We start from the raw sequence: 72,089 nt of genomic DNA, 5'->3' as shown, positions 1-72,089 counted from the left end.
ATTTCCGTTAATTATTCTTTAAATTATGCATGACTCATTATGTGAAATCTTCAAAGATTATCTACGAACGGGTGCTGGGTGTTGTTATATTAATTATTCTGAAAAATATTTACAAATATATAAAACTATTATATATTGATATTATATTGATCACTCAACCAAATTTTTTATAACGTGAAAACCTCACTCTCCATTAAAAAAAACATAACTTGCCTTTGATAAAACCCTTCAACTTCATTTTGTTGTTTAATAATAGAAGTTTGATTGAAGTTTTATGAGATTGCCTAATAAGAAAAAGTTAATATATATTGAAGCTACTACGAATAGCAAGGAGTTCTCAATCATAATGGAAAGACATAATAATATAAACATCATTTTAAATGCAAAACAATACTTATCGAGATATTCCCATAACATATAACCCAACTATATTTTGAGGTTAGTTCAATGCATTTGCATACAGTTTCTGATTTTCCATTATTTATATTTTGAGGTTAGTTCAATGCAGTTGCATCCAATTTTCTATTCCCGTTATTTATTTTTTGAGATCAGTTCAATACAATTGCATCCAGTTTCTGATTTCTCGTTAATTATTCTTTTTCGGTTAGTTCAATACATTTGCTTCCAATTTCCTATTAATTGTTCTTTGAGGTTAGTTCAATGCATTTGCATCCAGTTTCTGATTTTTCATTAATTATTCTGTGAGATTAGTTTAATGCATTTGCATCCAGTTTCCAATTTTTCGTTTATTATTTGATAAAGTTGCATTTACATATAGTTTCTGATTTCCTGTTAATTATTGTTTGAGGTTAGTTCAATGAATTTGCAACCAGTTTCCGATTTTCCGTTAATTATTTCTTGAGGTTTTGCATCTAGTGTATTTTTTGAGATTAGTTCAATGCAATTGCATCCGGTTTTCGATTTCTCGTTAATTATTTTTTAAGATTAGTTCCACGCATTTGCATTATGTTTCCAATTTATAATTAATTTTTCTTTGAGGTTAGTTTAATGCAGTTGAATCTAGTTTCCGATTTCTCGTTAATTTAATCTTTGAGGGTTAGCTCAATGCATTTGCATCCAGTTTTCGATTTTCCGACAATTATTTTTTGATGTTAGTTTGATGTATTTGCATCCAAGTTTTGATTTTCCATTAATTATTATTTGAGGTTAGTTTAATGCAATTGTATCTATATTTAGATTTTCTATTAATTACTTTTTAAGATTTGTTTAATGATTGCATTTACATTCAGTTTCCGATTTTTCGTTAGATATTATTTGAGGTTAGTTCGATATATTTGCATCCAGTTTTCGGTTCCCCATTAATTGTTTTTTGACGTTAGTTTTATTCAGTATTATACATATTTTAAAATATTTGTCATTATTGTTTTGCCGTTATTATTATTATTATTATTTTCATTTTCTATTATATATTTTGTGATGTTATTTTTTGTATAATTGTTTTTAACTATGTTTTGATGCTGTGTTAAGGATATATTTGAAATAAGTTAGTGCTTTATCATAGACACTAAAATTGTATGATTTGTAATAGAGAATTAGTTTTTTACAAATCACCTATTTTTAGCAATTTTTTTATTTGATCAAATATATAAGAATTGGAACACTAAAAGTGTTTGATTAAGTAATAGGAAATTATTTTCTACAAATTATTTATTTTTTAGCATTTTTTTATTTGATCAAATATATAAAATTGGAAATACACTCAAACTCTCCAAATATAAGAATTAGAAATACACTCAAACTCTCCAAAGAGATTCCATATGCATGCGGAATTTATAGGCTATTAGAAAATACTATCTTTCATATTGCCATATATGATAGAGAAAAGGCTAACTCTCATATTAGAGTGCCACATAGGAGAGAGAAAATCCTCTTTTAAAGGTCTCTGCTTTAGTATATATATATATATATATATATATATATATATATATATATATATATATATATATATATTTGATGTTTAGGGAGGATATTTGAAAAGAAGTTGGAGGGAATAAGTGGCAAATAGAAACTTGAATCTTAGGGAAAAATTAATTTTCTACTTATTTCAATTATTAACTAATTGATTTGAAATATATATATATATATATATATATATATATATATATATATATATATATATATATATATATATATATTTCAAATCAATTAGTTAATAATTGAAATAAGTAGAAAATTAATTTTTCCCAAGATTCAAGTTTCAAGTTTCTTGCCACTTATTCCCTCCAACTTCTTTCTCCCTCTCCGTTCCTCTTCTCCATTGTTTCCATTGTTTCTTCTGCTACAACTTTTGTTTTCTTTCTATCCTTAGTCACTGGTGTTTGCTGTAGTAACCTAACATTTGTATTTTGTGAAAGGAATGGGATGTTAGTTTTTACGTGTTTACATGCAATGAAGTCCAAAATGTCCATTGTACTTTTCGAAAAAGTATAAAGTGCTCATAGGTAGCCAATTCGGGCTAAAATTGATGTTTCAGAGGGTGATATAAATGCCCAAGTAGATCCATTAGAATATTGTCTTCACTGTATAAGGCTTTAGCCATTAGCAGGAGCTTTATCACCGACTATGTCTTTCCATTTGTTTGTTCGTATCTCTTATGTCCTTGGGCAAGCTATATCAGCCAGAGAGCAAAATACAAGCCCATGGCACTATGTATAATTCCATTGCGTACAAGCAAATACTAACAGTCAACGACGTGCAAGTGTGTGCTGATATTCCGGTATACGTACTTCTTACTTTCCTATGTCAGCGAGTTTGAAATTTGGAATAGAAGGTTTAAACTGATGTAGTGATGTTGAATGCTCCTGGACGTCCTGGTGACCTTCAAAGTTTATCCTCTGTAACTAGAGTGGAATTCACGGCTATTTCAATTGATGAGTGTCTAAGCTAGCTTCTAAGCTGCTAAAGAAAGGAAACAATTTAGTAAAAAACAAAAGACATGGCGCAATAACTAACAGAACCAAAGCCGGCTCAAAGTTTATCCATAAATAAACAACATATCAATAAGTAATGCAACTGAACCAAGCCGGCTCAAGTCATTGGAATTGCCAGCTTCCTCTTACGAGGAAGTCACAGTCTAATCGTTTTGTGAATGTTCTGGTTTCGATGTTTTATATAACAAACGTACTCATCATGCTTCTCACTGCTTTTTATCTACTTGTTGGTCATCACTGTAAATAAACAGGGACTTTAATCCCCCCCTTTATTATCACCGCCACCTCAGTACTTATTAACCCTCTTTTCACCTAAATGGTGAAAAACAAGGTGAAGCTGTGCAATGCAAAGGTGAATAAAATATTTCGGACGGGATATTAGATTCCGTCGGGAGGTTTTTGATTGAGACGGAATATAACATCCCATCTGGTATTTTATAACGAGACGGAATGTAATGAGTCAATATGAACAGACGCAAACAGGCTCCATTTTCACTTTCTTCCCAGCCTCCATTGCGATTTTCTAGCCTCCATTAACAACTTTTTTTCTCAAACTTCAATTCCTAATAACTTCTCCACCCCCAAATGCATCCCCACCAACCTCACCACATGAAGAGCATTTCCGATGGTTTGGAAATGTCAAAATATATAAAAAAAAAAGGGCAAAATGGATCGTCATCAAGAACGCAAAATGTGGGCGAGGAGGACGAAATTGAACTTTTTGTGGGTTCAATTTTCCACCGCGTTGTGAAATCGAGAAACACCCACCATTAGCGTCAACATCGGTCCGACACGTAGCAAATTGAGTGGCGGAGTCTCAAGTAAGTTTTAGATTTTTTTTTTATGTTAATTATTATTATTTATGTTAGTTTATATCAAGTTTGTTGTTGTGTAATTAGTTTGAATTTGTTGCATTGTTTTAAAAAAAAATTAGTTGTAATTATATCGTATTGCGTGTTGGTTGAATGTAGGAAGTACACCTATGGAAAGTGCGTTGTGCAATTTCAAATGTTATGTCGTGGTAGCGTTGTATGAAATAAAAAACGGATCCTAATTTTGTCACGGTTACCAACATTATAGCCGCCACACCATTTGGGAACTTTTTGAATTCTAATTTGGGACAAAATGATTAAGCGTTGTTGTTTGGGATAGTTGAGCGGTGGTGGCAAACTACCCACACATTCCATTTCCCATGGGGTGAGCTTGAGATTACCCCTCTTGATTTCACGATGCTCACGGGTATCCCAATTGGTTATGGATATGTCGTTCCTTTTGATGAAAATTTAGAGGTTTTTACTACGGCGATGAGTTTCTTTAAAGGTTTTGATTTGGTAGAAGATGATGAGGAAGACGGGTTTTTGAGATTATCGGCTGAGCAATTTAAGGGAGGAGCTATAAGTATGAGTTGGTTTACTTCAAGATACTTGAATAGGCTCAAGGAGAAGCCGAAAGACTATCATATTGGTGAGGAGTCGATCTACGAATATGTACTTGCCTTTCTCTTCTACTTTGTTGGTGCGGTATTATTCGGATACGTTGATAGTTATTTACGTATCGGGTGGATGGTCGCTGTCTCAGACGTAAAGAGGATGTGGGATTATGACTGGGGTCAATCCATATTATCATACCTTTACCACTGGCTAGACCTCGCAGTTGAGACGAAAGCCGCTAAAGGCAATTTGTGCGGCTTTGTTTGGATTATACCGGTAAGTCTTATTTATTAATTTATTGTTTCATTTCATTTATTTATCTAATTATTAATGTTGACATGTTTATATATATATATATATATATATATATATATATATTGTATTTTATCTATTGATTTAGTATTTTATCTATTGAACATTTTAATACGAACATTTTCGTGTGATGCATCATGTGTTGAAGAGGTTGGAAGAGAATGAGACTCATGACCTGATTCCACGTATTCAAGCATGGGGGCTTCATTGTAGGTAGAGGGGGTATGAGGATCTATCACATAATATTCATAACACTTGTCAGCAGATTGAGCTTTTAGGAGCTACCCGAATTGAGTGGCAACCCTTGGCCGAGTCTTTCATATTTCAGACTCCTTATGCGGATATTCCAGATGTTTCAAAGAACACTAAGTACCGTAGACTATCCTATATGTGTCATAGAGAAAGGTTTCTTTCTCAGCGGTGAATGATACTTGTAGGGTCAGTAACTGCATGGTACCTTGGGGACAGATGTTGGCGTCAAGTATCTGGAAAGATTGTTATACCTTACCCACCACCCATAGATATGACAACCTTTGATATTCTTCCTGCTGCTCTTTCACACTATAGGGCAAACCCAAATGATTGGCCAGACGCATCAACTTTCATTTTTACGGGAGACTATGACTTGTATTGGAAGATGGTTGGTCAAGGTCTCTTGCTAGGTGCATTATACTGGGGCACCAATTTTGAAGGGGTTACTTCTGAAGCATTGAGGCCTGACATTCATTTCCTAGAAGGAGTGGAGTTGCCACAGTCACAGCCCAGGGTGTTTCATGATATTCAGATGCTGCAAAGAACTCCACAGATATTTGATGAGTCTGACCTTTGGCACTAGAGCATAATTACTTCTCAGGGGCAAGATATGAGATACTTATTCCACTAGTAGATGCCGCATTGGTAGCAGATTTGTCCGTACAGTTTGAGCAGTTAGCCGAGGTTAGTATGATTTGAATTTATTCATGATTTATTATTATTATTATTCACTATAACCCCTAACATACATTTGTTTTGCTAAATAGGATGAAGTAAGGTCGGAGCTCCTTAACTACAGCTCTCTCAGTTATGCCATGCATGTATCCTTCATGGAGTCCTCTCGTCGCAGTTTTGAGTACTTACAAGAAGAGCGAAATTGAACTTTGCAGTTTCAGAGACGTGTGCAAGAGTTGGAGAATGCTGCAAGTGCCACACCTCAAGCTCAACCTCAACTAGAGAGGCGACAACGACGTAGGGGGGAGAGCTATTTGACTGAGCCTTCTCGTAGGGGAGGAGGTCTCAGTAGATATTTTTTTGTAGTTTGTAATAGCTATGCGCCATTACTTGTCTTATGACATTTGAGATTGTTGTTTGTAACGACTGTTTTATTAGCAGGTTTTTCTTTGATGAGTTTTGGATATCAATATGTCATTAAACAAAGGAGGTTATGTCCAAAAATTTTCAGAAATTATAAGTTAGTTTTTTTACCGAGTTTCTGTGTTAGACTTGGGTGTTGTTCATGATTGTTGTTTGTCTTATTTATTATTTCCAAAGTATATTAGCAGGTTTTGGATATGAATATGTCAATAAAACAAATGAGGTTATGGCAAAAAAAAAATCAGAAATTATAAGTTCGTATGTTTCCAAAGTATAAGTTCGTATGTTTCCAAAAATTTCACATTCGTTTCACTCATTTCACTCGTTTCACTCATTTCACTCATTCCAAAAGTTCGTAGGTTAGGCTAGACCTCGCATTTCACTCATTTCCTATGTCTTGGTTGCACCTGAATTTTTTTTTGATGGAATATTATTCATTTTAGCAGGTGGTTTGGTTCTAACAGGTTATGACAGGAATACTGTATGGTGTAGACCGAGACGGAATGTAACATCCCGTCTGGGCTTTTTAGACTGAGACGGAATGTAACATCCCGTCTAGTAACTAAAAATCCATGCCTCTGCGCTTTTTCCTATTCCATACATTGGAATTATGGATAGTTGATAAGAGCCCAAAACTGTAGTTTTAACCCCTTAACAATCATACTTTTAGACCAATTATGTGAGTAATAAATAAGAGTTAACACTGATTACGTGTTTTTATGCATTTCAGGCAGTAGAGTCCATTATGTGCAGAAATGTGCCACTTTAGTGAAATAAAGGAGCAAAGGTCGGTTGCTAAGGAGTTATGTGATTAAATGCCAATTTTCAAGAAGACAAAGCCTCTGTAAAGCCCGGTCAAAAGATGAAAAGTCAAAGTCCACGCGGGCAGAAATAGTGCACAAAGTCAGCAGAACTTCTGAAGACCATATCTTTGAACTCAGACCTCGGAATTGGGCCTACCTTACGTCAAAACTACCGGCTCGGAAAGAGCTTTCCAATGGTCTAAGCCTTGACCCAATCAGAGGAGTAGAAGTGGACGAAAAGTCTGTTGAAGCTAAATCCAGTTGAAGAGCCCTTTTCAGACTAAAAGAATTGGGTTTTGGGCCCGATTTTCTGGCCCAAAACATGGCTCCAAGCCCATGCATGATTTTTGGATCTGAAGCATATAAAAACAAAAGCTTAGCTCTTTGTTAATGGTAGCTAATTAGACCTAAACTATAGATAATTCTAGATCTAGTTTTAGTTATTTTTAATTAAGTTAGTTTCAATTCAATTCTTGTTTTAGATTAAACTCTTAAATCATCGTTCTTCATCATTAGATAAATAAAATAGTAGATTCTTGTTCATTTCGATTTTTTGTCATTTACAATTATTTAGATCTAAATTCCTTTATTACTTGTTATTAATTTTCTAGTTATTACCTAAGATTTCAATTAATGTTTAGACAAATTGCATAAAGATAGAATTTTTATATGATGTCTAGTTTTAATTCAATGGGAAATGATAGTTGTATGAATCAAGGCTAAACCTCCATTAGAGGGGTTGAAGAAGCCTTGATGAAGCTTGATCTTTGTTAAACTTAGAAATTGTCGTGATAATTATTCCACTCTAGAAACGATTAATTCACCATGAGAATGGATTTAATCGCTCACATGCTAGTTATGAATTGGTAGAAATGCCATGTATAATTAGGGATTAGAATTACTATTTTGATATGTGAAGCATTCAATTTGGATCACGACGAGTCTTTGTTAGTAGGATTAAGTCGAGTTAAGGTGGATTCAATTCCCTTTAATTCTTTATCTAGATTCAAACCCTTAGCATTCTCTCATTTCGTTATTCATAACTTGTTAATTGAATTCACCTCGTAGTATAGAATTCCCCTCGTAAATCTCTCACTAGACTTATGATTGATTAGTTGACACGAAACGATCGCATGCTAAAGAACTAAGAGTGGAACGAACTTCCTACTTCACTATATCTTAATTTGATTGAGAGTAGAAAATTTTGATAAATTAGATATACGAAAATAGTTCTAGTTTTACTAGCGTTTAGAGTTCTCGTGAGCTTTAGTCATTGGTAAAACTAATCTTTTTACGGTTATCAATAGTGGCCCATAAATTGGAATTATTGAGGGTACATTTGGATAAACATTTGGATAAAATGTGTTGTCACTTGGAGAGTGAACAAAAATATGATAAAATGTGTTATTAATTGGAGAGTGGACCAAAATCGAACTATCACATGTGACCTTACCTTTCATATTTCGTTTTACTCTTCTTTCTTTTCGATCAAACAAACAAACAACCATCTTCTTCCCCACAACCAAGCTAAAAATAGAAAAAATGTCTAGAGAAGAAAGAATTGCATTTAACCAAAGATTATGGGGGAGGATCTAGTAGTAATAGTTCGTCTTCTGGTTTTACCGGGTCGTCTTCTGATACTTCCGCTGAAAATGACTACATGGAAAGAGTAAGAGATGAGCATAATGATATGATGAGGTGAAGGAGGAGGAGGAGGTTGCAGTTATTATCCACTACTGGGGCATTAATGACTCAAGCAGCCATTGAAATTGAAGATGTGGATACAGACAAACGCGGTGGATCTGTGAAGGGCAGAGATTACACGTTTAGAGATGGTGGTGATTTCAGTAAACAAAAGATAATGAAGGATTACTTCACAACACCTTGTAGGTGGTCTCCTCATAAGTTTAGACGAAGGTACATGATGACAAGAGAGCTTTTTATGTATATGTTGAAAATTGTTGCAGCATTCGACGATTACTTTAAAGACAATGTGGATGGATTGGGTCGGCAAGCAATTTTTGGGTTATAGAAGGGACTAGCTGCAGTTGCACAATTAGCAACTGATTGTTCTTCTGATTCAACGGATGAGTATTTACAAATTGGAGATTCCATAGCAAATGTATCTATGAAGTGTTGGTGCAAGGCAATAATCATGGCGTTTGAGGAAGAGTACTTGAGACGACCAACTGAGACAGACACTGCTAGGATATTAGCTGAAAATGCGGCAAGGGGTTTTCCAGGAATGCTTGGATCAATCAACTATATGCACTGGGTGTGGAAGAATTGTCCAATTGGATGGGCTGGAACACATGTAGGGTACAAGAAGGAACCAACTTTGGTACTTGAAGCCGTTGCAGACAAACACTGTTGGATCTGGCATTGCTTCTTCGGCTTACTAGGTTCGCATAATGACATTAACGTGCTTCATCGTTCTCATGTTTTTGAATCATTAGAGCAAGGTGAGGCTCTTGCTGTTGCATTTAATGTGAATGGTAATGACTACAATATGGGATATTATCTTGCTGATGGTATTTATCCAAAATGGGGCACATTTGTTCAAGCCATTTGTTATCCAAGAAATAAGCATGAAAAGATCTTTACTCAACGTCAAGAAGCTGCAAGAAAGGATGTTGAAAGGATGTTTGGAGTTTTGCAGGCATGATGACATATTGTTAAGGCTTTTACGCGTTGTCATAGTGTTGTTGTTCTTGGAGACATAATGAAGGCATGCATTATAATGCATAATATGATTGTTGAGAGTGAACGTGAAAGTGGAGTTTGGAATTGGAAAGGTCAGAGGAAAGAAACAATACCTGTGCTCTTTCAGGAAGATGATGGTTTTCATTTTGTCTATTAGATGATTGAAGCAAGAAATAAGATCAGAAATGAAGTTACACATACTAATCTTCAAAATGACTTAGTTGAGCATATTTTTAATTGGACTGGCATTGAAGAAACAGCAGATTCGATACCAATTTATGATCCAAATTGGTTGGATCCAGAGGAGGGAGAAGGAGGCAAAAATTAAAATGTAAATGAAAGTGTATTTCATATGTATTTCCTATTTCCTAACGTGAACTATGAAGTTCCAAAGTATTTCCTATGTATTTCCTAACGTGAACTATGTATTTTCTATGTATTTCCTAATATATTTCTTATATATTTCTTAATGTATTTCCTATGTATTTCTTAATGTATTTCCTATGTATTTTCTATGTAATTCTAATAAGTTCTTATGTGTTTAATGAGTTGTGTTTTAATAAACTATATTACAATGTATTTTAATTTTATTGACTTGTATTTCTATGAAAATAATTATATTGGAAAGAACATACATAGTGCATTAATTAAAAAAAACAGTGAAATAAAAATACATAGTTCATTAATTAAAAATACAATGAAATTAAAATACATAGTGCATTAATTACAAAGACAGTGAAATTAAAATGCATAGTGCATTAATTAAAATACATAGTTCTTTAATTAAAATAAAATACTAGATATTACATAAGCTTAGTTAGAGCTAGAACCACCTCTAGCCCTTGCCCATTCAGCACGTATTTCAGCTTGTTGTTGCTCGATTATAAAAGCGGTATCGGGATGGAGGACACTTGTATCGGTCGCTAAAATCTTAGCTTCATATTGCATCTTTTGAAGCTAATTTTTTTCCAATTAAACTTGATTTTTTCCATTTTGAATCCGAATTTTTTCTTCTCTTACCATCACAGTTCTTTGGCCATATGCAAGTTCCCTTTCCCTAAGTTCTAAGTATTTTTGTGCTTCATTTGCATCCTGTGAAAATGTATCCTCTAAACTTGTAAAGTAACCCTTCAACATACCAACTGATTTTTCTTGGTTCCTCTTGGACTTGGCTTTCTTCGATCCAAGAGGAAGAAGCTCTATTTCTTGAGAACCCTCCAATTCAACTCTACCAACAATTGGTGAATTAGAAGTTGAATCTTCACCATCATTTTTGCGACCTTTTCCCTTTGTGGGGTGGCTTGACTTTGCCTCAAAAACATTACTCCACATTGGATTATCCTTGAGTATAACGTAACAATGATCAAGTGAAAAAACCGTTTTTTCTTGTAGTTGGTACGTCATCCTTGCCTCGGACAACTAAAAAATAAAATGGTGGTAATTAGACTAAAATAATCACTAAGACTAAGATAATTAAATTAAAATAATAAATAGACTAAGATAATAATTAGACTAAGACTAAAATGGAAATAATAAATATACTAAGATAATTAGACTAAGGCGGAAATAATTAGACTAAGACTAAGATAATCAATAAATTCCAAATTTACAAAGTTGTAATTACTCGGCTTTGTATTGTTGTACCACTTGCATGTTGAGCCTCCACCGCATTCACAATTGCAACAAACTTATTCATCATTTTTGAAATATATTTCCATTTACCGCTAATTGAATCGGAAGACCTATCCGACCCACGTGCTTGATTGAACTCGTTTGTTACACGATTCCAAAATCCTTTTGCATTTTGGAAAGCACCAACAATGGAGTCTTCACTAATTTTTATCCATGCAAGACATAGAGATTGATCTTCGGACATGCTAAAGTGAGTTTTTGCTTTTGCTTGAGTGCTACCACTTGCTTGAGATGATGACATTTGATATTTTGTTTTTTTGAAGAACTGATTTTAAAGAAGAAGAAATATGATAAATGATTGTTGGAAGTGTGAGATGAAATGAAACAAATTTTGTATATATATCAAATTTTTTTATTTTGACCGTTATGACTTTCTGACCGTTGGTGAACTAGCCGTTAGGACTCCGGACGGGATGCTTGATTCCGTCTGGAAAAAAAGAAATATAGCGAGACGGGATGTTGGATTCCGTCTGGTGAGTTTTGTAATCCAAACGGAATCCAAGATCCCGTCCAAAGTTAACAAGTCAGCTACTATCTCGGTGGAAAGTTTCAGCTTGAAATCAATTGGGGAAAATAGTCACTAGGTATTCACCACTGCATTGCACAACTACTTTTGCCAAAAACTGGTGACTATAGTCACAAACCCCTCATACTCCCCTGCATTGCAAATGCTCTTATTAGAAATGATGATAAAAAAATAGAGGATGGAGAGAGAGAGACAGAAGTGGAGAAGAGGAACAGAGACAGAGGTAAGAGAACTGCAAGAATTTGTGGAGAGAATAAAAGGAACACTTAATTATCTATTTATTTCAATTATTAACTAATTGATTTGATAAAAAAAAAGGAAAATAAAAATAATAACTGTTTGGCATACACACTAAATTCCAAATCCTCACCCATAGCTTTCAATGTATTGGTCAAAAGACAAGCTTCAATTTCGACACTCCCTTCAACTGGACCAGGATAAACAGATATATTCCCCTCAGATTTATTACCACACCCACTTCGCACCCCAATAGGTTTACCCCACCCAAAATCATTTTCATACACATTGAACCTTGGTGAACTCCCAGTGATCAAACCAGTCGCTGCTTTACTACGTGTCATCAATAGAGGCTTCTTCATCCAAGCTTCCCATGAACTCCGGACCTCCGAATCATTATGTGACGTTATGGTCTGATTCAACAACCATGCTGCCCAACCCAACCCTCTTTCAACTAACTCACCAGCTTTACCTGTTGCAGTCACAAGTTGAATTGAGTTACCAAAGTACTCATCCGGTAATGGTGGGTTAATTAGCGCGATTTCCAATCAATACCCGATACTTGACTTCTTCATTGTAATTGAGATTTTTTGCACGCGTTACAGCTCTCCATACATGTGCTAACAATGTTTGTAGAGAGGAGATCGTGGTTGTTTCCATTTCATTATTAGCCTTGGCTTTGAGTTTGGCAAGGTCTTGACGTGTAAAACGGAAAAAACCTTTCAGCTACTGGTGGCTGAGTGTAGTGTTCGATGAATTGATCTTCATTCGACAAAAACGAATGGGGCATTCGGCTGCGTTAAGGAACCAACGCTCGAGCACTGGAAGACGTGAGATTTTCTTAGCACCTCTAGTTACTGCAGACCATGAATTCATGAAATGCCAAAAAGACGAGCCATCACATACTGAATGGTTCATGGTACACCCAATGAATATACCATCAATCAAGAAAGTTACTTGTATGGAAAGTAAAGGTAGACGTAGTCCGTCATAATTTGTCGCATAGTTAATAGGAAAAAACCTGTATACTACCGGAGGTACGTAGACCGGATCAAGTATGTCCGAGACCAAAACTTCAGCTGGTGCATGAACTAAACTGGCGCCTTGGTCGTTGCATTTGATAAAAAATGAAATGGAATCATCTTTGTGTTTTTCCATAGCTAAGCGACCAGCTAAAGGGAAGAAAAAGTCGAGTGTTGGAGCTAAGGACTTCTTGAGCTGATCGACAAGAAATGCTTGTTCTTCTTTGGTTTGTCTGGATTGTGGTTTGAGAAAAAGAATTCCCTTTTGAATGTATTGAACTGGAAGTAAAGTGAGATCCCATGGTGTTAAAGGAATCTTTCCACTTTCTTTGTTGGAGTTCAGCGGTCGAACTCTGTAGGTTGAGATGTATTGAACATCAGCTGGACTCATTTTTCTCTTACTTTCCTGGTTTGAACTCTCAAGCTACCAAGTATGATTAGCAATTTGCACACCCGGAGTCCACAGACTCATATATATATATACGGGGAGGGATACAGCCACAGGCACTGTAGCCACATTCTGGGCACAGTGAATCCCAGCCATTCATCTGGTGCAATCCAACGGATGTCACAAAAACTTGACCGAAGCAATCGCGAGTTCTAAATGACGAAATATGAGAGGGTATTTTCGGAAACAAAATTTGACCGAAGCAAAAAATAGAATTTGCTCTCCAATTTCACCGATCTCTCTCCAAAATCTATAAAGGAGAAAGCAAAAACAAAATTTTTTGTGTGCAATCCATAAAGGAGATTCATTTGAAGAAGAAATTAGGGCAGTATATACTTGGTGATCTTGATTTAGAACAACTTGATGTTCAACTTGGTTATGGTACTCTTCAACTTACCGACCTAGCTCTTAATGTTGATTATATCAACCAAAAGGTATGATATATATTTTTTTAATTGTGAATTTGGGTCTGGGCTTTTGATTTTATGTATGTGTGTGTGAGAATTGTTGGAAATTTTGAATTTTTTAAGGAGAGTTTTTGTTTGTGGGCGTTATTGATGAAAGAACGAGTTTGTGAGTTAAGACTTGTTTTACAACTAGGTGTTTTGAACTGCCTGTGAGATTTTATGAGAGGAGAGAGACATCGTTGAGAAAGAGAGGAGAGTAGGTTCATGAATAATCATAATTGATTGATAAACTATTTTTCAATAAGAATCTGCCTAACCGCATGTTTAACTATGTAGCTTCTTTCTTAGGAGGCGTGACATTAGTGTAGAGTGTGTGAAACTTTGGTTTTGCGACCCATGTTATCTTTTGTTTTCACAAAGGACACGAAAATTCAGCGAGCCTAAAGATAAAACCCACTCTCCACCACACACACTTGACAAGTAGGAGATTGAATTCGGAAAATGAAAGGATAGATACATTTTCTTTGGATATCACCTTGTACAAGAGATTGAAGTGCGGACAAAGACAGTCTAAAAGTAGTTGGATAAGGCATGCCATAGGAAAAATAAGAATTGTCTGAGTTGCAAGATTCCACGAGCGAATTAAAAGTAGTAGTGTACTTCTAGTTTCCAACAAGAAGTGAAATCCACAACTAGGGGAGAATGATCAACTTATACTTAAGAGTGAAAAGGCACTGTATGAGACTTCCATTTTCTCTTTTTCTTTTGTGATTCGAAAATAATGCTTAAAGAGAGTGATGTTAGTTGTTTTGTCTTATCAGAATAGTTCAGTTTTCATTTTTTTTCAGCTTCATCATCCCTGTTTATGAGCTCAGTGATTTTATAAGCTATGAAGACTCAACTTAAAAATTCAAATTCTTTCATTTGGGTTTTCGTGTAGATATTGTTAGTTTTAGGATTTTAATTCAAATTCAGGTTCTTTCTATGTTATGTTATCTGTGGGATTTTAATATTTTCGTTTGTTCAAGGCATTACACTGTTAGTTTGAGTCATGCATTACTATAAATCTTTTCTTGGGTATCAAAGTAACGTAGTTTCTAGTTATGAAATTTTCAGTAATTTTAGTACATTGTAGAATGCAGGTTATGATGGTTGTAATTGCTGCAAAATTTTGATTGAAAATATATAAAATAGAGAAAGCCCAGATTGTGAAGATACTTTAGTAAAAAGTTTCTGCAATTTGTAGAAGATTGTTGTTCAAGCCTCCAATACTGTTTAACATGACAAACATGATTTTTTAGGACAGGGTGATGTTGTGCATCATTATGAAGATACAATTTGTCAAGAACTGTTTGTTAAGGCTGAATAATGAATGTAAACATGATGCCCTGAAAAACTATAATTTACCCAAGCAGTGAAACTCTCTGTGAACTGTGTTGGACACTAGTGTTTTCCTTGTTTATGCTTATAGATTGATGAAGTGGATAGGATGCTTTATGGCGAGTTGTTAATTGATCTTTGTTTAGGTATCTAGGAAAAGATGACTGATCTTAGTTGTTTATTGTTCAGGAAGCGAAGCCTACTGACTCCATCCCTGATGGCACCATTGAATGTTCCGATCTACAATTTGTACCATCCGTTCTGGTAGCTATGCTTATATTGGTCTGCGGAGATATATGGAAGATGAACACATTCAGATTGATGACTTATCCTCGTACTTGGGGTCAATCTGTAGCTGCCCAACTCCAAGTGCTTTCTTTGGGGTGTTTGATGGTCATGGTGGCCCTGATGCGGCAGCATATATGAAGGAGAATGCTATTAAAATCTTCTTTAAAGATGCTGATTTCCTGCAAACAATCGAAGTTGATGATGTTTTCTTAGAAGCAGTCGAAAACTCCATTCGTTGCGTTTTTTGTGAACTTGCATGCAATAGAGACTTGTGTTTTGTTATGTTAACTTGTGCTTTTTTACTTGTTAGTATTCCTACAGGTTACAGTGATAGTGACAATGACAGTAGATGTTTTATAGGTCCTCTAGGGAACATCATATCACATAATATGTCCTGTGCGTGTTTGGTTTGGTATAATTATTTAGAGATTAATTCTAAGTCAGTTTGTCCGTTCTTCATGTTTTGTTTTTTGGTCTGTTAGAATTATCATTATTGATTGCATGTGATGGATAAGTAAGTGCATTCGTTTCATGGTGATATTGGCAGTCGCTATGTTGGTATAGTTCACTTAAAAGGGATTTCAAAAGAATATGAACTTAGTAGATTACACACGGACATTGACACGGACATGCTTGGAGCTAATTACCTAATGAATTGAAGTTCCGAAAGCATCCTAAAAAAGCAAGCCAACTCTAAAACTTTTAAGTTCTCCTCCGTAATTTTTTTTTTCGTCTTGGCTAGTATAATAAAATGGGCAAAGAATACCAAAAACACAAACTATAAATCACCATGAGGTATAAAATTAGTATATTGAATTATATATACATGGCTCAAAAATATTCACGATTTCGACCATTCTAACATGATAGGGTCGTGATGTCTACAAACGTCGTTCACTTGACCAGCCTAAAATTGTCAGCGTGTCTCCCCATCATAATAGCTATTGAGGATTTTGACAAACTTGACTTGTATCCAATTACCCAAAGGTGAGTACGTTTTTTAGGTCACAGTGACATAGATTGAGTGATCATGCCAAGACGTATTCATTCATTTCTTACAAATAACGCGTCCTGTCTTTACCTAAAAAAAATGGTCACGTTCTTGTCCAAGTTGAAAGCGGGAAGAATTTAGAGGATGTCTATAAGCATTTCGGGATAGATAAAATCAAAATTTGGCAAACGAGGTGCATATCAAATCAAACAAGAAACATTTACCCGATGTTTACAGAACTACTTTTTAAATTTTGTTCTTGACCAGCAATAGAAATTCACAAACAAGAAACTACAAACAACTTTGTTTAAAAAACAAGGGAATTGAGGTCCGTGATACAGGTTACACATATCACATTCAACATTATACCATTACATTTTAACCAAAACAAATACAAATGGAAACAAGATTCTTAAATCAAGAAAAATATCTCTCGATCCCTCCCGAAAAAGATTATTCAAACACCGAAAAGAACATGATTTCCTCACCCCTAGAGGTCCCTCATCAAAATCCTATATAAGCCGGTTGGCTGCACCCAAAACTTCTAATGTCTGAAAAACTTGCTTTAGATCGAAGGTAATCATTGGTTTCCATTCTCAACCTTGTGGTGAATTTGCTTCAATGCATTATTTTTAAGATAAAAAAATTTAGGTGTGATCCAAGTATTTTCTAAGGAGATCCTGAAAGCTTCACCAACATAACGACGTTCCCAAGCTCCTCTTCAATGCGCCAAAGCTGCATCAAAGTTGAAGATCATTAAATAAGATTACAAGTAGAGTATACATGACCAAATGTACTTTGTTGCATTCTCAACGTATTTGTGCTTTGGTAGTACGAAAAGATATAACTAGCATATGTAGAACCAGGAAAAGCTATGCCACTTTCATATTTTACATAGATAAGCCAGCAACTACAAAAAGGAAAGAGAGAAATACCTGATTATACTTAGCCACCCGCTCACTCCGGCAGGGAGCACCTTTTTATCTGTAAGAGAAAAATAAGAAAAAAAAAAATCAACTCAACATTCTCAAGAAAATTACAAAACATTTCTACCGGGCTAAGGAGAACCATATTCAAACCTGTCCCGTTAAACTTGCCAGCCAACAGAGAGATCTGCAATAAAATTATCCTCTGTCTCACCACTTCGATGGCTAACCATCACACCCCATCCTGCAGCTTTTTTGAGTCTAGTCTTTGCTTGAATGGATTCTCAGAACCGTGCTTGAATGGATTAACAATCTGATTAACCTGCGGGGAGAAGATACCTTTGAATTGGAATAAACTCAAAATAGGTACTTTCGTCACATAGGGAAGCAAGAAACACACGAGCAACTTAATTCATAGAATGAAACAGATCCTTGAGAATATAGTTATGAAACTATGCTTAATGGTGTTAATGGTCTCTGTCTTTCCAATCACTTTCTTCGTTTCAAATTTTGTCTATTAGCACTTGAATTGATGGAGAATGTTTGTCCGTAAAACCCAACTTAACCAAATAAAATAAATAAATAAATAAATAAAGCTCCACCTTCCAAATATCTCTTTGCGAGAAAAGATTGTGAAACGTGTAGCGATATACCCAAATTTAGTTGTACCATTCACTTTGTAGTTTTGTCCACCAGAGATGCTATTATGATCTTTCTATTCAACTAACGGTCCGACAAAAACTTTCAAATAATTTAATTATCACAACATAACTGTTATTCTTCTCTAATCGACTTTTTATTTTTTTGACATTAAAAACATGAGAATAGGCAGTTCCTATTATTTATGAAGAAAATACCTGCTCATAAATTATAATCGTGTCCTACACCACAATTCATGCCGCAATTAATTAAGCCACATTCACAAATTAATCGAAAGCACTCATTCGAGAGGCATTAGTCTACTAACTAAACAAATCACGTCACACGATTATAAAGTCCAGTTTTACATGTTGCAAATACTCCAATCATCCTTACAATTCATTGACAAGGTTATCATCAACCCTAATAGCTTAACCTATTTTGCCACCTACAACGACGAAGAAGCAAAAAGTACACCAAATTGATGACCCTAACTTCCAAAAACTGGTAACATTCGGTTAATGAACGATGAACAAGGTTATCGTCAACCCGAACAACTTAACCTATTTTGCCACCTACAACGGCATTCCGTCGATTGAAGCCAAGAACTACCACTAAACCACCAAACCGATGACCCTAACTTCCAAAAATGGCAACATTTAGTTAATGAACAATGAAAGTTCTACATCTTAGACAATGTGATTTCTACGCAGATGACTATCTAATAGGAAACATAGTGCCATTTCAATTTTGAATGAGAGACAACAAAAATATGTCAAAGTAAAGCATACCAATCTGAAGCGGTCTATAAGGTTCTAGATTATTGAAAAGAAGTTAAGAACTCTGTTCAAATGCAAAGCAGAGTAACAACAGGGGACAAGTTATTGACACTTGCCTTTAACAACAACGCGTTGCAAGCCTTTTTCTTTTGGGTTCAACAATCTTGTCCAATGACATTGCCTTACCCAATACTCTTAAATCTCCTTGAAGCACTGATGCAACCAACGCTCCTGCTTAACTACTGTTCCAAATATGTTCCTTCATACTGATTTCAGTCGGTAATACCGCCCTCATTTTCTTCGTTGGGGCTTCAAATTCAGGATTAACAAGAACAAAAAACAAGTCCTTATCAAATGGAGCCATACATTGCTGGTAATAATTAAACATATAAGCAGAGCTCATGGCTTGCCAGACAATACTCTTATGAAGAGCCATACAATACTCATATTCAATCATCTTTATTGATAGTTCCGAATTTTCAGATAGATTGACAAGAGCTTGAGCTGCAGGTTCTGAAATCTCCTGAAACATAGAAAAAAATTTTAGTAGCCCATACATATATTATTATGAAATTACAGAATGAAATGGGCACCTTATTTTCAGCCAAGAGACAAGACAGTGAAGGAAACACAATCTGAGAATAGTACGTAAGAGCTTGCAATCCATCTTCAAAACCTGTCAAATCTCTCACTATATCAACGACTCCTTCTTTACGGAAAAACATAAAAATGAAATTCAATTAACAAAGTAAAAAGCAACGAAGAAAGAGAATAAAAGATGTGTTCTTTTTCATGGTTAGTTGAAAAGTGACAAGAGAAGAGAGTAATATGGAAGTTACTTGTAGAGAAGGGAAAGAAAGGAATTGAAGGAGTTCTTCTAGCTCAGTCGCCATTGGCAAATAAAGGTTTTGAGGTTTTCGATTTCTCAGCAGAGACAAAGAGAGAGGAGAGAGCAATCGCGATTCTATTTGGAGAGAAAATTCTATTTTTGGCTTCCGTCAAATTTTGTTTCCTAAAATACCCTCCCATATTTCGTGATTTAGAACTCGCGATTGCTTCGGTCAAATTTTGGTCACATCCGTTGGATTGCACCAGATGAATGGTTTGGGATTCAGCATTACGGCCCTGAATGTGGCTACAAAGTTACTTCAATGTCTGTATCCCTATATATATATATATATATTGAGATTGCCAAGAACACTTACTTCCAATTAATGTTCTTAGTTCACACAATTCATGATGAAGATATGAATGAAAGATGAAGATAAGCGATGTGTTTATTGATTGATGATAAAGTTTGTTACAATTTCTCTATAGTTTACTCTTTCTCTCTCATGTTTATACAGTTTTTTGTAATCTGAATTGAATGAATCATTTTCTTCTTCATCCAACCTTTTTATAGTCTTCCCAAATGCCTTTGACCCAACCTGCTTTCGCCATGTGTCCTTCCTCTTTCTATTCTCTTTCCCGCCTTATGCATGCGCAAAACATTTCAAATATCCCTGACATTTATCGAGATATTGACCCTTATACTAATATCTCAAGTTTTAAAATACTGAAAGAAACATATCTATGAGTATGATATTTGCCCACTACATCGCCCCCTCTCGAAATCTTGAAATTTTCATTTGAAATTTCAACTTTTCGAGAAGCGGTTATATCAGATAATGGATATGAAAACTATCGGGCCCAAATAGCCACCCGGTCCAATGTTTTAATATTATAAATTTAAACCTTAACCGTTTCTCCCTCTTTAGCTTCTTCGTACGCTTCCAAACACAAAACTCTAGTTTTCTTCTTCTTCAACTTTCCATAAGGTTAATCTCATTCTCTTGAAAACCCATCACTCTTGCAACCCATAAGGTACGTTCTTTCGTCCTGCACTTCGTTAATCTTTCTAAAACATGCATTGAAATACTTACTTTAGTAATAATAGATACAACAATTTGTTTTAACTTTAGTTTTCAATTGAATCCCTTAAATCTGCATGTGCTTGTGTGCTAATGCTTATGCAGTGACATACATTACTACTTTAAACTTCAAAACATATAAAAGTTCGAATCTTTTTATTCATAACATTATTTGTATTTTTTTGTTTGTTATGGCTTAACTATCGGCATATATCACGATATTTCCGATAATCCAACACTATGTTATTCCAATATATATATATATATACATCGGTATTTTCAATAATTCAACTTTTATATCGACATTGCCGATACTCTAATATCATGCTGCTAATAATGCTTTGTAAATCTTGAATTGACGATATTAAAAATACCTTTGTCATCCCTTCTTTGTGTATAGTCGTTTCAATGACCAGTGAAGATACCATCTCTAATGATAGCCTCCATTATGAGGATACCATATCGGATGATATCCTTTCTGATGATATACTTCCTGACGATACACCTCATAGCCAAAACTTTGCTTCCACTTTGACCACTCGATCTCGGCCTCAGATTTCGTGGGAACTAACTTATGTTGTAGAAAGCATTCCCTGCCATCCCTTTGAAACCGGTGATTCTGAATCTAAACACGATACTATCGAAGACACCACTTTGAAACCGGTGATTCTGAATCTAAACACGATACTATCGAAGACACCAGTCAATGGTGCGACGGACTTTGTGGTTTTTTCATAAAGCGACCAAACTTACACTACACCATAACAGGCTATTTTCAACGGCAAAAAACCGTTACTAATAATTTTTGCAACGCTTTTTAAGCGTTGCAAATATGGCCTGGGTAAAGTGTTGGAAATTTTTGCAACGGTTAATAAGCGTTGCAAACAGAAATTTCCAACGGTTATTAACCGTTGCAAACTAAAATTTCCAACGCTTATTGACCATTGCAAACAAAAAATTCCAACGCTTATTAACCGTTGCAAGAAAAACTTTCCAACGGTTTTTAAGCGTTGCAAATATTATTTGTAACGCTTGTTTATGCCTATTTCGTATAAAATTTTAGCAATGTTTTTAAATTTGTAACGGTTATGAACCGTTGCTGATGGGTTGCAAATAATAATAATAAAAAAAAACCAATTTTGTAGCAACCAGCTAAATCTGCCCCATTTTATTAAGACGCACTTAACCTGCAAAAATAACACTACTTGTCCTATATTGAAACAAACATCTAATTTTCATATTGAAACAAACATTTCAATTCCATGATAAAGTTCCCATTGCATTTTCATACCATTTGACAAGTAAATAATAGCAAACACAAGCAAAATACTGAAAAAAATAGGATATTCGTTAAACCATGTATACAATATAACTTCAAAATATTTTCTAAAAGTTACAAATTCATATTTACAAATAAGGGTAACATATTCAATACAATTTTCCAAGCAATCTCGAATCATTGCAATACCAAGTATTGGTGATGGCTTCACTCACTATAAATCCTAATGCGGCTCCACAAAGTCCATCTAATTCCTAAAAATTCACAAAACAAATAATGAATTTAGAAATACGATAGTACTAATTAAACTCATGTAATTAATTAAATATTTGAAAATCCACCTAAAGAAAGTAAGAAGTTGAACAAATGAGAAAATAGAGGGTGGAATTTTAAACTTTTCCCTTGACGAGGAGCTTGAGGTGATTATGATCATTTGATTGGAGAGCAGTTATTTTGGTCTGCTTCTTGCTTTTCCTTCCATCAAATTGATACCCTACACAACACATTGAACAACACATTGAACGACAACAAAATGATCTATCTAGCTATTCTAAAAGGCTTTGAAACACTTTATATAAACAAAAGCACCGCTTCTATAAACCTAGCAAGCCATGGACCCAACATAACTCTAAAAAGAAGGGGTCGGAACATAACAATGTATAGAGCAGGTCGACCTACTTTGTACCAAGTGAAATTCAAATTTTCAAACAAACACTTGTATCCAATAATAATATATAGAGCAAATAATGTGGATTCTCTAACCATGACACCCAACTAGAAGCATCTAGTCATCAAGACATTAGTTTCAAACACGGAGATAAATGGGGCAGAGAAATTGTAGATAAAAAAAGAGTAAGAAAGAGTTGTACTTTGTTAGTAATGAAACAAAAATGATCTCATATGGTGTAGCATTATTTACAGATATAATAGAGACAACCACAGGAAAGGAAACTATGTACCTAACTATTCTATTTTAAAAAGTATGAACATTTTGTTACTAATGATGACCAAAATTTGAAGCAATAGGGACATATTCCCAAAATCAAAAGATATTATGTTGATATCATGCATATTAGTTTCATAAGGAAAAGAGTAATAGATGCATTTGCTCCATTTGATTGGTAAAGCAGAAATCATTAGCAGCAAAAAGGAAAACACAAAGATATGATGACCAAAGAAAGAGCTTCTCACCTATAATGCTTTACCGCTTCAGTTTTGTTCCCCTGTATCCAGACCTTAAGCAAGTACTTGTAAAAGCTGCATGTGATCAAGGTCATTACTCATTAGTCAACACTCAAGAACATAAGCAGTATGAAAGGTGAGTAACAGAATGTACAGAAACACTAATCATAAAATGGTAAAAGTATCTTCTCTTATAACATCAGGCCCTAAAGAAAAATACTAGGTACGGTATGAAAGGTGAGCAGTATGAAAGTTTAGCAACAAGATGTAAAGCAACTCATTTTTTAATTTTCAAACGTCGCCCTAAAGATGTAGACTATATTTTGTTGGCTCTACATGACAAAAATTGAAGCAGACGGTCTACAACCACTTGATTCATGTGTTGAAGAAAATACCCTCAAAATCCAAAGATCAGAAAATTATTTGTACAAAAAAATTAAATAATGGAACCTGTCATTGTTGATTCATTAGTCTAAGAAGGCACAACCTACAAAACTGAAGAGTTTCTTCATCAAATTTGGTGTCACATGGGTTTTTAGCTTGGATTGGCATTGCAGCAACTATGGACACGGCCTTCTTATCAGTTACTCAATATTCTTACACTATCTGGCATTGTAACTGTGCAACTTTGTTTTTATATGTTATCTTCTAAACAAAAGAATTAAAACTCTGTTCAAGTTTTTCACTGTCTGTTACTGGGGTACAAGGGTTCAGGATGCTCTTTTTATCAGTAAATGATTATCATATTGATATAGCAGAACTACTGCATCAACACCAAAATTTATCAATGAGTCTATAGTCAAAACTGTATCACCTTCAAGAGTGATCTATCGAACTCGTACCAGATGAACTCAAATGCGCAATTGTCAAGACTCAAGACTTGGTTCAGTAAATACAGGGAACCCCTATGCATACACAGAAAAGCCCACTACAACATAAACCAATAATGGAACGAACTTACCAGATAAGGAGATCACGTATAGCGGTTTCACACTTTCATTTGCTCATCGTTAGGTTCCCATCTCAACCACTCAAATCTGGGACGTAAGATTCCAGCATCAGTTGTGCTGGACAAGGCGATTTGATCTCCACGATCAAGTAAGTGAACTTCCACTGCTTGTCCGCCTTGTCGTTGAACATCTCTGTAAAAACCATACCAGCTCCATGAGGTCCACGTATATAGAAATTAACCTGCACACACAAAATGAGTTGGTGAGCTATATTTATTGCAAGGGAGATGAACCTTCAAAATCAAAGTTATAAGAAACGGTATCTCGTAAGAGGTTACCTCGACTCGCTCAACACCCTCTTCGTCAGCCCATTTCCTGTTCGGAATCCTTTGGCGAGCAGCTCGGTTTCTGCTTTCCTGACCATAGCCCGTAATAGGAGATCCAATTCTCGCTCGAACCTGATAAGAGATAAGAAAAGGAAATCATCATAAATAAAGAGCGAAACTTTTCCGTTACGGAAGGAGTTAGAGGCACATATAAAACTGATGACACGGAGCATTATAACGGATTATTTTGTGATTCAGCACATTACAACATTTATAACTCTTTTCCATTACGGAAGGAGTTAGAGGTAAGTATAAAATTGGTGGCACAGCATTATAACAGATTAGTTAGTGATTTAGCACATGACAATATTTTATAATACATATCTAAACAAAAAGAGGACACTGGCGGTACTATCTTAGCACTTCATTATTATCCAGCTGAGCCTGAATTCAGGAAATGTTAAACAGAATAAAAGTTGAGCTTTGATTGCATGCAAATGTGGTAGAGTCTACACTACACCTTTACACCCTTTAGGGCACGTTGAATTAAATCAAACTCAAGAAACCCTCGGAGAGATAAGAAATTTCACTCTGCCACAAGTACTCAGCAGATGAAAAATCAGTTCAAAGCACCATTGTGAGAAAACAAATAAAATTTAATGCGATAAAATAAGGCTGAAAAAAAAGTCAATCCCCCCACCCCCAACCGTTTAGAACTATCCATGTTAAGTTCAAGGAATCCTCACTATATAAATCCTTAAGGGAAAATAGGCAACTCCTACTACACTCTCGAAAGGCCTCGTAAAGGCCCCTGAAAACATGGACTTTAATTTCAATTTCAACCAAAGAAGCCTCCAAGACTTTTGATTGTTTTTAAAAGTCTCATTTGGGTCCCCATGTTAGGCCTCAAGTTGGGTTGTGATCTTGTACCCTTTCCAGAGCCTTCCCATAAACCTTGTACCTAAAAGGAGTGATGAGGTTGTAGTTAAATTTTAATCCATAATCAACTCCTTGACGCCCAAAATTTAGACAAAAGATATTTCAAGGGAAAGGAATACAATATACTCACTCTTTTGGTTGGAAGATATGCTCTTTAAAAACAACATATCCTGCGACAGTAGCAACACCAAGCCCAGCAAGTATGATAAGACTGTACAAGGCTCCTTCTGTAAATGTCACTGGCTTCTCGGGAATATTGTCCGTCAGAGCATCAAAGGGATTATCAACTGTAGAGATGTCTTTTCTTTGCTTCTACAGGATAAACAAGAGAAGAAAATACGTTTATTAGTTCTAACTATGCAAACACTGTGTCAAATGGAACAGAAAAGAATAAAATACAATTTTCATAGAATCATCAGATTAGACTCGTTGCAATAGACTCGAGGAGGACAAAGATTAGAGAACCCAAGTCACATATTACGTAACTTCGAACTTAGATTATTACTTGTATCATTAGATAGTAATACTTTGCAAATATAATTACAAAAACAATGTATAATGAGAGGCAATGGTATTCTAGCTTGAATGATTTAAACCGAAAGCAATACAAGCACAAACCGTGGAACAAAAATCGACACTATCCATGCGTTAAGTTGAGTTTCATACCATTGTTTGGTTCGCCTGGATGATTGGGAATCAGAACTAGATGCAAGAGATCTGGTGAGACAAGGATGTCTGGGGATGCCTCCATAACATTTATTTAATTGATTTGGAGTCAACAAACTAAGTATACTCACCTTCATGTGCCTTCCTCTAACAACAATATGGGTTCCTGTTGAGCAATCACTATCAATATGAGATAAACAAGATGAGATGATTCCCTTGCTAATTTTGAGCTCTAAAATAGAAAGGTGGAACTCACTCTCTAGCCCTTTGGAACTGCTCATCTAACCCCATAATGTATAGTGTATCAAGAGAGTCTATCAAAGTTGTCCAAGGCCGCCAAAGCTATTAACACCATTCTTCGTCCGTGGCTACAAACAAGAAGATTGAACATGATGAAGAAGTAGTAGTCTAAGTAATTGGAAATAAAGAAAAACAAATTAAACCTTCATCCCCCCCCAAGTTTTTCATCCTCCATGCATGAACATAGCTTCTTTGACTTTCCCTCTCGAATCATATCATTTCAACATTCGTAATCATAGTTTCACCTGAAGCAGATTTAAATTCTTGCAGCTGATTCTACAATCGAAGAAAGTCTTGAGATAATTTGGTCATCTCTGCCTGCCAATCAATAATCATGTTAATTAGTTAAAAGTATAATAATAATAAAGAAGAAGAAGAATAAAGTGTTACCTTGTGTTCTCTGATGAGAGACTGTCGATCCCAAACGAAGAAAGTGAGGAAAACGAATGAAATGAAAAGGAAAGCTAATCGTTTAGGACGTTTCAGATAATAAGATGAGTGAATATATCTCCAACGATTATTGGATGATGAGGAAGAGATTGATGATTTTCTAGCCATTGATTGATTTATTATTATTAGCTTCGAGCTCTGTCAAGATTTTTTTTTAGAAGACGAGATGGATTGGTTTCAACACAATCCATTTGTTGGAAATTAGAGAAGGAAGAAGAAGGTAGGAAGTGATTGTTCTAGGGAAGAGGAGGAGGGGTTGAAGGAGAGAAAGATAAGAAAACCCTAACCTAGCGACTGTGAGAGAGAAAGAGAGGTTTTCTATTTTTACATACCGAGTGCGATTTCTTTTTTCGAAATTTCGATGTTGTTTTGGTTTTTTGAATTTATAACACTTTCCAAACGATTTTCAAGCGTTGGAAATTAATTCCAGAAATTCAAAAAAATAAAGTAATGCTTTACAACATTGCTAACGCTTATATAGCGTTGGTAACTTACTAACGGTAAATAACCGTTGCAAAGCAAAAAAGGTGCGTGTTGCAAATATCCTATTATGGTGTAGTGCTAGCTTTAGTTCAAGCCACCTATCAAATTCCCTCCTCCCTTTATTTACAACATTATGCTGGTACTCGGGCTTTTACTTAGTGTCAGAGTGGTACCATAGACGAAATCATTGTTACTGTTGGCCAACTCGCCGCTGGACTAAGATTTCCTTTATCCGATCTCGACCGTGAAGTGCTGAGCCATCTGAATATTTCCCCTGGTCAGGGTATGGGTAACTTCTGGAGATTGATGTTTGTCTGCAACTATTACAATAGCCACTTTTCCCCTAATAGGTATGAAGCTGACCGAATCAGGCTATCCGATATTCTTATGCACTATCGATTTTGTGAAAAGATTATCGGATATTTTTATCCCAAAAAACATACCCAAAGAAACATTAGGGGTATCCTTCGTAAAAACCGTAAGAGCGACAAAGAGTGGACCAAATATCCGATTGTTGTTATGGGTACATGGGAAAGCGCCGATAGCCCAATAAATCCTCCTTTGAAACATCAAGTCTTCAACTCCGTAGGTATGTCCTCCATTTGATTTGTTTTCACTCTTTATACCTCGGAAATCCCATATCTGATATCACTATTCTTTGCGTCTTTTCAGTACTTCTCCCTCATTTTGCCAAAGCTCGCGTGAACTCCGAGAAAGTGCTCAGACTTCTAGAAGGGACTGAAGAAACTGTCAATATTAAGACTGGGGCTGATAAAGAAGGGAATCCTAAAATCAATGTTCCCCTTCCTGATATCTCAAACTATCGCGCACCTCTCTATGTACTCAGACACCGAGCTCTTCAAAAAATGGGTCAGTCGCCAACTCCCACTCAATCTCCTTTAACAAATTCCTCAAACGATCTTCCCTTTCTCGTATCCTCCTTTGCCTTGCATGGCTTGCCTCCTAAACATGTTTCCATCTAAACTCTCGATATCAACCACCACAATAGGAGTCACAACCATAGAATTTGACATACTTGTCACATTCTCAATTTCCATAACACCCAAACACCAACAACCAAAGAAACACCATATTGAGAATTTCTTCAAACAATACCAATGCGGAAACAACCAATGGAACCAAAATATTTGATTTCAACCAAACTTCCACCACAAACAACCACCAACTATGCCAAGGTAGAACCTTTGGCTCTAATACCAATTTGTTGTGCCCTAAAACCTATGAAGCACACCAACCCAATGCAATGGAAGCGAACAACCAATATCAAACGTGGTAGAAGCATCAGCCCACAACTACAATGTATGAAATCAACTAAATAACTCGTAAATAAGTAGTAAAAAATGTAAACTACTCACCAAATTCAAACAAACAACCAAGAGAAGAGAGACAAAGATTTACGTGGTTTGGCTTGCGCTTAATCCACAACCAAAGAGAAGCTCCAATTGAAAGAGAATCAAATAGTGTTATACACTCATCTTAGTTCAATAGAACCCCCAAATTCCCCTTTCTTATGGCATCACAAATCTCTCATCAACAAATAACCAATTGCGTAGATAACTACCAATGAGTTTAGGCATGAACAAAGCTCTCAAGAGAGGCACCAAATCTCAAACCTTAGCAACCAATTTTGTCTCACACTTTCTCTTTTAAACCCTAACTATGTTTTAAAGTTTAGCTGAAATTTTGGTTAGTTCATTTCGGCAAATGGTTGCCAAAATATCAAGGCCCATTCGGCCCATCCCAACATGTTGACTTAGCAGCAACGCTCACAACCTCATTTGGAACACCTTGCAAAAACAAATTTGTAGAACTTGGATATCATTTCTATATATATCAACTTGCGATTTCGAACTAAACTTACAGAAACTCGACTTGTAGAAACTCACCTCCCAATTACAACATGGGTGACCCTATAAATTGATTTCTCATCACTCTGCATATAGTAGTCCCGACGAGTGAAGGATTATGGCATATTGAGACCCCTCCTTTTCTCATTATGCAAGCACTAATAGGCAATTTTTAAGTCCTATCTATTTATAGAGGAAGTTCATAAGCCCGCTCCAGCTCAAAAGCAATTCTTCGTAAGCCGCCCTCCAGTTCATATTATACTAAAGCAATTCGTAAGACCTATGCGTTTCTTGAGGCCATTTGCAAGCCATCTCAATATTATAATGATCAAGAAGCCAGACATACGGGTACTCGTCAGACACACTCGTAAGACCCCATGACTCTTCAGACCCACTCGTCTGACTCAATAACTCGTTAGACACACTCGTTAGGCATACAAACACTCGCCAAGCTTAGTGACTCGCGCACTCGTCTGGTTCAATGACTCGCACACTCATCTTTCTTCAAGACATTCACTAGTTCGTTTTCTCTCTTGTCCAGCTCGTCCATTAGCAGCTACAATTCAGGGAGTACACCTACTATTTAATCAATATTGTTTGCTCAGGGCATCTAACATGCAATACTACATACGTATATCTATTTGTTCATTTATATTTTTTACCAGCAATGTCTTGACATTTTGGTATACATAATGTTCGATAACTGAGGGCTTGGCTTTAATCTATACACTCTGAAATCAATTTCACAATCCATATGCCGAGAGCCCTTACAACGGCCTCATCAACGCATGACTACAAAATCCAACTATGGACTCTTGGTATCCATACTGAGCGTCATCACAACGGCCTCAAAGAGCATTCCACTAAAAATGATATGTGATGACTGAGGTGTAGATTTTTCTCAATCCTTCATAAAATCAAGATGTAGTGAATATGGATATGTCGTTGACATCCAGGCTAAAACATTTCTATTTTTCGTTCATATTTTAGTCACAAATCTTTACTCACTACTTTTGACATACAGGTCAATCCAACAACTTTTGATCACTAAGGGCTTGATTTTAATTTATGTGCTCCACCAATCAAATCCCAAATCCAAGTAGACCAACTACCTAACTCTTGGTGACATATGCTAAACGCCCTCACAACGACTTCAAAAAGTATCACACTGCAAACAATGCTCAACAATTAAGGGACAAATTAAAATCACGCCCTCCGAAAGATCAATGCGCCACGTCTCAAATTCCACACTGAGGGCTAACAGCCGCACCTACGGTCTACAATAACCGAGGGATACATTTTCTATTTGCTCAGTATTTCCACACAACCACTGAGGCCTTGGCTACTTCGTCAATCACAGAAGAATGTCTCATCCAATGACGTATCCTGACTCTTTCTGAATTTCTCGTCAGCACGTCTTTTTCAACGATGTACTAATGAGAAAGGGATATGTAAGAGACCTCCTACTCCAAGTCAATCATATCAACTCCAGGCCACCAACCCGACTCGGCTCCAGCATACATGGACTCGTCACTCGGGCACTCATCACTATACTCAAGCACTTATCACTCGGGCACTCGTCACTATGCTCTAGCACTCCTCACTATACTCAGGCACTTATCACTATGCTCGGGCACTCGTCACTCAGTAGCATCTCGTGACATCATCACCTGCCACTCTCATCATTGCTATCATTAACATCAGGCCACAGACGGCGCCACTATAGCACTACTCTTACCATCATTACAGCCTTGACCTTATCCTTTCTATGCCAGTCTAAACAACCTAACACCTGTCCATACCACCACACGTGTCTCATCCGATGCACACTTCCAATGCCTATAAAAGCTACCCCCAAGAACTACGTGTGGCTTGATTCCAGTCTGGTTATTAACCCTAACCTGAGTTACTAACTCAAACTTCACTACCACTTCCAATACACAGACTGGATACGTAGGCATTTTCATCCTCATGAAGTGCAGCCATTAACAACAACCAAAACCATCCTCTTTTCTTATCCTAACTAAAGGGCCAAGTATTAACTTGGTGTAATATCCTAATAATCCTTTAGAATAAATTTAGACATTTTCATAGAGAATAAAAATTATAATTGAACTGAGCTAGGATGATACTATGATAGTCCAATTATGTATTAGAAAATGTACGTGTAAATGTGTAATTTTGTTACCAAGGCAAATGCATAAACTTCATAATGACATAGAAAGTGAATGCAATATTGACCAGGCATCAGATTTCAGACTAGTCCACTCGCAAGATTTTGACTGTCAAGTAAGTAAAACAACTAATTAGTGTTCTAAGCCAAGACAAACCACATGAACTCATCATCCTCTCCCATTTCCTTTAATACTTTAGGAGAAAGACAGGCTTCAACATCCATACTTAGTCGCACCCGGAGAAATAGTTATCTTTCCATCAAACTTATTACCACACCCACTTCGCATCCCAATGAGGCCCCCCACCCAAAATCATTTCCGTACATATTAAACCTTGCGGAACATCCTGTAGTCAAAATTGGATTTTGACTTTCCAACTCTTGAATGCAAAGTATTGCCGGTTTTTTCACCCAAATTTCCCTAGCATTGCAATTTTTTGCGCCCGTATGCAAGTCAACCACTTGGCTCAACAACTCAACTGCGAATTTGATGTCTCGGTTCATCAACTCACCAACCTTTGTTGTCACAATATCCCAATAGACAGAATTACCAAAGTAGTCTTTACGTAACAGAGAGTCAAATTTCCCCTATAACCCATTAATAACCGATAACTTATTCAAAAATTCTTTAGCAACACACAAAATGAACCAAAACTTGTGAACACAATGACGTGGCACTCATCAGGCAAGGGGTGTGTGTGTATTTCTCAAAGAAGTACTGCAAATCAAGGTCTCTCTGCTTGCCACATCATTGTGTTCACAAATTCGGTTCAAAGTGTGTGTTGCTGTAGAAACACTCTAACTTATTTCTTGATTAGAATTAAGATTGTGTTCACGTGTGACAGCTTGCAACACGTGCGCCAGTACAATTAAAAAAGAAGATATTGATGTCTTGATATCTTGATTTTGTTTCAAGTTTAGCAATATTTTAGGGTGTGAAATCAAAAATCCGTTTCTCGAGTAGGGGCAAAGCACACGATGTGGTCAATTTTTCGAAACATGAGGCTGGAATTCGAATCAGTGAATTGGTACCGTTGAAAAACCAACGATTGAGAAAAAGCAAACGTGGGATCATATAACTACAATTGCTTCTAGATATTTCAGACCATGAGTTCGTAAAATGCCGAAATGATGCCATCAGCGGTTGGGTAACTTGAATTGAAAGCAACGGTTGATATAGACCATCATAATTGATCGTGCCATTGAGAGTAAAAAAATCACGAACCATATGGGGTACATAAAGAGGATCTAGAATGTCACCGTAGCATTGGACAAAATCCGCTCCAGCATTGTTGCATTGTATAAAAACTGAAATGGTTTTTGTTAAAAAAATAATAGATTTGCACAAATCTATTAAGATATGAATGAGTAATTTGTCTCCAAAGTTACCATACTTGAGATGAAATCACTTTCACTTGAAATAGTATGTAAAGAGAAAAAAATCTTTTCAAAAGAGTGCACTAGTTCGAAACAGTGCATTATACTGAAAAAGTGCGACATTACGAAATAGACACTGGTTCGAAACAATGCTTTATGCCGAAATGGTGCGATATTTTGAAATAGGCACTGGTTCAAAATAGTATTTTATGCCGAAATAGTGCTCCATTTCGAAACATGTGACTTTTCAAAGATGTGCCTAACTTTTTCAAAGAGTCACTGTGCTGTTTTGAAAATGCACTTCTCACCTATAAATAGTGGATGAATTTGGAGAGAAAGATACACCAGATCACGCATTTTCTAATCTTTCTCTTCTCCCTCTATTCTTAATCAAATACTATGCTGTGTTCGCTGATTTTGTAGAATTATAGTGCTAGCTTTATATAGAAAGAAATCCATTCTATCTTAGGAGACAATTTCTCATCAACCTTTAAGCACCATGAGGGGAAAAATATGTCTTAAGTTGTTAGGAATATACAACTTAAATGTACTTACTCTTTACCAATCACCAAACAGTACAAACCTTTTGTTTTATAATTTTCTCACTATGATCTTTCCATGCATTGGGACAGGTATGTATTTCTAGTTAATTACACATTCAAAAAATATATTTTGGCAGTTGCGTGGCCATCTTCCTAGATGTCAGTCGAAAACGTGTATAAGGTGGGAACGGTTCATGTTCATGTGCATACAATTTGTTTGGAGGGAGAAGAACATAAAACCTTGCTATAGTACTATTGGTTTTGCCATGTGGTCTTCACCAGAAGACAATGTGTCGGTTGGATTTAAGGCAGTTATAATTTGTTAATAACCCAAACCAATTCAAGAGACAAGTGGCAATTGGGATGACATGTGTTTAGTATATATAAGTTTGACTCACATGGAGATCGATTTGTTAGTTATTGCAAGTTTGCAGGTGACGTTCAAAGCAAAGAGTTTCTTGACACTTTAGTAATTCACACTTGAGACTGGAGTCTTGGCGCCATCTCATGGTTTGATTAACAAGTACAAGACAAAAATGTTTTGTTCACGTTTCGTTGAGAAGCGGTGGTCAAAGATTGATATGTGGCAGAAACGTTTTCTTGCCATAGTTCATCACTATGATCTTTCCATGCGATGGGACAGGTATGTATTTCTAGTTAATTACACACTCATAAATTATATTTTGGTATGAATGCTAAGGTGACCTTCGAAATTCCTTCAATCCGTTTGAAGAGATGTGAAAGAAGGGAATGGTTCACGCACTGATTGAATGGAAAGTCGATTTGCATCGATGAAGTGCTTGAAGCATACTAGTTTGTGTCCAATTTAATGGACGTTCAATAACTTAAATAACCACCATGGTCTTTGTAATGGTCTTGGCGCCATATGGTTTGGGTTTAAACAAAGATGGTTCATTGAACATGGGTGAAATTAAAGTGAACTTGATGAAAAGGTGCGACTGTTTGGAAAAGCAAACACTTGGAAGCAAAACCAAGATACTTCGAACAAGACACCGGCCTGTTGGTAAGATAAAGTTCAAGATTTGGAGTTTTTGTGACTCTTTGTGAACATAACCAATAACCAAAAAAAGAACTAATTAAATGGTTGACTATTCATTCTTGTGAATGTCAACATACTTGTAAGCAAATTGAGGTCTTAGAAGTGTTTAGACACTATATGAATGATATGTGACATTCTTTAACAAAACGTCTCACTTGAAAAACATATATCTAATATAAATGGTTTTCTAATTTATTAACTTTGTCACGAGAAATTAGAAAAATGTGGGGGATTATGTATCTCCTTGAATAAATCAATTCAAAATTAGAAATTTGTTGAAGCATTACTCAAAAGACATCAAATGTGGTGTTTTATTGTAGGAGAGATGCATAAATTTTGAGGAAATCCTCATAGCAAACGTGCATAGCAAGGTCTACTATGGAATCAGAATTCATAGCGTTCACTATGTCAAAACGGTTGATTTAGGACGGCTTATATCTGTCGAGATTGGTCAATCTCGACGGTTACTGACTGTCTCATAAGCCGTTGTTAAAAATGTCGTGGTATTGATTCTCGACGGTTAGTGGCTGTCCATTATTTGAAATACAAAGACAGCTAGTAACCGTCAAGAAATGAGTTTTGTGGACGGCTAATGGCCGTGGTTTAGGGTTTAAAATAACAGCTTCGCACTATTTAGAGCTGCGTCCTGCTCGATCAAAACACGAAACTGAATAGTTTCAATTCCTTATTGCAGATGGCTAATGACAGTAGAGTATTTGAAAATCTAATTTATCGGATCCACCTGCTGCTTCAATATGATTGGCTACCTAAATAATTTAAATTCAAACTGCACTATAATTAAGAAACCATAATCAAACTTAAGTACCAAAACATCCTTATATTTATCATTCCATCCAAATTGTTTACATTACAATACCATATACTATAAAACTTGAAGTTTGACAAAATACCAAAATATTTGAAGTCGATCTTGTTGCTCAAGTATTCAATAGCTAGCTAGAAACACTATCCAAAGACCAAAAAACAACTATGTACTTGGATTTACAAGGCACGCCAAAAGAAGATAAGTTTTTGTCAATTTAAAAGCTTCATCGATCAATGAAAAACCACGTAATTTTTTGGCTAAAAGTATTGATGCGAGAGAAAGCTTGAGAGAAAAAAATGGGGACCAAAAAAGGGGACCATGGTAGCGAGATAACATAACCTACTTTGGTGATCCTATGCTCCATTTCTTTACCGCTTTTAGTAAAAAAGTTAATGACTATTTAGTACCACGAACTTTCACATTTTTTCCTAAATAGTACCCGAACTTTGTTTCTCGCCTATTCGTACTACGAAGTTTCAATTTAGTACCTTAGTTAATTTTCCATCTAATTTCACTAACGGCGTTAGCACTATTCACACAACACTATTCACGTGAACAATGTTTTTTCAAAAAATCAAATTTTGAAAAACAAAAAAACACTATTCACGTGAACAGTGTTTTTCAAAAATTCAAGTGAACATTTTTTTAAAAAAAAATCTTTAATCAATCTTAAAAATTAATTCTTTAATGAAAAATAATAAAAAAACACTATTCATGTGAACGGTGTTTTTACTATTCACGTAAATAGATTTTTTTTTTTTGTTGTAATAATCTTTAATCAATCTTAAAAATTAGATTATTACAAAAAAAAAAACCCCACTGTGCACGTAAATAGTAAAAACACTGTTCACATGAATAGTGTTTTTTAATTATTTTTCATTAAAGAATTAATTTTTAAGATTCTATTTTTTTAAAAATTGTTCATGTGAATAGTGTTTTTTCAAATTTTGAAAAAAACACTGTTCACGTGAATAGGGCTGCGTGAATAGTGCTAACGCCGTTAGTGAAATTGGATGGAAAATTAACTGATGTATTAAATTGAAACTTCGTGGTACGAATATGCGAGAAACAAAGTTCGGGTACCATTTAAGAAAAAAAACGAAAGTTCGTAGTATTAAATAGTCATAAACTCTTAGTAAAAAATAGTAAGTGAATAGCACATATCCTTTCTGCATCTCGTTTTCCCTCCTTTTTAGGAAAAAATCTAGCGATATCGAGCTCTTCACCTTTTCGTCTGTGCCTTGCGCTTTCTCGCTGAAATCCCACACTCCCTCAGAGTGCGCATTCGGGAAGGCATTCTTTTTAGCTTTCTTTGGCTGGTAAAATCCTTCACTGCTTCATAGTGTAAGTTCGCCCAAGATAGCTACCTCTCTCTTGGTTTCCTTCACGATAAAATCCTCCACTTCTGAGAGTGTGAGTTCGCAAGGTACCAAGAATGAATCTCTATGAACTGGAAAATCCCAGTGCGCCAATGCCTATGGTTTCAGGTACAGTTCCAGCCGCTCCACAAGATAATCTACCTAGAAGTAATGCAGCAGCTCCTTTGATGGGCTCAAACAGAATCTCATATGTTGATGCTGCAACTAAACATATCCAACAACCAATGGAAATGACGGAGCTTCCAAATCCAGAGAGGATGGGGGAGTACCCTGCAATCACAATATCGGAAACAACTTATGAAAAAGGTCTTCTCTTTTGCAAACATTGTCTGGTGGGTAAGATTGATTTACAAAAGGTGACACTGGAACGGGTGCGTATCCTAGCTAAGAAACTATGGCAGACGTCCAGTGAATGTCTCATTACCCCTATAGGAAAGGGTTACTTATTTTTGAGATTTTCAAAACCTGAGGATTTGAACAGGTCTGAGCGAAGGGATCATGGCAATTTGACAAAATTCCTATGAGAATTAGTCAGTGGACGCCAAACTTCAATCCGGACAGCCAACGTCAATCTCACGCACTTGTCTGGATCAGACTGCCTAGACTGGGGCAGGAATACTGGGAGCTAGAATCTCTTAGGTCTATTGCCCGAGGAGTGGGTTATCCTATGGAGATTGATGAGAAAACTTTGAATAGGGAATATGGATACTATGCCAAGATTTTGGTGGATGTTGATCTGTTGGAACCTATTCCCAATCAAATTTATGTCAGGACTAAAAACGTCCAATTTTGTCAAACGGTAGAGGTTAGCAAACTACCGAAAATGTGCACCCACTGCAAAATTGTGGGCCACTTGGTTACGGAATGTAGGAAGCTCCGTAGTGATATGCAAAGAAACAACGGGCAAGGAAACAAGGATAAGGAGGTGGTAGTGGATGTTACTACAACCACCTAACCAATGGGAGAGAAATTTGTCCGGAGGCGTGGGAAAAAAAAGCATGCCAGAGAGACTAGTTGACAAGGGGCGAATACCTAGCAGAGAAAAAACTCCGAAAGCTCCGGTTGCGGTTCGAACTGGTTTTATGGGTTTGGTGGGGGACGAGGACCAACTGATGAGGCCACTGATAGAGCAGTCAATATCAGTGACAGAGCAGCTAATAGCAAATCTAGATGTTGAGGTCGAGGGCACCATGGGCTCAGTAGCATGCCAGAACGCAGTGGATCAAGGTAACAACCTGGACCCAATGCTCCACTATGCCATTTCTGAACAACGTCATGGCAAGGAGGTAGCTGTCTAAGGTCGACAAGAAGCTCTTCCAACCATCTCGGCTGGAGAGTCTGCCTGAGAACCTTGTGTATTTGGTATTGTTGAGAGTAGGATTGGGTCGGTTGGAAGAGCTGTGGCACTACACCTCCATGATGCCCAGACCGACTCCATAGCAGGTGATATTGCAACTGTGAATGGGGATGGACGATCTGAGCATCGCAACTAGGAAAGAGATGAGTTACTCACAGCTAGAACATTGACGACAGCTACAGAGGTTTTGCTTTCCCCTTCGGCATTGGCTGAACCTGATGTAGCAAAGGCCAAGGAGACCACTACACCTGACCCACAAGTTAGAATGAATCAAGATTCTGAAGAATATAACTTGGCCTCTCCAAATAGGTTTTGGGTTCTTGAGGAAGTTGATTTTCTACTACAAATGAATTGGGCGGATCAGGTGGAACAGGATGAGGCACAAGCCAGTTGAAAGAAAGGATGTAAGCCTAAGTGGCAGGTGCAGAATTTGTCTGCACCGAGCACCAGGGAGAAGGCTAATTCATCAACCCGCAAATGAATACATTGTACTAGAATGCTAGGGGAGTCAAACGACAGGAACCTTGGTACCATATTGAGGAGCTTGTCTTATCTCACCACCCCAACTTTCTCTGTATAGCGGAACCTTTTATCAAGTCACCAAACGTGCTTCCGCCATTGTTGAGTAAACACAGTTTCAGTGCGATTTTCTATCACAATAACACCCCTCACAGGGTAGGCAATATATGGTTATTCTTTAGGGAGGGTATGACTCCTACCCTTGTTAATTTATCCCAGCAGCAGATTACAGTAAAAGTGGGAAATTTTCTTCTAACTTTTGTGCATGCAAGCAGTTCTTATGGTATTCGTCGTCAGCTTTGGCAGGAGCTTTCTCTGCTGGGTACAAGTGGACAAGCTTGGGCAGTGATAGGGGACTTCAATATTGTTACTTCAATAGCCGAAAGGAAAGGGGGTGGAACTCCGTGTATATCGGCTATGGATGACTTCAATCATTTTATCCACTTGAATGCTCTCATTGATTCCACCACCTCGGGATTTAAATACTCTTGGTGTAATAAGAGATGGGGTAGCATACGTATGCTTCAGAAGATAGATAGAATGTTGGTGAACCAAGATTTGTTGAAAGGAAATGTAGGATGGAGGAGCAAAATTCTCAAACGAAAGCTCTCTGATCATAGTCCAATTGTGGGCTGGAACACTTGCATTCCTAAGCCCCACAACATACCATTTCGGTTCAGAAAGACCTGGCTCTCTCATGATACTCTTAGGGAGGTGGTAGCGGACAGCTGGAACGAGCCCCTATATGATGTGCCTATAAGGAAAGTCGTAAAAAAACTGAAAAGGCTGAAGCAAAAGTTGAAAAGCTAGAGTTTTGAAGTCTTTGGTAATCAATCCCAGCATCTTAAGCGCCTTGAAGAGGAAATGGATCAGATTCTGCTAGATCAGGAGCATGACCCTACAGATTCCACTTTACAACAAATGGAATTTGATAAGGCATCGGAAATTGAGGAAGTTACAAATGTTCTTACTACCATGGCAAAGGAGAAATCCAGAGTCTCAGATGCTTTACACGGTGAACGAAACTCGGCGTACTTTCACGCCACCATCAAAATGCGACAGGCAAGAGCACAAATCACTGAAATAAAGAACAGAGAAGGTACCTTTCTCACACAACAAAACCATATAAAGGGGTTTATTGTAGAGGAATATCAGGAAAAGTACAAGCACCAACCAGTAGAGATGGATGAAGTTATGATGAATTTGATTCCGAACTTGGTTATAGTGGAAGATAATGCTACACTTTCAGCCATGCCAACCAAAAATGAGGTCAGAGATACGGTGTTCGCTATGGATGCAAACAGTGCTCCGGGGCCCGACGGCTTCCAAGGCATTTTCTATCACACCTTCTGGAGTATCATTGGACAGGACATCAGTCATGCAATCATTTCTTTCTTTAGAGATAATGTCCTCCCCAAGGGCATGGACTCTAGCTTTCTCGTCCTAGTACCGAAAGTTACAAATGCTGTTGAAGTTAATCATTTTCGACCTATCTGCCTTAGTAATTTCTTATTCAAGATTATTACTAAGATTCTTTCCTTGCGGATTAAATCCATTGTGAGTAAGATCATTAGCGGAGAACAGCTGGCTTTTATTCAAGGCAAAATAGGCACAGTGGGCATTACTCTTGCCTCATAAATGGTGAATGAATTGGACAAGAAGACTAGGGGTGGCAACGTCGACATCAAGCTTGACATTACTTAAGCTTTTGATTCTATTAGTTGGGAGTTCCTGCTAGAAGTACTTAGAAGGTTTGGCTTCTGCAACCAATGGTGCTCCTAGATTTCCACTCTTCTCCAAAAGTGCTAATATCTCTATTATTATCAATGGTGGTCCATGTGGTTTCTTTGAGACTGGTAGAGGTCTCAGGCAGGGGGATCCCCTATCCCCCATCCTCTTTCATATAGCGGAAGATGTCCTCAGTAGAGCATTGAATGGGTTATTTTACTTTGGCAAGATAAAGCATATGACAGCAGCGGGCAAGTGCCCTAGCCCCACCCACATTTTGTTCGTGGATGACGTTTTCATATTCGCTAATGGAGGCATACGGGGCCTTAGGCTTCTTAAACACTTGCTTAACACCTATGAGCAGTCCGCCGGCTAATATTTCAACCAGTCTAAAAGCAAGTTGTTCCTTGGTGTTATGAATAGGGACAAGAAAGCTAAAGTTATAGAACTTTTTGATATCTCTGAAGGTTCTCTCCCTGAGAAATACTTGGGCACTCCACTTTTTAAAGGTAGAATAACTCGAGCTAGTATACAACTCTTGGTGGATAAAGTGAAGAGAAGAGCAAGTGGTTGGGCCGGAAGAATGCTTTTTTTTTTTCAGGGTAGGGTGGTTGTGGCCCAATCAATTCTCAATAGTCTCCCAGTGTATAACATGTCCATATACAAACGGCCCTCAAAGTGTATCAAAGACTGTGAAGCAGCTATACAGAATTTTGTTTGGTCGGGGGATCCCACGGTTAGGAAAGGAATTGCTCTTAAATGGGAAAAGGTTTGCAAACCTCTCAAGGAAGGAGGGCTAGGGCTCAGGAACTTCGCGACTGAATCTAGCCCTACTCATGAAACTTGCTTGGATTTTTCTCACAGGGAAAAGTTAATGGAGCTCATATATGCAGGCTAAATTTCTTAGTTGTTAATTTAGATTTGAATTCTTGATTAGATCAATATAGTAAATTTATAATCCTTATATCATGTCTTGCTCAAATTCATATAGAAATGATAGTTTTATGAATCAAGGCTAAACCTCCATTAGAGGGGTTTGAGGAAGCCTTGATGAAAACTTGATTGTGTAGTGTAGAAATAGTTGTAAGATTATATTCCACTCTAGAAGGTAGTTGATTAGCCATGAGAATATGTTGAACTTCCTCACATGCTAATCATTATTTGGTAGAGATTGCCATGAATGATTAGGGATTAGAATGATCAATTCTTATCGTAAGAACGTAAGAATTGGATTACAACAATCTATGCTAGTTTATTAAGTTGAATTCAAGGTGAAATCAAATTCCCCTAATTCTTAATCTAGATTCGAACCTTAGTATTTGAATTGCCATCGTAGTATTTAGAACATTTCGATTATGTCATTTCAATCGTTGTTAGCATAGTTACATAATCATTATTCTCACGACTTTGGTAGAACCGATAATTGTAGTTAGTATTGAATTCTGAAGAACTAGGAGTGGAACGAATTCTCTACTTCACTTAGTGCAATAGCATCGAGAGTGTAGAAAACTTTGATAACATAAGTGTAAATTAGTTCTAGTTTTACTTGCATTTGAGTCTCGTAACTTATTCGTAGGTAAAACTATCGTTTTCCCTTTTATCAATTGGTGGCGCGAGCATTGTCTTTCGGAACCATGAGGCCCAAGTACTAGGCGTTCAAGCCTACGGTTTGGGGGTCACCACCAATTTTGACGCGGAGTGTTTTGCAATTGTCTTAGCAGCGGAAGTAGCAATTGGCAAGGGATGGTTACACTTATGGATTGAGAGCGATTCAACCGCAGCGATTAAGGCGTTCAGTGGAGGCAACATGCCCTGGTTTCTTAAAGCTTGTTGGGTTATAGCAACACAAAAGCTTGTGCACTGGCGTCTGTCCCATACCTTTCGTGAGGCCAACTTTGGCGCTGATGCTGTTGCAAAGAGAGGATCTTCTCTGATCCAAGGCGAGACTCTTTGGAGCTCAACTAGACCAAGTTACATCAAGGCCATCGAAAGCCCATATAGGCCTTATTACCGGTTTAGCTAGACTGGATGCATTAACTTAGTCTCTCTATAGCTGTACTCCTTCTCACTCGATGTAACATTCTTTTTAATAAGTAATAAAATATCCCTACTTGCATGCAAAAAAAACGTAAGTTTTTGGCCAAGTAATCATGTCACCAAGCACAATATCTCCAAGTCTTCCATCTCCTTCATACAACGGTGCAAAATCATCAAGTATCTCATCGATTTGGACATTATACGAACTTGGAGGTGTCGTTAAATAGGTGCATACTTCTCCAAGTGCAACCACAGTCTTTGTTATGAAACTCTTCAAGTGACAAGTTGTAGATTGAGGTCGGATATTGCGAGAACCATCACGAACTAGTGATTGTTGTATTTCCTAAGTAAATAAGAAAAAACAATGAAGTTAATATAGGTTATTCAAAAAGAATAATGAATATAGAGATGATTACTTACTATATCATTTATTCAATCTAAGACATGATACAAACTCAACAACTAATCTTCACTGACTAGAAACATCACAATGACCAAAACATATAGGAAATAGACATACAAAAAAAATTCATACCATTGCAAATTGAAACCAAACCTTAAAGTCACCTATCCTAAAAAATTCAACATACCCACATGACCAAATCATAAAACAATCCCAAGAGAATCAAAATTCCCAATATCACAAAGTACTCAAACTTTCAACATTTCATTAAAAATCACAGCACCAATACTAACCTGCGCTCGCTCGCAGCACCAATACTAATACGTGATAGACTGTGACATACTTACTATCATCACATACTTGTATAGTATTCAGTTTTTTTGCTGTATGGTTTGAATCATGCAGAAGCTGTGTTCTTCTTGTACCCAATCCTCTATTTAACCATATTTAATAGAGAACTGCATGTAATTGTTGTATCTTGTATACAATGGTAATAGAAATAGTACAACCATGTCTCCACTGATTTTGTTTATTCTCAGTTCTCTTTGCATAACTCTGTTACCAACTACATCGTCATCAGCCACCGTGCTATCTGCTTATGACGTCCTAGGACACCGGCTAGAAAGAGATGAGCATCTGTATACAACATTCCAGTATTTTAATAAAGATAACAGTGGGTAAGTATGCTACTTGTTTATTTATGTACTGCTTGCTTTCTCATCCGTCATTTGCAAATCATGGGCCTGTCACTCCAGTAGCTGGATATGCTCGTCATATCTATGAACCAATTTTTGACATTCCTTTTTTCAGTGATAAAATGCATAAAGACATGCACACATAGGCCCTTAATGATTCACAGATTGTTGTTGCTACTCAGTTCTGTCAGCTCTCTACTTTCGCCGTGAAAGATGTTAAAAATTATAAATGGAATCATGATGAAATTTCTGCCAAAATTATTTATCCCACCTCCCCGTCTAAACACCAACATAAAACAAAAAAATAATAAAACCAGGATATCTTTGAGACAGGCTGTGGTCGCAAGTGAGTTAGAGAATAGACAGTATGTTACCACTGTTCAAAAGCAACTTGGACGAGTCATGAATATTATCTATAAATAGCATTTTTACTCACTATTCTAGTTCTCCTTGTTTGATGAACTTTTTTTTGTTTTACAGTGTACATTTCATTATGAGTTGTCATTATTTTTTTACAAGTTTATCACTATAGATGAACTGGAAACAGCCATGAAAGATCATGGAATGGGTGATGAGGCAACTATTAGGGATATAATAGCAGAGGTGGACAGTGACAATGTAAGTATTCTGTCTCAAAAGTTTAGAAATTTCTCTCCAGTATACCATGTCCACTCACCATATTGACCCAACAGGATGGAAGGATCAACTACTATACGAGGACTTCTGTGCAATGATGAGAAGTGGAATGTAGCAGCCTGGAAAGCTTTTTTAATTCCTGTGGTGGCCATTTTTGTGTTGAAACCACTAGTTTGTTTGTCAGGATTATTAGTTTCATGAGCTCACTATGAGGAAGTACAAAAAGTTCTCCCAACTCATGAGGTATAGCAGTCTTCTGTTTGTACTTTCAATTGACGTTTTCACACAATTCTCATCTGAAAAATGGAAGGGCAAATTTAACTATGTAATGGTATACTTAAATTATTTGGGGTGAAAATGTATTATTTGTGCATATGTACGTTGAGTTTGTTTATTTTTCAAGTTACTGTAATTTTTATTTCCATTTCTACTTTCGCTTCTGATTTTCACCAAGACTAACTTTAACAGGACACTACCCCCCCAACACACACACTCGTGGTGATAATAGTCTTGGATACTCCCATCTGTTGATTGATAGGATCCGCAAGCAGGCAGGTACCTAGGTATTCCCGAATCCATAGCAGCAGGTTTGAATGTTGGGGACCTTCAGTTTGTCTTTCATCAAGGCTCTTTGTCAAGTGAGGGTTCAGAGGCAGGATTTGAACGCTACGAATTGACGAATGTCTTAAAACCGAAAAATGACCCGGGTCTTAATGGCTTAGATACTACTCCAGACTAATAAGTCGAGTTAGTAAAGGCGGTATCAGAAAGTCACTTTTTCTATAACCCCCGTCTTTTGGATTTGACTTAGTAAAGGCGGTAATACAAACCTGCGCATACCCATATCAAGTTAATACTAAGACGTCTAACTATCATCACAATTTGTAGACGCCTATATAAACACAATAATCTTAACCCGAAGGCCTAAATTAACTCCAACATTCAACTGATAGTATAAACGGCGAGCTATAGTAGATACTTATGCTCATACTATATAAGGATTTGCGATTACGCCTATCTACACAGCAGACACATCTCCAGCTCAAGGTGTGGAATGGGAGGAGCAACCAGACACTCTGCTGGAGAAGTATTACTGACAGGTGAGAGTGGTACAAGGTCTGTCCTATTCAAGAATTAAAAGCTAACCTAGCAGGCCTACAAGGTTGCAAACTGATTGAACAAAAGGTGGTGGTAGCTACAGATTCTCAAAGAGCTGTTCAGAGCATGAATAAACATCTTGCAGGTCTTCCCCCATCACAGTTGTTTGAAGTCGGTTAGTTTTAGGATTTTTACCAAGCTACAGAACTACAAGAAAAGAGAAGTGCTACAGACCTTTTATCTAAATTATTACCTAAGATGCATTTCCAAGCCCTGAAGATTGTCGCTTAAGGTCTGCAACTTCATCCTCAAGTATCTTGCGAGCCTTGTCTGCTTCATCAAGTCTCGCCATGATCGCCTCATAACCTGACTCACTGTTTTCACGCGCTCTCTTCTCTCTTTGAGCAATCTCCTTATAAGGAGCTGAAGCATGGTAAACAGTCTTAGTGACACCACTACCTAGACCATGAACACGCCTTCTTCCATCACGACCAATAACCTATTAAGAAAACAAAAGTTTAGGTAGAACTTTGAAGAAAACCCACTAGAAAAAATAAAACAAGATGGGAAGAAGCATCACACCAAAGCAACAAGATCATTGTCTAGATCCATTTCTACTATATCAGGCTCATTGCTAACAAGTCTGTCAATTTCCTCCTACAAAAGAAATCAAAGTCACCATTTCTTAAGTACGTAATACATGGTCATACAAACATAAGCAATTACTATATAAATGTCTCGTTGTCTCTTACAAGAGATTGCTTCGTTTCAAAATTGATGCAACTCCCATCTCTCCTCATATGGATGGCCACATATCCTTCTGTCCTTGAAACCTCACCAATTGGGCTATTTTTTTTTGTAACATATTAAACAAATATGTAGATAAAGGCTAATAATAGTTGAGTGCATATGATAATTTTATGGCATTAAATAGATGTTTACCAACTGCTCAATAACTGGAACTGCTCCCATTCAACCAGTTGTATGTGGGTTCTTCATTTGTTCCCTTGCTAACTTTCCATTGAATCGCTTGGTTTTATCCTCTTCTGTTGAGCACGTCGATGAATGCCTCCCATTCTTCCTTTTTCACCTTGATAGGAACATTTCTTTTTCGCTCTGCACTTGTCGGAAATTTATCATACACCTGACGAAGTTCATATTTTTTATGCTTCCAAGCTGTATTAAGCTTACGAAGAGTGCATTCTTTTCGGATGAGTGGAAGATCAATTTCTTCTTGGAAATTGGACATGTCAAAATCATTAGTAAAAAAATTTGGATACAATACAAATTAAAATGTTTACTGAAATAAAATCAGGTGGAGTGACTTGCACTTACCAATACATTCTTCCACAAAACATCCTTTGTTAAATTTGGAACCTCTGCCCAGTCTTTGTACATAGGTGGGCAGTGTGTCCTAGCCACCTGCCCGACTATAGTGCATACTTTGCTCAATATTGTCTAGTAACTTGTCCATCATCAGTAAACTCCACTTGAAATCTTGGACCTAAGTGGATTAATTAGCAACCGATTAAGTACAAGTAGGACCCAGAAAAGCTTCACTACTAGAAAAATCACAATAGATAGCTATAAACTCTAGCTACTTGTAGTCCAAAATGTCTAACGAAGCTATAATTTATTAGCTTCTTGTATTCAGTTTCATAAAAATCAAGGTACAGTCCACAGGTGATACAGAGTACACATTAGGATATCCCTATAGGGACGCCAGTCGAGACCGTTCCGAAAATAAAAAACAAATCCATATTTTCTCTCTTCCTTTTTGTTTTTGATTTTCGGACCCAACGATCTCGAAACACTCATCCCTATAGGGATATCCTCGTGGTAGCCCAGATCAAAATTATAATAGGTGTGCAGGTCCGCCAGTGGTGACTGGTGAGCTAAACTTATATAAATAACATGGCGCACACGACATGATTATGCACGTATATAAGGAAAAAATGGGTGAACACCCAATCCCAAGTGGATTGGGCCACTCGATTAACTACACTTACTGCAGCAACACATACTTCTGATTTGGCTTTTCAATTTTGATTAGCAGCAAGTCAAAAAAGAACAAATTACTGTTATAACCATAAGCTGGGACCAACTTTTAGCACAGGGTGTAAGAAAATAGAAGGCATGAAACCATAGTACATGCTCAATATATATATTATAACCATAAGCTGGGACTGCTAAAGTAAAAAAGAATTCAAGAAGAAAATATAATGACCACTTCTTCCGCATTTACCAGAGATTAGCGATATCAATACGCTTCAAAGAAATCAATCAGAAAACTACCAATCTTCGACCAGTCTGATTGGTTCCGGAGGATAACATAAAATGGTTTATTACAGGTTGATTTCCTGATAGAAAGTGATGTTATGATATTTTCTTTTCTAAAACATGTCAGTGTGATATTTTCTGTTCTAAAACATGTCAGTGTGAGGATGCAAATTCCAATGACTTATTTGTCAGTGATCTTTCAGCCACAGCCTGGTTAATTGAAGTCAGTCATTTTCAAACAAAAGGCAAGAAAAGTTATCATGCGGTAGGATAGAGCCATCCCACACAAAAGACATATTTCTCATGTTATAGAATGTAAGATCAGTGCTAATATCCGCAATACCAAAGAATCACTGCTAAAATTCCAGGAAGTTTCTACGAAGACTTGAAGTCAGTCATTTTCAAACAACTGAACTAGTAGCCAGAATCAGGGGTCCCGGTCTACTATTAATTTCTAGGAAACTGTATAATTTGATAAACTATTGATAAACCAATCTTTCTCATGTTATAGAATGTAAGATCACTGCTAACAAAACAAAATGGATACTGATAATCAATTCATTTTACAGTGGTGGGTCTGATTGGCGGCATATATATACACCCTTTGGACCGGGAACTATGTAGCAATGACAATCCATACTTCAAAACATTATGTGAGATGTATCTGACACACGGATCTATTCATTTTTCGCATGCTGCCAAACTTACGTTATTAAATAAAAAATTAATAATCAAATAAAAAATGTTACTTTATCTTTTGGTTTTGTCGTCGTCTCACTTGCTTCAGATTCATTTGCTTCAAATCCACTTGCTTCAGATGCTTCTGACATGACTTATTTTTACCTAAATATAAAGTTCAACAAAATGGTTAAAATTTAAGGCGATGAAATTAAATAAAACATGGAATAGATGTAGCATGTATTATATGTTGCACCGCTCGAAGAAAAAACTAAAAACAAAAAAAAAAAAAAAACACTAGACAGAGAACACCCAAGATGTTCAAACCATACTGTTTAACTCACTTGTACCATGTTGAGAATTGGAAAAAATGAACAGAAACAAAAGATACCCAATTCCAAAAAGCTTTCCCAGAAATATCAACCATAAAAAAAAAAACGATTCATTGATAAGTTTCCTAAGAACGTCCTCAATTAAGATTATTCATCAACATAAAAAAAAGATTATTCATTAAGATTAAATCTAGTCTTTTGCAACTTCTAGAACGTCCTCAATTAGAGTTGTTGACAAAGGGTTTTCATAAGCATCTATCTCTTGACTCAACCTCTTTGGAGCATCCAAGACAACATACCAATTATCTCTACTCAAATCTCGCCAATAAAAGACTTGTTTAGCTACAGAAGCAAGAATAAAGGGCTCGTCAACCTCACTTGTATTCCTCATGAACCTCCCAAGATTTACAAATACCAAGTTCGTATCAGGATCAACTGTGCAACTATTTATTTTATCATCAATGCGCACCCAATCATAGTAGAACATAGTTTGTTTAAATTCTACATAATCAAGTTCAAGAATTCTTTTGACAACTCCATAGTAAGTGACTTCATCATCAATAAGGTTCATATCCTTGGCGCTTGCCCTAAAACTAGTCACAACCTTCATGGAAACCCCACTATTCTGTGTTGTAGTCGTTGATTCGGAATCCGACATATAAAAAACATACACATTTGCTGTGTATTTGTTATATGACACTGCTGTAAAAGATGGACCATCAACAATGTTCTTGAAAGGAGATACTTTTTCATTTTGTAGTGGTAGTTTTAACCAAGGAATGTAGTCCAACTCTTTTGTTTGACTGCCCCTACAATTTTTACCCCTTGATTTCTGACTTTGGAGGTATACTTGGTACTTCCTGTGAAATTGTAGATGTTGTATTTACTGGACAACGACCTGATGATATGGAGAATTGGGAATGGCTACACTCTTCTTGGGATAAGAGTTGCCTACGTATCAAGTTTCTCGGGCTAAACTTGAATCAAGCTTTATGAGTTCATCATATCTATCTCTATTTATAGGCGTGTGAGTTGACTTTCCATATCTGCTTTGGACCGTTATGAAGTGTAGATCCACCTTGTGTGCTATCTTGATGATTCACCATTAATGTGCTGTTATAAAGTTAATGTTTCCTTGATTGAGCTCTGAGATTGCGCTAGTTGATATCCTTCCATAAATGGTTATAACTGATGCTTTGGACGACCTGGGTGTTGGGTCGTTGGGTACACTCTGATGGGTGTTGGACGACCTTGCTCGGTTATGAAAGAGGATGACCTGTTATGTGGACACGTGTACTGTAGTGTGGAACGGAGGGTATTTACACAACTCCCTTTATTTTTTATTCGTTCTTTGGACAGCTGTTGCGTGGAGAAAGAACGGTTAAAAAGTAAAGATTTGAAAACACGTGTCTGACAGCTATTTTGTTTTGAATTTAGGTTTTGGGTAATGTGTGGGAACTGTTTGGGCTAGATTCGTGGGCCCAAAAATACGACGATTTGTGGGCGAGTAATGATTTAGGTTTTGGGAACACGAAACATTTTTGTGTTCTTGAGGTTTGGGGCAGTTGAGGGGTTTTTGACTTTGGGAGATTTTGCTTGCTCAGTTCTCATTCTAGACAAAGAGAAAAAAAACCCATAGCGAAAGGAAGAAGAAAAGAGAGAAACAACAAAAAAAGACTTTTTCCTTCTTTGGTATTAGGTGTGTCTTTTGATCTTGCAAATCTTTCTCTTTTGTTAATTTTAGACCTCGTAATGTCTGCTACCAGTGATAGTTTGAGTGGTGAGGTGGAAGTTGATAAATGGAGAGAGAGAACGGTAAGTAATGAAGAAGTTGAGGAGAGGGTGTGTAGTGGTGATAAGGCTTCATCGTCTTCATCGTTGGAGACGGTGGATGTGAGGAAGCCTAAGTCGGAGGATTGTTATGCAGCTTTGAGGGAGGAGTTTGGCTGGGTGGAGTCCGACCTAGTTATGTACGACCTGCGGGGAGAGAGGAATTTGTTTCATAGTGACTACGTTCCTTGGGGTGGAGGAGTAGTTGTTTACTATGGATAGTTGAAGGCTGGAATGAGGTTGCCTTTTCCCGTCTTACTGTGGAGGTGTTGAACTTTTTGGGGAAAGCCCCTTTTCAGTTCGTGGGGAAGAGCTGGAGGATTCTCCATGTGTTAGACTTGTTGAATGACAGGGGCAATAACATTTGTTTATCGGATGTGATGGAGCACTTTGTTGTGAGGAGGTTGGGTGCTATGAATTTCAGTTTTCATGTTTTTAAGGGTTAATCTCCTATTATTGTGGGGGTGAGTAAGAAGGATTGGAGTCGTAGGCCGTTGTTGGCTACGGGTAGATATTGTCCTCCTGGTTTGGGGATTGAAAATCAGGCTATAAAGTTGCCTGGTAGGTCGTAATGTGTGTATGGTATATCATAATTTGGACGTTCTAATTTATTTCTTTTGTTTTTGCAGAGATCAATATTCCTTTTCGTACTAAGGTCGGTGTTATTAAAAGGTTTGCTTGTTTGAGCTTGGAGGAGAAACAAGCGTTGTTGGGGGAGGTTGCGCATTATTTTAAGAGGCACGGGGGAGAGAAGATCAACCATAAGAGGCTGGAGCAAAAGGCATGGGCTCGCAAAGCTGCAATTGTTATCTCTGATTCTAGCTCGGAATCTGCCATGGAGTGGGAGAGCCAAAAGAAAGCACCTGTTTCTGGAGGGAAAAAGGCTGGAGGTGCTGGTGATAGCCATTCTGGGGCGGCTAGGTCGGCTGGAGGATCTGCTGAACACCGTTCTGGGGAGGTGATCCGAGGATGGCTAGAGGAGTGACGCAATCTAGATGCTCTGAGTTGGGTGACGCAAATCATTTGTCATCACAACGTTCTGAGTTGGGTGACACAAATCACTTGGCGTCCCAACGTTCTGAGCTGGGGGATGTGGAAGGCTCTGCATCCAACCGCTCAGATCCGGGATGTGATATGGTTCCGAAGGATGAACCGGATATGGACAGTTCCAATAAGATTTCATTCTTAAACCAAAATTCATTTTTTGATTTATTTCATCTATTCCATGACCGGAACAAGGGAGGATACACGTTGCACCACGATTTTGAATCAGAAGAGAGATTTCAAGAAATGGCGGATCTATTAACTCTATCAATAACCGAGCGGATCGGTGTATCATAAAGGGATTTGCCTTTTCTATTGATTCCTACAGATTGGATCAAAAAAAATTCTTGAATGAGGTATTCAACTCGAGGGATGAATCGAAAAAGAAATCTTTATTGATTCTACCTCCTATTTTTATGAAAAGAATGAATCTTTTTATCGAAGGATCGAAAAAAATTGGTCCGATCTCCTGCGGGAATGCTTTGGAAGATCCAAAACCAAAAATAGTGGTATTTGCTAGCAACAACATAATGAAGGCAGTCAATCAATATAGATTGATCCAAAATCTGATTCAAGTCCATGGGTACATAAGAAATATATCGAATCAATTCTTTTTAATGAATAGATCCGATCGCAACTTCGAATATGGAATTCAAAGGGATCAAATAGGAAATGATACTCTGAATCATAGAACTATACACTACAACAGAAGGGATCTGTTACAACGCAACCTTTTGCAACGCCTACTTTTCGTTGGTAAAGCATAGCATTTGCAACGCCTAATGGCGCTGCTCAAACGTTTCCGTCTTATTAGTACCACCTGATGGGGATATAACTAGTGTGACGCTAGCTGGCGTTGCAAAAGCATTTGTTTAAATTTTTTGTTTAACTGAAATTTCATTTTTAATGAAAAAATTGAGTACCAACTACGGCGCAGTGGTCGCAAAAAAGTATTTTACCTTTGGCATGCAACGCCTTTTGGCATTAAAAATTTAATATTACAATTTCCTTTTTCACCCAATTTCTATTTTTCTCTGCGATTGAAATTGGCGCCATTGGTGTCGTGAATAACGATTATTGGGCGGGATGATTTTAGGTAGGAATTATTTTGGCGGTCACCTCGCTAACAATTTGGGAAACCAAAATAAACCCTACCCGATAAAAGAAAGTCAAGAAACTACCGCGCTACTCATAAAAAAAAGGAAAAGCAAAACCGAAAAACCATTCTTCATCGACTGAGGAGGCCGAGTGTACCACAGAAATTGTTTATTCAAATTGCTAAAAGCCATTTCTTTGGTTACTGATTCTCGACAGGTACGTCATTTAAATTTAGAAATTATATACTTCAAGTTCTGATTTTTGGTTTTGTATTTTTCGGAATTAAAGTTTGAAGCTTTGGTTATTACTTCAAACTCGAATCTTTGGTAATATAGTATACTAGAATCGCTACTTCTAAAGAACTAGAAATTCAGAAAACATAATGTAGTGATAGAGTGAAAGAAGTTGTAGAAGAGTCTGAAAGTGAAGAAGTTGAAGGAATGGTCTGTTTTTCTTCTTTTTGTTCATGGGCTGTTGGAATGAAGGAAAGGAGGTGGCGAGTGTTGTGAATAGAGTCGAGACATTGAGAAGTGATGTCCGGGTGTGCTAAACTTGAGTTATATCGAGAATGAGTTAAAGAACGAGGCGAGTTAATCTTGAGAATGAGTTAATCTTGAGCTCATCGATGTTTATTTCTAATACTCATGAATTTATTATACATAAATGAATTAGTTTATACTGTTTTGTTATTAAAATATATATATTAATATTATTTAATTTCCGCGTCCAAACTGCCACCGCGTCCTATTTTTTTGAGATATAGTCGAGTCGCCGTGTCTACGTCCGCGTCCGTGCAACATTGAGTAAAACTAATAGTAACGAAATTAGGCCACTCGGATAGAGATAACCCAGGAAGCATCCTTTTGTGTTTCAGAACATTGACATATGCTCTAAAACAAGACCAGCCAGGAAACCAAACAAGACTTACAGAACAGGATATCAAATTATCGTACTAAGCTACTGAAGTAGTAGAATTCATCTTATGGAAATAGAATTGGCCAAACAAACCAGAACCGTGGGAATCCCAATTTTCTAAGTCAATTCATCAATTGAATTGGACTATTTGATTGGGAGTTCTTTAACATATACTTGCATACATCCTTCCATGATCAGCAAGATCCTTGACTTTAGATATATTCCATTCTCTCTTATCCCCTAGTCGTAATTTATTTACCTTTTTTTAGTGTTTATCTACAGGAATTGAGGTTCTCTCCACTGTTTCTATACACAATTCCCCTTGATGTTTTTGTTCTAATAAATTTCTTTGTAATATTTTCGTTAATTTATTAGTATGATTGATTTTTTATCATTGTTTTGTTGTATGATTATTTTGTTGGGTGTTTGGTTTTTCATTATTGAATTCTTTGTTTGATTATCCTTACTTTATATCCGTTAAATTTATTTTACTTCAAGTATGCCAAGTTATTGGTGTAGAAAATTGTTCGTTGGTTTTCACTGTCACATACCATGTAACCGAATCATCTTGCTAGCATTTTTTAGTATTTGTAATTTTGTTATTCTGTATCATATTAACTTGATGGATTTTTTTTTTTCTTTTGAGTTGATGGGATCATCAGCTACAAGCATTTGCTGCTTGTAGGATCATCTGTCCTCTCAGTTTTGTTCTTATAAGAACCTAAGGAGTGAAATTTGAACATGACGTCACTAAATCCCCTTTTGCACTTGCACTTGCATCTCCACCATAACAGACTCTTATTAGGCACTTGGTTTAGTTATATACAATGAGATTTCCTCTACTGTAGTGTATTTAATTTCACTATTTCTATTTTGATTGAAAAAGTTGTAAATCTAATAAACTGCCATAACTATTGGAAAAAAACTGGTTTTTGTAAACTGCCATAGTTATATACAATGAGCTTATGGGTGAATTATGTGCTTGCTGGTTTCCGTAACGTGTGTGCATGCTGGTTTCCGTAACGTGTGTGCATGCTGGTTTCCGTAACGTGTGTGCATGCTTGCTAAGATGACTTATGTATTAGAACCGAGTTACAGTGATAATTGCTGGCCCTTTTTCTCTAATTTTGGTTGCTTTTCAATCTTTCTATCATGTGTATGCATTTTAAGGACAGTAGAAGTTTGATTGAATGCAATCTTGAATACAAGACCACTTTGTGAAGTTAAATTACACATTGTTTCTGGTAATTGTTCGTATATTCTTATATGCATGCCTAAATTAATTTCTATCAATAGTGGTGTAGGAAGTTGGATTGTTAATGGACTGTCCTTGGTTAGTTTAAATGTTTGGGTTTTCTTATTTTGTGATGTACAATTATTATCTCGTAGTAGGGAACACGGAAATGGATAAGAGTTGGATGCAATTGCCAAATAGGTTTTGTCCAGCGTATCAAAAAGGAATTAGGGATTAGCTTGAGAAGTAGTCATGAAGAGCTACTATATAAATAAGATATATACATTTCTTACCTTTTATGATTAAATTTGGATGCAACAAGTCAAATATAAGTTATATTGTGGATTGCAAAGAAGTCAAATTGTCCTTATCTGATAGTTTCAATTATTCATACCAGCTTAAGTATGATAATAGATCGAGTGACTGCGATATTTTTTCCTCATTTTAATCTAGTAGTGTTGTTTTGTTCCACCATGTGACGTGTACAAGTATTTTTTTTTTCCTTTGGTGAGATATGTTTCCTTTGCCATATTTATTAAAGGTGCAACATACTTGATTCATGTTTTCTTCTTTGATTACTAGAAATGGATAAGAGTTGGATGCAATCGCCGAATAGGTTTAGGCCTGACTATAAAAAAGGAATTATAGATTTTGTTGAGATTGCTCGTGGTCATATAGACAGAATGGGCAGGACTAGATGTCCATGCAAACAATGCAAAAATAGGAATTATAAGCACATCGACGAGGTAAAAGACGATCTAGACCTTTACGGCATGGACAAGAATTACACCCGTTGGGTTTTTCATGGAGAAGACTATGAGGAACAAAGTGACGATGATGACGATGATGTTGGTGAAGGGGTACAGTTTGATGGACTGGATGACATGTTTGAAGATTTGCAGGCTCCAATACACATTGATAATCTGGTGCCTAATGTGGAACATAGGGAATCGAGGAGGTAATATAGATCCATTTGATGAACTTTTGAGTGAAGCACGCCAACCTTTGTATCCAGGGTTGTAAATCTTCAAAGTTAGATTGTGTCGAAGTCGCTTCATTTGAAGATAATCAATCGCTGGAGTAACAAATCATTCACTATGATTCTCCAATTGATTAAAGCAATATTGCTGAAGGTGAGACACTCCCAAAGTCCCATTACGAGGGTGAAGGCATTAATGCGTAACTTGGGACTTGGTTATATCTCAATCCATGCATGCAAGTATGATTGTGTGTTGTTTTGGAAAGAAAATGAAAATCTTCAAAATTGTCCAGAATGTAATGAGCCGAGGTATCAAGTCTTCGAAGGCAAGACTAAAAAAATACCACAGAAGGTGTTGCGTTACTTTCCACTTAAACCAAGGCTCAAGAGGCTATTCATGTCGAGGGTTAATGCTGCAGATATGAGATGGCATAAAGAAAAACTTGAGCATGAGGAGAACGTACTTAGACACCTAGCAGATTCTAAAGCTTGGGGTGATTTTGACAAGGAACATGAGTGGTTTGCCAATGATCCTCGCAATGTTCGCCTTGGTCTCACAAGCGATGGATTTAACCCGTTTGGGAATATGAGCAGCCAATATAGTATGTGGCCAGTACTGGTTATGCCGTATAATTTACCACCGTGGAAGTGTATGAAAGAACCATTCACCTTCATGTGCCTACTCATCGATCCCGGGCCTACATCGCCTGGGAATGATATCGATGTCTATTTACGACCTTTGATTGATGAACTAAAAAGAGTTATGGAATGATGGGGTGGAGACGTATGATGCGTTAGCAAAGGAAACATTTCGGTTGCATCTTTGCGGTGTTATGGACTATAAATGATTTTCCAAAGACTAGGTAATTTATCCGGTTTGAGCACGAAAGGGAAACCGGCTTGCCCTAATTGTAACAAGGATACGTTTCCATGTATTTAAAGAATGGCGAAAGTTGTGTTATATGGCCAATCGTCGTTTTCTGCAGCCAAGGCATCCTTGGAGAACTTCGTGGCAAACACTTATTTGATGGAAATAGGGAGAGCAGGTTGCCACCTACGAGTTGTCTAGGGATGAATTGTTATCACAGTGAACTATGTAGAACCTCTTCAGAAATTCGGAAAGCCGCCGCTAACAAGAAGAAGAAAGCGTCTTGAGATGGAGTTGAATTGGACAAAGAAAAGCATATTTTTGAGTTACCGTGTTGGGACACTCTTAAGCTCGACACAACTTGGATGTTATGCATGTTGAGAAGAACATCTGTGACAATGTAGTGGGGACATTGTTAGATATAGATAGCAAAACAAAAGATTCAGTAAAAGCTTCGGTTAGATTTGGCGCATTGGGTATAAGAAAAGAGTTGCATCTAATCCCAAGAGGTGATAAGTTTGTAATGCCGCCAAAGATGCTACACATTGTCATCTTCAGAGAAAAAATCTTTTTGCGAGTGGTTGAAGTCGGTGAAGTTTCCCGATGGCTATGCATCTAACATTTCTAGATGTGCAAATGCTAAAGATGGTAAGATAACAGGAATGAAAAGTCATGACTGTCATGTGCTCTTGCAACAACTTCTTCCAATTGCAATACGTGGTTTTGTGCCCAATGATGTAGCCATTGCATTGGTTGAGTTGGGAATGTTCTTTAAAGAGTTATGTTGCAAGACTTTAAAATTGGAAGTATTAGAGAAAATGGAAAAGGACATTGCGGTGATACTTTGTAAGCTCGAACAAATATTTCCTCCTGCATTCTTTGATGTAATGGTCCATTTGGCTATCCACTTGCCACGTGAGGCTATACTTGGAGGACCAGTGCAGTATAGGTGGATGTATCCTATTGAAAGGTGAGGTTTACGGTTTGTAATTTATTTAATTTGAAATTAGCATGTTCAAGTTTTTATTTACTATATATATATTACATGTGTGTTATATATAAAAAATTATCTACACACGCTAAAACAATATGTTCAAATAAAGCTCGCCCGAAGGTTCAATTCTTTGAAAGCGTATGTAGACACCGAATGTCTCACGTTTTGCTCCATGTATCTTCAAGGAGTTGAAACTTCGGTTCAATCGTGAAGAAACGAAACTATGATGGTGGTAATGAGAATCAACAGGTTGGATTTCCTTTTTCACACGAATGTTCAGCCTTTGGGAGCCTATACAAGTTCCATTCTTGATCCAAAGGACTATGCCAAGGCTCATTACTATGTGTTGAATAATTCTGAAGAAATTTCAACATATTTAGAGTAAGTTTTATTGCATTTAGCTTACCGAGTCTTTTTTTATCATCATCAACTACTCTGAGTTATTAAGTTTATATATATTTGATATGCATGCAGTCAACACATGACAGAGCTTGAAATGCAAAGCTCACACAACTTACATGAGAAACAAGAAATGTTGTTTCCTAGTTGGTTTCAAAAACGTGTAAGAGCTCGTATTGCTACTTTTTTATACAATGGTTATGAACTTGGATAATATGCTAATTATGTTTTCCTAATTTGGTGTACTAATTTTATGAATAGATGCAAGTATTGCGCAGTGAGAACTCCTCTGAAGCGACAGATGAATTATATTCATTGGCATGTGGGCCTGATAAACGTGTGAAACGGTATAGCGGATGCATTGTTAATGGGATTAGGTTTCACACCAAGGATCTAGAAAAAAATCTCCGAACCCAAAATAGTGGTGTTGAAGTAAAAGGGGAACACCAAGGAGAAGAGATTGACTTTTATGGTGTGTTAACTGATGTTTTTGAGGTTAGTTATCTATTTGGGAATCGAGTTTATCTTTTCAAATGTGATTGGTATGATGTTGGTAATAGAAGGACGGGGATTCAAACGGATGGTCACTTTACTAGTATTAATGGCTCCAAGATGTGGTATAAAGAAGACCAGTTTGTCTTAGCCACGCAAGCATGTCAAGTCTTTTACGTCGATGATACCAAATTAGGTGTTGGTTGGAAAGTTGTGCAAAAGACAAAGCCTCGAAACGTGTTTGATGTTCCAGAGAAAGAAGTAGCATGTAGTGATGTAGCATATCAACAGGAAGAGCAAGTTGGGGTGAATATCGACAATGTCCAACTTGATCAAACTCATGAAGCAAGCAGCAGCGGGGTTCAAAATGCACCATTCACACCCATACGTCTAGATAGGGAGGATTTGGACCCAAACGAAGTTGATGCTAATGTGGTCGTGGCTGCTATGGAAAGTCATCAAACCGATAACAATTTCATTATTGACGAGGAAGATGATGAAATAGATGACACATTAATAGAGTATTGTTCTGAAGAGGAGCATGTCGTATCCAGTGATGATGATACAGACATTGACTGAATGTTAATGAAAAACTTCATTATCCATTTTGTATGTTGGTAATCTATATCTATATCTATATATATATGTCATGCATTCACATTAAGCGTTAAAGCATATTCTATCTAGGACAGGTTGTTTGGATTACATTACATTAAGTGATAGTTTTGTTGTTGGATCTATTTCGTGCTAAGTCAGGTACATGCTTATATATTAAGAATTGAAACTCTCCATTTTAATGCTATATTAATTTTTTTATATATGACTTTTAATGTGCTTTATTATTATATTTAGATTATGTGCCATTTGATATCAATTGTTTTTTATCAAATTTAAGTTTTCATGTATAGCTATGGCGCCGTGTAACTCGACGAAAGTGAGAGCACAACCAATGTCAGCGTTAGCGAAGTGAACACATCAAGTATTGGTAATAAGATTATATTTTGGTTTGTTTAATGCATTGGATAGTTCAATAATAAAAGACTAGGCATCTTTTTTTCTTTTTTTTATGAATGTTTTTGTTAACAGCTCCAACTAAGAAAAAAAAGAGGCAAGGCTATGAATAAGAAACTCATTGATTACAAAGCTGCTACTGGTCAAAAACCTAGGATAGAGATCCACAAAGATCATGCAAGACCTGTGGGAAGGTGGAGTACTCAATTCGTGAGGGAGATTGGAGAGTAGTAGCGACAACATGGACCTCTTACACGGCAGTGATTGGGATAAAGTGGAAGAGGATGTGAGAGGACCATTACGCGATCACATTAAGGTAATAAAGTTTTTATTCTAGTTGCATGGCATATCGGAATGATTCCTTGTAACTTTGTAATGCATTTCTTGTAGGACAAGTTTGATGTGGATATGCAACTTCCACATGTGAAGTACGTCGTGGACAAGATATTAGGGGAGCGCTTAAGAGGATATAGGTGTCTTCTTCACTTGCACTATAAAGCGTTTTGGAAATGATGCACTGGTGTACGACGAAATCCTTATAGTGGCGTGGCGCAAGATAAATGGGATGCTTGCTGTGATTGGTTTCGAAGGGAAGATTTCAAGGTATGATAGTTTACTTATTAGTCTCCTTTAAATGGTTATTGTTGGCTGGTTATTGTTGTGATTGGTTTCATATGTTTTGAGGAAATTAAGGAAATCTAGAAGAGGATATAATTATATTTTTGAGGTTGAAGTGGTAGTTTGGCTATGTTCCAAGGAAAGGATTGTTCTAATTTTTTTATATTAAGGCTGAGACCCTTTGTTTTCCTCTTGACTTGAGATTAGGCAATAATGCAGCTCTTTACATTTATCCCATCTTAGTTCAAAGTTGAGTCCAATGAGCCACTGATTATATGATTATATTATTCAAATACAACTTGTAATACAATATTCATTTTACTTTAGAAAATTAGCGAAAGTAAATTCAAATAATCGGCAAAAGCTCTCAACAAACCATTGTCTTTGGTTCAAAGTCATTTCTACATTTCTTGAGGAATCGGTATATTTTTTATTTACATAATTTATGTTGCTTTGGAGTTGTGTACTATTATTTAAAATAAATTATCGTTTTCAAATATTTTTCAAATAGCGACTCTGAAACCCAACAAACCGGGGAAAGATTGAATTCTACCGTCGAACCCACTTTAGTAGTAAGGGATGGACTAGTCCTGTAGCTCGGAAAATTATGTAAGTTAAATGACTCTTACTTGCTTTTACCATTGCACTTTAATTTCATATATTTATCCCTAGTTTAAACTTACGAACGGATCGACAACTTAAAGTTGAGTCTCAAGCGTATGGTGGTGAGCCAAAAGACCGAGGATGAAATTTTTTAGTACAAGATTGGGTGTAAGATCTGGATATTGTAAAGGCCTTGGGCATGGTGTCATGCCACCATCAGCTAGAAGGATGAGATCCATTCACTTAGAGGAGGAAGTGCAAAGGAGTAGTCTTTGAAGAGGAAGTACAAAGGGACGAGGGTGAGGAAGCTAAAAAAACGTAATGACGAGCTCATTTTCTTTGAAATGGTATCCCAAAGAACTAAATTGGAAGAGGTTTTGGCCGCTCAAGCTAGGATGGAGGCTTGGATGCTACTGATTCATGGAGGTTCTCAATGGTAATGTAGTTTGAGAACTTTAAACATTTTACTCTCAATGAACTCACATTTTACTTTCGGGAGAGCTTTTTCATACATCTTTGATCAATTCGGAGGAAATGGAAAGGAAAACTTTAGTTTCAATCTTCTTCATGAGTTTTGGTGCCTAGTTATTTAGGGGATGGATTTTTTAATGCACTTAATTCTGGACGTCTATGCATGTGTTTACTTTTCTATTTTATTATAATTATTAACTTGTTGTTGTGTGAAATCTCGTGTGCTCTCACAAGCCATTTTTTCCCCATTTGTGTGAGTCGTGGTCGGTCACCGGAAATGAGCAACGGCCGTGGTGCTTAATTCCTAGGATATAGCCATTGACGATGAAGATGCCCTCTCGGATTTAATTTCTTCATTGAGATTTTACTTCTTGTTCATAGTGGTTCAAAAATCTAAATCTTTACTTGATCTGCTTAGTAGTTATATATCATTGCCTATTACAAGTAATGTCGAGAATCGTCGATGTATTGTCATAAGAAGGGCTTCCAACTGCTTGGAAAGGGCCTTGGGACATCAGGCAACAGTCCCACCCACTAGCTTATAGGCGGTAATGAGGTGTGTAACATGCCTTTTATACACTGGTGTATCTGTTCGCTGATACTTGTGTTGTTTTCTTGGTGCATACTGGATATGCAAGAATGTGTCAGAAATCCCACGCCCGATACCTTTACATCTGACTGCCATCTGTTGGAACTGCCTTATCCCACAAGGGATAACCAGTCCCAAAGTGCTAGTTATAAAACCGAAAAGGAGAACAACCATATTATTCTCCTTATAAAATGGGTTGCGACTAGTTCTCACCGAGGAAGCGGTCCACACTGGAGACCAGCGAAAGCCGAAACGCATCGGCATCTTAATTCCACCTATTCTATTGTCTTATGCGGGACATACTGTTCAGCAAGCTCAACACACTTCGATCGAAGCCTAGCCTATAGTATAGAAGTAAGAGGGTGTATATATGGGCATAAATGACGGCGAGGTGGAGCATCCTTTTCCCGTTAAACGCTTCTAGAGGGTGTCGTTTCGACTCAATCCTAGTCCGGTCGACCTAACCTTGATGAAGGAGTGGATAACACGACCCCGAGAGTTTGAAGTGAGGAGCCAAAGGAGTGACAACCGATTCAAAACCCAGCCATAGCAGTTTTGCATCCGAAATCGCATGAGCAAAGGCAGCAGCCTCCCCATGCGGTCATGTTTCTCAACTTTGCAATCTCGCATCGACTTGGGATTCTCAGCATTCATTGCCGCTTCAAAAAAAGCAGTGCTACCTCTGCATCGACTTACGCCCCTCTGCTTTCTTTGCGGCCCTCTTCAAACTTTAGCCATAGCAGTTTACGCATCCGAAATCGCGCATGCGGGAAATACCATTCAAAGACAAAGAAGGGTGCTTTCACTCTTTCTTTCCCTTGTATAGGCGTGAACTCTAGTTTCACGTAGGTTTTCCCGAGCGTCTATGGGCTGTTGGATAATGTAGATAAAGAACAATTCTAGTCTGAATTAGGACTCAGGGGACACTTCTGACTTGTTAGCTGCAGGTACGAACGTAGAGAGTTTGTCCGTCAAAGAGTGAGAGAGTGAGAGGTGAGCTTAAGCTGTATCTCCTTGCTCTGGTGCCCAAAACAGTTCCTTCTGGGCATATTCTAATTCAATGAGAGTCAGCTAATTAATGAGAGTTTTAAGTAAGGCAAGCATGCCAGGACTGACTCTACTAAGCTAATTCATAAGCTCATTTATGCTATAAAAAAGTAGAACAAGAAAGATGAAGAAAAGCATGCTATGCTATAAGATGAGTTGAGGTATTCACTCCCTTCCCCCAGCAAGCAATAGAAATAGAGTGATTGATTCTCTTGTATGCAAGTTCATAAACAAAATACCTGCTGAAAGAGAGCCTACTAAGCTCATGAATAAGCTATAACTAGGGCTAGTTGAGTTGATAAATTAATCAAGAATCTCAATGCTTTAGAATACCTATAAGGGAGAGCGAAGCTTTTTGAGAATTAGGCTAGCTCGTTCCACGAGCATCATTGGCTAGTTATTATGATCCGGTTGTATTCAATCACGAAAAGTCCGATTAAAGAGTAATCCCGTGGTCTTGCTTCCATGAGTCGGATACAGAGCGAGACACACTGACCTATGAACCGAACCGAGACCTCTTCCCTAGTTCTTTTATCTTAAGCGTCTTTCCTTTCTTGGGCTTGAGCAAAGTATTACAAGTATGTATATAAACACAAAGCCTTAAGAAAGGGAGTTTAAGTAAGTAGTAATCAAGTATAGAAAGAAAGCCCTCTCTCGAAATGAGCAAGCATGCGATGGAGCCGGATCGGATGCAACTCAACAAGCAAGAAAATAGTATCACCAGAAATTGCGTGGCGTATAAGACAGAGAATAACACTAGCTTTTGTTCGATACTCATTCAAGCAATCTGTAAGCTCTTTCTAGCAAGCTTATTAATGCAAGCAAGCCACCGCTCATTCATAATATCTTTAATTAGAGTGGTTCTTCTTATCCAAAGACCATAAGCTCTAAGCAAGCAAGAGCAAGCACGGAGAGCTCTTTCTCATGCTAGTTCTTTTCTCCGGATTCCATTCTTTCAACTCTTGAAGCCCGAGCATAGATAGTGAACGATTGCTCATTCTATAGATATCGGAAAGGCCCTGCCCTTTTAGAGAGGGTCCCAAAGATAGGAAGGAAGGGAACCGAGAGTCGACCGGATAACCCCAAAAGACTTTGATCCCGCCCGGAAGGGGGCTACTAGCTAAGGTTTCCAAGTGTCATCGCCATGAGCTGACCTATCCAAAAAACAAAAGATGGAAAGAGCAATGTGTTTTCGTGTTCACGGTTTGAGGAATGGGAGGTTGAGCGGATTAGAGAAAATAGATTTCTTTATAGCTAGTAAAGACAGGGGCATATCGTCTATTGGTTGGAAGTGGGATAAGCGATGCAAGAGATTTTTATCTCTTGAGGATAAGAAGTTTGCTACTTGTAGGGTTCTATCCCTAAATATGGAATTAGAACCTATTACTTCTATATATCACTTCCTTCTTTTAGTATGTTATCTTTACTTGCTTAATTACATTATTTCTCTAAGGCGTGTCCTCTCCCTATAGTTGATGTGTTGTCAGTTAGCTACGGATGCTGGAGACTTTTAGAATATTCGGTCCATTGAATAGCCCCAAGTTTTTCCTCCTGATGCCTTCGCTTATGGTTTTGGATCAAGCTATGTCACTGTAGACAACTCTGGAATTTGGAGAAAGAGAAAGACGTTATGGGTTAATGGGGTTTCTGCCTTAGCTGCTTGTTAAGATGCGGGGTAAGCTGCCTTTGCTTTCGGTAGATCTGGTTAATCAACGGGCTTTGGCCCTGCCTCTCAATCTGCTCGAACTCAAAAAGTAACAGCACCTGGATTTTAAGATGACCACAGCCCGCAGGTTATGGATATGAGCAATTTGATTTTGGAAATCGTCCAGCTATGGCTCACAGTATACAGTGCACGACCACCTCCAGAGCCAAGGGCAGCCTGAACTGCCAATAGGTGTAAGACTAAGTGGAACTCCACAACAACTGCATCAGGCACGTCCTGCTCAAGTCCAAGCATCAGGAATGGAACATACGTCCTCCGGTTTGCATTTATCATATCCTTTGGCTCCTACACTTGGCCCTCAGCCACCTTACTTTCGCCAAGGCTATTCTGATTTAGTTCCACTAGAGCCTGCAGGTTGTGGCTATGAGCAACAATTCGTGTTTGGAAATCTTCCAGCTATGGCTTTAAAGTATATGATGCCAGACCACCTCTGGAGTGAAGGGCAGCCTGGACTTCCAGTAGGTGTAAATCGCAGTGGAATTCCACAACCGCAATCGCCGGATGTGAGAGTCGATATATCCTCTGCTGTAGTGACTTGAGCATGATTTTGCCGATGTCGCGATGGCGAGAAACTAGCGTAGATGGACCCGATCACCAAATTTTTTGGTGCAAGAATGGCGAGAAACTTGTAATGGACCAGTCACCAAATGTACTGAAGAAGTAAGTAGGTGAAGCCATGATTGGCCAGTTGGCTTTTAAAGGGAGAATTTTTTTGCTAAGAAAGTTGATTTATGTGTTTATAGCTTCTATTATAGAATAGAATACTAATGGAGAAACGATATCATTAGTTTAATCAAGGCCATGGCGTTTGGCAAGATCTGAGCTGCATCTGGATCTCGGTCATATCACTATTAGTTGTATAATGAGTGTGCGTTTTCTGAAAAAAAAATTGCCCTGGCTTAAGCTTATGAATAGTATGATTTTGTTTACGCCGTTTCACGAGCTCTCGCGATCGAAAGAAGAGGAAGACTAGTGCTTCTTTTGAAGACGAACATCAGAACAATGATTTCTTTTAATACGCTTCGACATGAGATTGACCATCAAGGGCTTTTGTGCCCGGGGTGGAGTTGGGAATAATTCAATTGGAACACCACGGAGGGCACGCGCATGACCGTGAAGGTTTTGAAGTGAAAATATACCACACCTCCCTCTTATTTTGTGCTTGGAGTTGGAAATGAGCTGCTATGCCCACAGCTCTTATTCGAGTCCTTTTATTTTGAGTATACAGGAAGCATCCCACGCCCGATACCTTTACATCTGACTCGCCATCCGTTGAACCTTTTTGTAGTTGAGCTTGTTTGCTTGATTTACTTGATGTTTAGCCTTGCTTATTTTATTGTTTCATTGGTGATAACTTTATGACCGCGAGGTTTTTAATGGTTTGGCATTTACATGTACAATTTAGTTCAAAATCTATTAGCTTTTGGCTATTTTTGTCTTCTTATTTGATCTGTACCTTCATGAATGTGATCGAGTTATAACTTTGATAAGTTCTTTCTAAGCTTTTGGCCATGGGCACCAATTTACGATATATAGAGGTGCATAGTTTCACATGCATTGAGAACTTGTGTATATTAGGTTTATTAATGTTTCTAATAAATTTACTAACGTGATTTTTTTTTTTTTTTTTTTTTGTTGTTGTGCCAGATTGGTCGATTGGTCGCCAGAAGTAGTAGAATCAAGAAGAAACTCTGAGTGGATGCTGCTCAAATTAGCATGCTATAGACATTATTTGTGGAATTTTAGTTTTGAATAATTCGTTTAAATTTAGTTGAACGTTGTTAAGATTATGTGAGATGATGTATTTTCGCTAAAAATAGTTATGTGAATTCTTTAAGATCTTTTGTATTGAATGATTTAGTAATGAAATTTATTTTGTTATGATTTGTGGTGAATTGTTATAGGGTTACTGTGTTCTATAAAATTGTTTTGGGCAGGATTATGTAAATGAAAATGTACAGGTATATGTATGAATTGCACCATTTGTAATGTTAAATGCGTCCCAAATAAAGCATGTGCTTTTCTGGAATTTATATCATTCGCAACAATTTTGGTGTAGCTAAAAGCTTTGATTCTACCGTAATGTAGACACCTTTTGCCACACTTGGTGTGTTGCTAAATTTATGGACGTCTTTTGCCACGCCAAATGTACAGCTAAAAATTCAAACTTTCCGCACTGTGTAGCCAAATATTTAAACTTTCCGCAACAGAAATAGTGTAGCAAAAGGTTGCCTTTTGCGACGCCTAGTTGTGCAACTAAATGTATCACTTTTGCAACGCCATCCTAGTTGTTACAAGCTCTCTTTTGCGACGCCAAGCATTGCAAATAGTTTGAAATAAATTTTCAATTAATTTAATTTTCATAAATGAAGTAGCAACGGAATTAGTGTATTAGCAACGCCCATAGGTGTCGCAACAAACTAGGAACATTTGCCACGCCACTTTTGGCGTTGCATTTGAGTATTTGAGACGCACTTTTTGGCCACGCCTTTGCAACGCCATCTGGTGCGTTGCGACAGATCTTTTGCCATGCTCAAAGGCACTTTTAGCGATGGGGTATGGCGCTGCTAAAAACATGTTATGTTGTAGTGATAATGAAATATATGATCAACCAACATTTATCGAATTTGAAAAAGAGTCAGAAGAAATGGTTCGATCCTTTTATTTCTCGAACCGAGAGATCCATGAATCGGGATCCTGATGCATATAGATACAAATGGTCCAATGGGAGCAAGAATTTCTAGGAACATTTGGAACATTTCGTTTCGAAAGCGTAAGAGCCGTTTTCAAGTAGTGTTCGATCGATTACGTATTAATCAATATTCGATTGATTGGTCCGAGGTTGTCGACAAACAAGATTTTTCTAAGTCACTTTTCTTTTTTTGTCCAAGTCGCTTCCTTTTTTTTGTGTGAGTATCGGGAATATCCCCATTCATAGGTCCGAGATCCACATCTATAAATTGAAAGGTCCGAATGATCAACTCTGCAATCGGTTGTAAGAATCAATAGGTGTTCAAATCGTTCATTTGAATAAATTGAAATCCTTCTTATTGGATGATCATGATACTTCCCAAAAATCGAAATTCTTGATCAATGGAGGAAGAATATCACCATTTTGTTCAATAAGATACCAAAGTGGATGATTGACTCCTTCCATACTAGAAATAATCGTAGGAAATCCTTTGATAACACGATTCCTATTTCAATGATATCCCACGATCGAGACAATTGGCTCCCGCCCTTGAAACCATTTCATAGAAGTTCATTGATATATTCTTTTTATAAAGCAAATAGACTTCGATTCTTGAATAATCCACATCACTTCGGGTTCTATTGTAACAAAAGATTCCCTTTTATGTGGAAAAGGCCCGTATCAATAATTATGATCTTACGTATGGACAATTCCTCAATATCTTGTTCATTCGCAACAAAATATTTTTCTTTGTGCGTCGGTAAAAAAAAACATGTTTTTGGGGAGAGATACTATTTCACCAATCGAGTCACGGTATCTAACATATTCATACCTAATGATTTTCCACAAAGTGGTGACGAAACATATAACTTGTACAAATCTTTCCATTTTCCAATTCGATCCACTCCATTCGCTTAGAGCTCTTTTTACTCGATCGTAGACATTTCTCGAACACCTCTAACAGAGGGGACAAATAGTCAATTTAAAAAGAACTTATTGTCAACCTCTTTCAAATATGAATCCATCTGATTTAGAAGGGAAGAACTTGCATCGAGATCTCAATTTCAATTCAAACATGGGTTTGATTCACACTCCATGTTCTAAGAAATATTTACCATCCGAAAAGAGGAAAAACCGAAGTCTTTGTCTAAAGAAATGCATTGAGAAACGGCAGATGTATAGAACCTTTCAACGAGATAGTGCTTTTTCAAATTTCTCAAAATTGAATCTGTTCCAAACATATATGCCATGGTTCCTTACTTCGACAGGTGTAAATATCTAAAATTCACCCTTTTAGATACTTTTTTCGCACCTATTGCCGATACTAAGTAGCAAAAAAAATTTGTATCCATTTTTCATGATATTATGCATGGATAAGATATATCACGGCCAATTCCTCGAAAAAAATTGTGGGCGATTCTTCCACAATGGAATCGATAAGTGAGATTTCGAGTAAGTGTTTACATGATCTTCTTCCTCGTCCGAAGAAATGATTCGACGAAATAATGAGTCACCCGCTTCCATTGATATGGGCACATCCGAGATCACCAAATGCTCGGAGTTACTCTATTCAATCCTTTTCCTTCTTCTTGTTGCTAGATATCTCGCTCAGTACACATCTTCTCTTTGTTTCCCGAGCCTCTAGTGAGTTACAGACAGAGTTCGAAAAGATCAAATCTTTGATGATTCCATCATACATGATTGAGTTGCTTTGCTTCTCTTCTAGAGATGCGGGTGCTGGAAGTGCTGGTGGGGAGGGTGATGCTCCCACTTCATTCTAAAGGCCTAATCTAAAGAGGCGTTCCAAAGTGGTTGAGTCGGAAGGGGCTAAGAGGGCCTGAACTGAGTCTGAGGAACGACCTAGTACTGGTGAGGGTCATACATCTTTAGGTTGGGTTCATCTGAAGAAGATGAACCTGATTGATTTGGTTGTTGATGATGGAGTGGCTGAGGCCCGTGGAAAGAAGAAAGTTGATGAGGCTGAGCCTGTTTCTGATCAGTGCAAGGGGTTAGGAAGTATGGACCCAAGTAAGAAGAGTGAAAGTGTTGTTCTGGACAGGCTGGTTATGTATGAAGACCCTGTTAGTGGGATGAATAAGTTTGTGGAGAATGGTGACTGTAACTTTAAGTCCAAGTTGGTTGGTGGGGCATTGCTGGAGAGTGTTGTGCTTGATGGGGATAAGCGTAAGCTGGATAATAAGGGTTTGGAAGTGAACTTGCTGGAGATGGACCGGTCTTTGTGCTATATGAGTGTTCTTTTGTTCTGAGCTTGCTTATTTTAGGATCTGTTGATTTTGATCCAATCTGATATCTATATTTGTTCTCTTGTTTGTTAGGTTCTGGCAATGTACAAGAAGCTGAAGGAGATGGCTTCTATTTCTGATCATTACAAGAAGGAGCTGGATGCCAGTAGGCAAACCTGCAGCAGGCTGGTGGCCGAGTAGCAAGTGGAGAGGGCTGAGGTTGCAGGGCTGAGGGCTCAGGTGCAAGAGTTGGGTGGGAAAGTAGCTCTCTTGCAACCCTCTATTGACTCTGCAAAGTTGGAGGTTTAGTAATGGGCTGCCGAGTGCAAGAAGTTGCGGTCCGTTGCTAAACGAGCTGAAACTGAATATAATAAACTGGTTGATTTGGTGGAGAGCGGAGATACCTACGTTCTAGTAGATGATTATCTGGAGCTAGATCGTAGGTATAAGCTCCCCGATGGCGGAGTGAAAGTGGGGCTACAACAAAATTAATGCGGTTGAAGATCTTTTGCGCAGATATTGCTAGACGATCTGACCTACCAACCGACCTAGGTTCTACTTTAGCAGTTCCTCCAGTTGCCTCCTGTTGTTGCTGTCTCTGATGTTTCTGAAGTTGTTGCTGATCTTGCTAGTGGCTCGGTGGGTGAAGAGGGTGGGCCTTTGGAGCCTTTGAATGTTAAACAAGTGACACATGTTGTTTGAGCCTCTTCTTGTTTGATTGATGTTTGTGATGTGGTTGAAGTGTTTGAACAATATTCTCTTTTTGCTCGAGTTGATACTGATACTGATACACTTTATATTTTTATGATGGGGATACTGAGGTCATTTTACTGGGATAACCTAGGGGCCTCATGTATCTAACCGAAATTGTATGCAATTAGCAATACTTAAATTACTTACTTGTTGGAATTTTTCTTGAAGCATGCATGTGATTGCTCTGTTGCTTTTGATTTGTTACTGGATGACCTGTGTTGCATCCATAGTCGTACTGATGAATTGCTTGATTTTGCTTGGTTGTCTGATTTGTTATAGGTCGAAGTGTTTTTGCGTCGACACGAATTCGATATATTTTGTGAGTTGGTACCTAGGCTTCATCTTGTCCCTAGGTGTACGCCCTGATTCGTTCCTTTTGGGGGAACTTCTGATTAATATAATTAGCCTTTGAGTGGCCATTATATTTGAGTTTAACTTAACCCTTTTGTGAGGTCGTAAGTTGACTTGGGGGTCCTTTTGGGGGTCCCCCTGGATTGTATTTGTCTGATAATTGGCCTTTGAGTGGCAATTACAGTTGAATCATACTTAACCCTGGTGTTGGTGTTAAGTTGATTTACGGTCCTTTTGGGGACCTTGTTTGAATTGATTGAAATATAACCACTGCGTGGTTATTGTTGAGTCGTTGTAGACTCCGCCTTTGATGTACGACCTAACATTGTGATGACGTAGGCCGGGTTGCGCAGTGAGATGCATTATACTTATGTAATGCAAAAAAGACATCAGTACTTGAAATGTTGATGAAACTTTACTTATATCGAGTAATGTATTTGGAGAGCGCAAAAGAAAAACTTATTGATAAAATCGCTTTAGGAGAGCTATATTCCAAGGTCGGGGAAACATATCACCGAACTGAGTTTTGATCCAGTATGCGCCATTTCCAATGACTTTTTCAACAATGTAGGGGCCTTCCCATGTTGGGTCGAGTTTGGCTGGAGCTAGTGTCTTTTGAGGACTAGGTCCCCAGCTTGAAAAGATCTTGGGACGACTTTCTTGTTGTAAGATCGTTGGATTGTTTGGTGGTACCGAGCTAGAGATATTACAGCTGTTTCTCTGCGTTCCTCTAGGAGATCAACTTCTTTTTCCAAGATAGTGTCATTGTCTCCTGACTCGACGATGTCAGAACGTGTGGTTGTGAGTGTGAGTTCTGATGGTATTACTGCTTCTTCTCTGAAGCAAAGTGTGAATGGAAACTCATTAGTGCTGGCTCTGGCTGTTGTTATGTATGCCCATAGAATATTCTCGAGCTGCTCTGGCCATAGGCTTTTCTTACTTTCCAACTTCTTCTGGAGGTTTTCTTTGATTGCCTTGTTTGTGGCATTTGCTTGGCCATTGCTTTGTGCATATCTAGGTTTAGAAAATGCTTGAGTGATGCACCATTTTTGTAGAAAAGCCTTGACTTGTGTGCCCACAAATTGGGTTCCGTTGTCCATGACAAGGGTGTGGGGTAGACCAAATCTTGTGATGACATTGGTCCATATGAAGTTGATGATGTTAACTTCCTTGACTTGGGCTAGTGGGATTGCTTCAACCCATTTGGTGAAGTAATCAGTGGCTGCTAGGACGTATTTGAGACCTGTTTTCTTTTGTAGGATGAACGATCCCATGATGTCTAGCCCCCACAAGTGGAAAGACCATGAGCTGGCTACGTTGATCAATTCCCTAGCTGGACTTAGGTGGTTGTGACCAAATGTTTGACATTGGAGGCATTTAAGAACGTACCTTTTTGCCTCTATATGCATGCTTGGCCAATAATATCCTTGGGCTATTACTTTATGTGCCAGAGATCGTGCGCCTACATGGTTGCCGCATTAACCTTTTGTGGATTTCGTCGAAAATGAGCTAGCCTTCGCGTAGAGTTATGCACCTTAGGTAGGGCCCTCCTGCAGATTTGCAGAATAATCGTCCATTGATTACTGTGTATCTTGGGGCTCGGAATTGTATTGCATGAGCATTCTTTGTTTATGGTAGGAGTTTGCCATGTAAGATGAACTTGAGAAATCGGCCTATCCATGATTGACTGATCTCTTTTGCGGATGAGGGTTGGAAATTAGTGAGGCTGTTAACACCTTCTTTCTGGTAAGCGGGTCTTTCCAGGATGTCAATGT

At 37.4% G+C, this 72,089-nt stretch overlaps 4 protein-coding genes, 1 long non-coding RNA gene and 2 pseudogenes across 5 annotated transcripts; 4 read left to right on the top strand and 3 right to left on the bottom strand.

The window, feature by feature from the left end:
* Nucleotides 1-12,057: 12,057 nt before the first annotated feature.
* LOC147492105 (putative acetyltransferase At3g50280 pseudogene) lies at nt 12,058-13,448 on the bottom strand (annotated as a pseudogene).
* An 8,673-nt stretch (nt 13,449-22,121) lies between these two features.
* LOC147492104 (putative mitochondrial import inner membrane translocase subunit TIM21) lies at nt 22,122-28,427 on the bottom strand. The gene is made up of 8 exons (XM_086567405.1): nt 28,287-28,427; nt 26,268-26,417; nt 25,601-25,782; nt 25,449-25,492; nt 24,544-24,668; nt 24,217-24,446; nt 23,265-23,330; nt 22,122-22,566 (listed from the first exon to the last, which is right to left on the bottom strand). Exons 1-6 carry the CDS (start codon nt 28,425-28,427, stop codon nt 24,279-24,281), a joined length of 810 nt encoding a protein of 269 aa, XP_086423531.1. The 3' UTR covers nt 22,122-22,566; nt 23,265-23,330; nt 24,217-24,278.
* A 3,124-nt stretch (nt 28,428-31,551) lies between these two features.
* LOC147492103 (putative acetyltransferase At3g50280) lies at nt 31,552-32,910 on the bottom strand (annotated as a pseudogene).
* Nucleotides 32,911-36,650: 3,740 nt separating this feature from the next.
* Nucleotides 36,651-37,549, top strand: LOC147492102 (uncharacterized). The gene is made up of 2 exons (XM_086567404.1): nt 36,651-37,075; nt 37,189-37,549. Exons 1-2 carry the CDS (start codon nt 36,651-36,653, stop codon nt 37,547-37,549), a joined length of 786 nt encoding a protein of 261 aa, XP_086423530.1.
* Nucleotides 37,550-38,659: 1,110 nt separating this feature from the next.
* LOC147492101 (uncharacterized) lies at nt 38,660-39,280 on the top strand. The gene has a single exon (XM_086567403.1). It carries the CDS (start codon nt 38,660-38,662, stop codon nt 39,278-39,280), a length of 621 nt encoding a protein of 206 aa, XP_086423529.1.
* A 4,441-nt stretch (nt 39,281-43,721) lies between these two features.
* On the top strand, nt 43,722-44,391 carry LOC147492100 (uncharacterized). The gene is made up of 2 exons (XR_015199944.1): nt 43,722-43,951; nt 44,026-44,391. It is a non-coding gene; the product is annotated as an uncharacterized LOC147492100 (long non-coding RNA).
* A 13,275-nt stretch (nt 44,392-57,666) lies between these two features.
* On the top strand, nt 57,667-58,830 carry LOC147492099 (uncharacterized). Its single transcript, XM_086568958.1, has 2 exons — nt 57,667-57,881; nt 57,980-58,830. Exons 1-2 carry the CDS (start codon nt 57,801-57,803, stop codon nt 58,787-58,789), a joined length of 891 nt encoding a protein of 296 aa, XP_086425084.1. The 5' UTR covers nt 57,667-57,800; the 3' UTR covers nt 58,790-58,830.
* Nucleotides 58,831-72,089: the final 13,259 nt, after the last annotated feature.

This window comes from Coptis chinensis, chromosome 6, assembly GCF_015680905.1.
Source record: "Coptis chinensis isolate HL-2020 chromosome 6, ASM1568090v1, whole genome shotgun sequence".
In the NCBI taxonomy this organism is placed as follows: Eukaryota; Viridiplantae; Streptophyta; class Magnoliopsida; order Ranunculales; family Ranunculaceae; genus Coptis; species Coptis chinensis.
This window is presented reverse-complemented; position numbering and strand designations above follow the sequence as displayed.

What these genes read in the sequence shown, in the direction of transcription:
- LOC147492099 (XM_086568958.1), top strand. Translation starts at nt 57,801, where the DNA reads ATGACAGAGCTTGAAATGCAAAGCTCACACAACTTACATGAGAAACAA. An exon ending in CTAGTTGGTTTCAAAAACGT is followed by an intron (nt 57,882 to 57,979) that starts GTAAGAGCTCGT and finishes TTTTATGAATAG; the next exon opens with ATGCAAGTATTGCGCAGTGA.
- LOC147492101 (XM_086567403.1), top strand. Translation starts at nt 38,660, where the DNA reads ATGACTCCTACCCTTGTTAATTTATCCCAGCAGCAGATTACAGTAAAA.
- LOC147492102 (XM_086567404.1), top strand. Translation starts at nt 36,651, where the DNA reads ATGAATCTCTATGAACTGGAAAATCCCAGTGCGCCAATGCCTATGGTT. An exon ending in AAACCTGAGGATTTGAACAG is followed by an intron (nt 37,076 to 37,188) that starts GTCTGAGCGAAG and finishes TGTCTGGATCAG; the next exon opens with ACTGCCTAGACTGGGGCAGG.
- LOC147492104 (XM_086567405.1), bottom strand. Translation starts at nt 28,427, where the DNA reads ATGGAAATTGAGAATGTGACAAGTATGTCAAATTCTATGGTTGTGACT. An exon ending in GATACGAGAAAGGGAAGATC is followed by an intron (nt 26,418 to 28,286) that starts GTTTGAGGAATT and finishes TTATGGGGTTAG; the next exon opens with ATGAGCAGTTCCAAAGGGCT. An exon ending in TTAGAGGAAGGCACATGAAG is followed by an intron (nt 25,783 to 26,267) that starts GTGAGTATACTT and finishes TTTATCCTGTAG; the next exon opens with AAGCAAAGAAAAGACATCTC.